This window comes from Anomaloglossus baeobatrachus, unplaced genomic scaffold, assembly GCF_048569485.1.
Source record: "Anomaloglossus baeobatrachus isolate aAnoBae1 unplaced genomic scaffold, aAnoBae1.hap1 Scaffold_3649, whole genome shotgun sequence".
NCBI lineage: Eukaryota > Metazoa > Chordata > Amphibia > Anura > Aromobatidae > Anomaloglossus > Anomaloglossus baeobatrachus.
Window position 1 is genome coordinate 1 of NW_027443000.1, and position 65695 is coordinate 65695.

General features: G+C 53.0%; 1 protein-coding gene across 1 annotated transcript; it reads right to left on the reverse strand.

Annotated features, from left to right (window-relative positions):
• Positions 1-7215: 7215 nt before the first annotated feature.
• On the reverse strand, positions 7216-53085 carry LOC142273621 (putative ubiquitin carboxyl-terminal hydrolase MINDY-4; the record flags this gene model as incomplete). Its single annotated transcript, XM_075332538.1, has 8 exons — positions 7216-7377; positions 9201-9264; positions 30375-30442; positions 31137-31202; positions 41778-41841; positions 43626-43730; positions 52056-52135; positions 52969-53085. Coding segments are annotated over 8 exons (726 nt in total), but the record flags the coding sequence as incomplete, so codon positions are not given.
• Positions 53086-65695: the final 12610 nt, after the last annotated feature.

Genomic DNA, 65695 nt, shown 5'->3' on the forward strand with positions numbered 1-65695 from the left:
CAATTATGGTATTATTGCATGGTACTAACTGAGCACAGTCTGGTGGTATAATTTGACCACTATGATGGTACTATCTGAGCATTGTATGATGGTATTATTTGAACACTGTGTTGTGGCATTATTTGAACACTGTGTGGTGGCATTATTTGAGCACTGTCTGGTGGTATTATTTGAGCACTGTCTGGTGGCATTATTTGAGCATTGTGTGGTGGCATTATTTGAGCACTGTCTGGTGGCATTATTTGAGCATTGTGTGGTGGTATTATTTGAGCACTGTGTGGTGGTATTATTTGAGCACTCTATGTGGTATTATTTGAACACTGTGTGGTGGTATTATTTGAGCACTCTATGGTGGTATTATTTGAGCACTCTATGGTGGTATTATTTGAGCACTCTATGGTGGTATTATTTGAACACTGTGTGGTGGTATTTGAGCACTGTGTGGTTGTATTATTTGAGCACTGTGTGGTGGTATTATTTTAACACTGTGTGGTTGTATTATTTGAGCACTGTATGGTGGTATTATTTGAGCAATGTATGGTGGCATTATTTGATCATTGTATGGTGGTATTATTTCAGCACTGTGCGGTGGTATTATTTGAGCACTGTATGGTGGTATTATTTGAGCACTGTATGATGGCATTATTTTTGCCACAGGTACTTTTTTATGTGTTTTTAGCGGCCAAAAACGCAGCGTCAAAAAAAAAAAAAACCCGCTGTGTGCGCATGACTGAACATGACATACAATATCCAAAATAGCAGCGGAACTAAAGTAAAGGGAAGGAATAAAAACAAGAATAAAGATGGTGAATATTGGAATGTGAATACATATTACTGCTAAGAAAACATGGAAACAAAATTTCTTTGAAAAATATGATATACTTAGCAAATAAAAGTGGCCAAATTTACATGTGCCCAGACACCACGTCAAGGTGTAACTCTCCATTATTCTATAATAGTTCAGTTTGGACAGGAGAGGCTTAGCAATTAGATAGGACACCTTGACGTGGTGTCTGGGCACATGTAAATTTGGCCACTTTTATTTGCTAAGTATCTCATAGTTTTCAAAGAAATTTTTTTTTCATGTTTTCTTAGCAGTAATATGTATTCACATTCCAATATTCACCATCTACATTCCGTTTTTCTCCCTTTACTTGAGTGCACCCTGGGAACACAATATTAGGGCCTTTTCAGCCAATTAGAAGCTCGGTGAGGGCGGAGGTGTCACTACACTATAAATCAGGTCTCCTTGCAGTATGGCTGACCGGTGCGGCCGGGGAGCGCTGCGCTCTCCTCTCCTTTGTACGCCAGTGTATATTGGATCGGTGCGGAGCGTTCCTGATTTTGGATGTATTATTTACACTGTGGGAGCCTTATTATAACGCAGTGAACTTGGGTGACCCCAATAAAGAGATTTTCACAGTCCGATGAGCAAATGTTTCTCTTCCTCCCAGAACTGTGTTTGTGCAGCGCGGCCGCGGGATAATGGGAAATTGTTCTGCGGGTCCAGTAAAGGTCTCTGCCCTGATCAGCCGCATAATCATCATCATCAGGGAGCAGAGGCAGGAATGCCGGCCCGATTGTGCCGAAGCCTCGCCGCCTCTGAATGCAGCAATTGTGCCTGGCTATAAAAACCACGAGCTAAACCCAGTCCTGCGCCAACACATAAAAGCCCCGCTCCACCCTGCACTGACACATAAAGCCCCGCTCCACCCTGCACTGACACATAAAGCCCCGCTCCACCCTGCACTGACACATAAAGCCCCGCTCCACCCTGCACTGACACAAAGCCCCGCTCCACCCTGCACTGACACAAAGCCCCGCTCCACCCTGCACTGACACATAAAGCCCCGCTCCACCCTGCACTGACACATAAAGCCCCGCTCCACCCTGCACTGACACATAAAGCCCCGCTCCACCCTGCACTGACACATAAAGCCCCGCTCCACCCTGCACTGACACATAAAGCCCCGCTCCACCCTGCACTGACACAAAGCCCCGCTCCACCCTGCACTGACACAAAGCCCTGCTCCACCCTGCACTGACACATAAAGCCCCGCTCCACCCTGCACTGACACATAAAGCCCCGCTCCACCCTGCACTGACACATAAAGCCCCGCTCCACCCTGCACTGACACATAAAGCCCCGCTCCACCCTGCACTGACACAAAGCCCCGCTCCACCCTGCGCTGACACATAAAGCCCCGCTCCACCCTGCACTGACACATAAAGCCCCGCTCCACCCTGCACTGACACAAAGCCCCGCTCCACCCTGCACTGACACAAAGCCCCGCTCCACCCTGCACTGACACAAAGCCCCGCTCCACCCTGCACTGACACATAAAGCCCCGCTCCACCCTGCACTGACACATAAATCACCGCTCCACCCTGCGCTGACACATAAAAGCCCCGCTCCACACTGCGCTGACACATAAAGCCTCGCTCCACCCTGCGCTGACACATAAAGCCCCGCTCCACCCTACACTGACACATAAAGCCCCGCTCCACCCTGCGCTGACACATAAAGCCCCGCTCCACCCTGCACTGACACATAAAGCCCCGCTCCACCCTGCACTGACACATAAAGCCCCGCTCCACCCTGCACTGACACATAAAGCCCCGCTCCACCCTGCACTGACACATAAAAGCCCCGCTCCACCCTGCACTGACACAAAGCCCTGCTCCACCCTGCACTGACACATAAAAGCCCCGCTCCACCCTGCACTGACACAAAGCCCCGCTCCACCCTGCACTGACACAAAGCCCCGCTCCACCCTGCACTGACACAAAGCCCCGCTCCACCCTGCACTGACACAAAGCCCCGCTCCACCCTGCACTGACACATAAAGCCCCGCTCCACCCTGCACTGACACATAAAGCCCCGCTCCACCCTGCACTGACACATAAAGCCCCGCTCCACCCTGCGCTGACACATAAAGCCCCGCTCCACCCTGCACTGACACAAAGCCCTGCTCCACCCTGCGCTGACACATAAAGCCCCGCTCCACCCTGCGCTGACACATAAAGCCCCGCTCCACCCTGCGCTGACACATAAAGCCCCGCTCCACCCTGCACTGACACATAAAGCCCCGCTCCACCCTGCACTGACACATAAAGCCCCGCTCCACCCTGCACTGACACAAAGCCCTGCTCCACCCTGCACTGACACATAAAGCCCCGCTCCACCCTGCACTGACACAAAGCCCCGCTCCACCCTGCACTGACACATAAATCACCGCTCCACCCTGCGCTGACACATAAAGCCCCGCTCCACCCTGTACTGACACATAAAAGCCCCGCTCCACCCTGCACTGACACAAAGCCCTGCTCCACCCTGCGCTGACACATAAAGCCCCGCTCCACCCTGCACTGACACATAAAGCCCCGCTCCACCCTGCACTGACACAAAGCCCTGCTCCACCCTGCGCTGACACATAAAGCCCCGCTCCACCCTGCACTGACACATAAAGCCCCGCTCCACCCTGCACTGACACATAAAGCCCCGCTCCACCCTGCGCTGACACATAAAGCCCCGCTCCACCCTGCACTGACACATAAAGCCCCGCTGCACCCTGCACCGACACATAAAAGCCCCGCTCCACCCTGCGCCGACACATAAAAGCCCCGCTCCACCCTGCGCTGACACATCAAAGCCCCGCTCCACACTGCGCTGACACATAAAGCCCCGCTCCACCCTGCGCTGACACATAAAGCCCCGCTCCACCCTGCACTGACACATAAAGCCCCGCTCCACCCTGCACTGACACATAAAAGCCCCGCTCCACCCTGCACTGACACAAAGCCCTGCTCCACCCTGCACTGACACATAAAAGCCCCGCTCCACCCTGCGCTGACACATAAAGCCCTGCTCCACCCTGCACTGACACAAAGCCCTGCTCCACCCTGCACTGACACATAAAAGCCCCGCTCCACCCTGCACTGACACAAAGCCCTGCTCCACCCTGCGCTGACACATAAAGCCCCGCTCCACCCTGCGCTGACACATAAAGCCCTGCTCCACCCTGCACTGACACATAAAGCCCCGCTCCACCCTGCACTGACACAAAGCCCCGCTCCACCCTGCACTGACACAAAGCCCCGCTCCACCCTGCACTGACACAAAGCCCCGCTCCACCCTGCACTGACACATAAAGCCCCGCTCCACCCTGCACTGACACATAAAGCCCCGCTCCACCCTGCACTGACACATAAAAGCCCCGCTCCACCCTGCACTGACACATAAAAGCCCCGCTCCACCCTGTGCTGACACATAAAAGCCCCGCTCCACCCTGCGCTGACACATAAAGCCCCGCTCCACCCTGCACTGACACAAAGCCCTGCTCCACCCTGCGCTGACACATAAAGCCCCGCTCCACCCTGCGCTGACACATAAAGCCCCGCTCCACCCTGCACTGACACAAAGCCCTGCTCCACCCTGCACTGACACATAAAAGCCCCGCTCCACCCTGCACTGACACAAAGCCCTGCTCCACCCTGCACTGACACATAAAGCCCTGCTCCACCCTGCGCTGACACATAAAGCCCCGCTCCACCCTGCACTGACACATAAAGCCCCGCTCCACCCTGCACTGACACATAAAGCCCCGCTCCACCCTGCACTGACACATAAAGCCCCGCTCCACCCTGCACTGACACATAAAAGCCCCGCTCCACCCTGCACTGACACAAAGCCCTGCTCCACCCTGCACTGACACATAAAGCCCTGCTCCACCCTGCGCTGACACATAAAGCCCCGCTCCACCCTGCACTGACACATAAAGCCCCGCTCCACCCTGCACTGACACATAAAGCCCCGCTCCACCCTGCACTGACACATAAAGCCCCGCTCCACCCTGTGCTCCGGGTCCATGCAGGACACATGGCAGCTGCACCATCTCTACCACGTCTCACTGCTTTTTTCTGCAGTTTTAGGCTATGTGCACATGCTGCTTGTTTCATGCTTTTTTCCTTGCAGATTTTAATCAATACAGCAAAGAAAAACGCTTCCCAGCAAAGTCTATGAGAATCCTGGAGCACTGTGCACATGTTGCTTCTTCTTTCCTTGCAGATTTTGTTGCAGAAAAAGGAAGCATCATGTCAATTCTTTCTGCTTTTTTCCTGCGTTTTCCAAATTTCAATACATAAAAAAAAGCATAAAAAAACAAACGCTGCAAAAAAAATGAGCATATTTTTCTGCTGCTTTTTTTTTTGCCAAATCATGCTTTTTATGTGCAGAAAAGAAGCGCACATAATGTGTCTACGTTGCTTTTTTGCAGCACACAAAATAGCATGCTTTGGCAGGAAACAAGCTGCTTTTTTGTACTTTTTTTGTTTCATGGTTTTTTGCTTCTTTTTCATGCTTTTTCTTATTTATTGAGATAGGGGGAAAAATCAGGGAAAAAAAAAGCAGAAACAATTGACACGTTGCTTCTTGTTTTCAGCAACAAAAAAGCAAGGAAAGAAGAAACGTGCACAGCAGTTCAGGATTTTCAGACTTTGCTGCGATGCTTTTTCCTCGCTTTTATAGATTAAAAAAAACATGAAAAACGGAACTAAGCCTTTTTTTCCCTCATTAGTCTGTTTTTACCTAACCCAGGTACAATTTTTTGAAAATAGTCACCAAAAATGCTAAATATCCAATCAAGACGACGTTTATATCAGATCTGCCCGATCAAAGGAAAATGAAACGTTCTGCAACTTTCTGATGTCTTATGAATTTCAAGATCTCCGTTTGCTGTCAGTGAACTTCAATGGGGCATAAACTGTTAACACTAGAAGTCCCAGAAATTTCGAGCTCCATAGGGTTCCAATGGTAGAAATGTTAAATGACCCCTCTCTGGGACTTCTAGTGTTAAAGGGAACCTGTCACCAGGTTTTCCCTTATGATCTGCGGTCACCACCAGTGAGCCCTTATATACAGCGTTCCAGAATACTGTATATAAGAGCCCAGGACGCTCTGTATACCATAAAAACACCTTTATAATACTCACTTGCGGGGCGGTTCGATACGGTCCGGTCCGATGGCCGTCACTGCTCTCGGTCCGGTGCCTCCTCTATCCCGTGCAGTCGCCGTCCTCCTGCCCAGCCCTGTATGGATGATGCGTCCTATGTCATCCACATAGTGTCCTCCATTGTTCTCCTGCGCAGGCGCACTCCTCTCTGCCCGGCAGAGCAAAGTATTGTAATGCGCATGCGCGAGGAAAGGTCGAAACCGCCTGCGCAGGCGCACAACAATACCTTGCTCTGTCCTGAGCCGGGCAGATCACAGTGCGCATGCGCAGGAGCACAATGGAGGACACTGTGTGGATGACATAGGAGGCATTATCCATACAGGGCTGGGAGAGAGGACGGCGACTGCACAGGATAGACGAGGCACCGAATCAAGAGGCACAACACCCATCAGACCGGACCACCCCCTTCGTGAGTATTATAATGGTCTTTCTTACATTCTACAGCTCGGCCTGGGCTCTTATATTCAGTATTCTGGAATGCTGTATATAACGGCTGACTGGTGGTGGCCGCAGCTTATGGGGGACAAATCTGGTGACAGGTTTCCGTTTAAGGCTAGGTTCACATTTCCATCAATTTGTATCAGTCACAATCCATGGCTCTGGTAAACAACGGAATCCGTTTGGCGGATTCCGTTGTTCCCATAGACTTGTATGACCGGCGGATTGTGACTGATGATGCTACGTTGCATCCTCCGTCCGCCGGGTGATCAGCCCATCGCTCACAGCAGCCGGCCGCCGGGTGATCAGCCCATCGCTCACAGCAGCCGGCCGCCGGGTGATCAGCCAATCGCTCACAGCAGCCGGCCGCCGGGTGATCAGCCAATCGCTCACAGCAGCCGGCCGCCGGGTGATCAGCCGATCGCTCACAGCAGCCGGCCGCCGGGTGATCAGCTGATCGCTCACAGCAGCCGGCCGCCGGGTGATCAGCCCATCGCTCACAGCAGCCGGCCGCCGGGTGATCAGCCCATCGCTCACAGCAGCCGGCCGCCGGGTGATCAGCCGATCGCTCTCTTTTACAACGGATTCCGACAATGAATTGTATTCTTGTCATCCGTTGTACAACGCATCAGTCACAAGCGTCAAGCAACTCATGTGACCGATGCAAAACAACAGAATTGTGAACCTAGCCTTGCAGATTAAATTAATAAAAAAATAAAAAAAGGGGGGGGGCGCGTTACATAGACCCACCTTGGATGAAACGTACCTGGCACACATTGTAATGTTCAAAAAGAGAGAGGAAGCCGATGTCGCTGCGGCAGGAGATGCCTTTCAGAACTGTCATGTTCCCGTTCCCAGAGTCCAGCTCCATCACATCATTAAAGACATTGGACGCGGCTCTGCCACAAAGTATGAGGTTCACCAGCTCCTGAGGATGAGAAGTGGACATTCCAGGATTAGACTGCTGTGCAGTATACTGCCTCTCCGGGCTGCACAGACTTGTTTGAAGCCCCTCCCACTCAGGCAGCAGAATGACAGCCCATATGTGCAGCAATCCTCTCCCCCTTCTCTTTAGCAATGAATGACCAGAGTTACCAGATTTTCCCTGAAACATCTAAACAATGATTAGATTTGATATTAATTGGATTAGATTTCATTTTAGAAGGAAAGTAATAATCCTGAATGTTATTGCTCCCGCTCAGGCTCTGTCCCTCCATGCTCTGTCAGTTACTGGATGTCACCACTAGAGGGCAATGGACAGATAGACCTGAACAAAATAATGAGCTCCTGATGATGGAGATTCCACTGCGAAACGCGTTGAATACAGTCACATCATGGATTATTATTTTTATAGAATGGCTCCTCTCTTTTATGATGATCAGTATATGCACCTCGCGTGCGACGCCATTCAGGTTCGTATCGGCATTTCAGAAAATCTTGATTCTCCTGTCTTTTTGGTCACGGGTGGTCACAATGTCGGCAAAACCAATCTGTGCCCAAAAGAAGTCATTAAAAGAATAAATATAAATGTGCCGCTTGTCTATTTCCACTGCGGTGACCGGCAGCTGCCCTAAAATTATTGCCACGCCATCCACATTCTGCGAAAAGTATCCTAAATTTGGAGTGAATTTTCCATCATCGGGGCAGAGGAGTCCAGTAATTCACATTAGCAGGGGGTATAGATACAGTACAGCACACTATAGTGCGGTATAGATACAGTACAGCACACTATAGATACAGTACAGCACACTATAGTGTGGTATAGATACAGTACAGCACACTATAGTGCGGTATACAGTACAGCACACTATAGTGCGGTATAGATACAGTACAGCACACTATAGTGCGGTATAGATACAGTACAGCACACTATAGTGCGGTATAGATACAGTACAGCACACTATAGTGCGGTATAGATACAGTACAGCACACTATAGTGCGGTATAGATACAGTACAGCACACTATAGTGCGGTATAGATACAGTACAGCACACTATAGTGTGGTATAGATACAGTACAGCACACTATAGTGCGGTATAGATACAGTACAGCACACTATAGTGCGGTATAGATACAGTACAGCACACTATAGTGCGGTATAGATACAGTACAGCACACTATAGTGTGGTATAGATACAGTACAGCACACTATAGTGCGGTATAAATACAGTACATTACACTATAGTGCACTATAGTGCGGTATAGATACAGTACAGCACACTATAGTGCGGTATACAGTACAGCACACTATAGTGCGGTATAGATACAGTACAGTACACTATAGTGCGGTATAGATACAGTACAGCACACTATAGTGCGGTATAGATACAGTACAGCACACTATAGTGCGGTATAGATACAGTACAGTACACTATAGTGCGGTATAGATACAGTACAGTACACTATAGTGCGGTATAGATACAGTACAGCACACTATAGTGCGGTATAGATACAGTACAGTACACTATAGTGCGGTATAGATACAGTACAGTACACTATAGTGCGGTATAGATACAGTACAGCACACTATAGTGCGGTATAGATAGAGTACAGTACACTATAGTGCGGTATATACCCGCGGCAGCTCTATGGCAGGATGACAGGTACCGGCGGCTCCACTGCGGCTCTGGAGTATTTTACTTGCAATGTGTGTTGTGGACCCTGAGATCCAGCATCTGGAGCTGCGGCCCCTCATTCCCCCAATGCTCCATATACAGAGGCGGCTCTGCCGGGCGGCGCGCGGTAACTCACCTGTGTACAGTACGCATGGGCACCAACCAGGCAGCTCGTGGGGACGTCAAAATCCTGCTGAATCCTGTTCAAAAATAGAAAGAGAAATCAGTGACGCGCTGCAGGAGACAGGCTGTAATCAGTGACACGCTGCAGGAGACAGGCTGTAATCAGTGACACGCTGCAGGAGACAGGCTGTAATCAGTGACACGCTGCAGGAGACAGGCTGTAATCAGTGACACGCTGCAGGAGACAGGCTGTAATCAGTGACACGCTGCAGGAGACAGGCTGTAATCAGTGACATGCTGCAGGAGACAGGCTGTAATCAGTGAGATGCTGCAGGATACAGGCTGTAATCAGTGAGGTGCTGCAGGATACAGGCTGTAATCAGTGAGACGCTGCAGGACACAGGCTGTAATCAGTGAGACGCTGCAGGAGACAGGCTGTAATCAGTGACATGCTGCAGGAGACAGGCTGTAATCAGTGACATGCTGCAGGAGACAGGCTGTAATCAGTGAGATGCTGCAGGATACAGGCTGTAATCAGTGAGGTGCTGCAGGACACAGGCTGTAATCAGTGAGATGCTGCAGGACACAGGCTGTAATCAGTGAGACGCTGCAGGATACAGGCTGTAATCAGTGAGACGCTGCAGGACACAGGCTGTAATCAGTGAGACGCTGCAGGACACAGGCTGTAATCAGTGACACGCTGCAGGAGACAGGCTGTAATCAGTGACATGCTGCAGGAGACAGGCTGTAATCAGTGAGATGCTGCAGGATACAGGCTGTAATCAGTGAGGTGCTGCAGGACACAGGCTGTAATCAGTGAGATGCTGCAGGACACAGGCTGTAATCAGTGAGACGCTGCAGGATACAGGCTGTAATCAGTGAGACGCTGCAGGATACAGGCTGTAATCAGTGAGACGCTGCAGGATATAGGCTGTAATCAGTGAGACGCTGCAGGATACTGGCTGTAATCAGTGAAACGCTGCAGGACACAGGCTGTAATCAGTGACACGCTGCAGGATACAGGCTGTAATCAGTAACACGCTGCAGGATACAGGCTGTAATCAGTGAGACGCTGCAGGACACAGGCTGTAATCAGTGAGACGCTGCAGGACACAGGCTGTAATCAGTGACACGCTGCAGGATACAGGCTGTAATCAGTGAGACGCTGCAGGACACAGGCTGTAATCAGTGAGACGCTGCAGGATACAGGCTGTAATCAGTGAGATGCTGCAGGACACAGGCTGTAATCAGTGAGACGCTGCAGGATACAGGCTGTAATCAGTGAGACGCTGCAGGACACAGGCTGTAATCAGTGACACGCTGCAGGAGACAGGCTGTAATCAGTGACACGCTGCAGGAGACAGGCTGTAATCAGTGACACGCTGCAGGAGACAGGCTGTAATCAGTGACATGCTGCAGGAGACAGGCTGTAATCAGTGAGATGCTGCAGGATACAGGCTGTAATCAGTGAGGTGCTGCAGGATACAGGCTGTAATCAGTGAGACGCTGCAGGATACAGGCTGTAATCAGTGAGACGCTGCAGGATACAGGCTGTAATCAGTGAGACGCTGCAGGATACTGGCTGTAATCAGTGAAACGCTGCAGGACACAGGCTGTAATCAGTGACACGCTGCAGGATACAGGCTGTAATCAGTAACACGCTGCAGGATACAGGCTGTAATCAGTGAGACGCTGCAGGACACAGGCTGTAATCAGTGAGACGCTGCAGGACACAGGCTGTAATCAGTGACACGCTGCAGGATACAGGCTGTAATCAGTGAGACGCTGCAGGACACAGGCTGTAATCAGTGAGACGCTGCAGGATACAGGCTGTAATCAGTGAGACGCTGCAGGATACAGGCTGTAATCAGTGACACGCTGCAGGACACAGGCTGTAATCAGTGAGATGCTGCAGGAGACAGGCTGTAATCAGTGAGACGCTGCAGAATACAGGCTGTAATCAGTGAGATGCTTACAAGTCTGTCTGACAACCTGTTTAACAGCAGAGTTGAGATTATCCCGGTTGTCAAACACCTTTCTATGCAAGAGTAAGAAGCGGCTTGAAGATCTTCTGCAGATTTGTGGCTGAGGTCACCGTGACCCCGCTGTCCTCGTTAGTGGCCGTGACTCCGCTGTCCTCGTTAGTGGCCGTGACCCCGCTGTCCTCGTTAGTGGCCGCGTTCTCCCCCGGCCCTGATATTCAGCATTGTCTGCCGCAGTAATAGAAATCAAACCTGTCACAAAGATTAATCTCTGCCTGACAGATCAACCGGTGACAAAAGGAGGATGTGCTAATGACATGTTTAGCCGTAAACAACGTGGGAAAGCCGCGGCAGCATCTGCACATCACATCATCAGCGCATAGAGGAAGCAGCAATCAGCAGAGGTCACCAGTACACCGACACTGCAGCTCCTGCACCTCCCCCCAAACCCAAACCCAGCTCCAAGAGCCAAGCAGGGGGAGAAAAACCAGCTCCAAGAGCCAAGCAGGGGGGAAAAACCCAGCTCCAAGAGCCAAGCAGGGGGAGAAAAACCAGCTCCAAGAGCCAAGCAGGGGGAGAAAAACCAGCTCCAAGAGCCAAGCAGGGGGAGAAAAACCCAGCTCCAAGAGCCAAGCAGGGGGAGAAAAACCAGCTCCAACAGCCAAGCAGGAGGAGAAAAACCAGCTCCAAGAGCCAAGCAGGAGGAGAAAACCCCAGCTCCAAGAGCCAAGCAGGAGGAGAAAAACCAGCTCCAAGAGCCAAGCAGGGGGAGAAAACCCAGCTCCAAGAGCCAAGCAGGAGGAGAAAACCCCAGCTCCAAGAGCCAAGCAGGAGGAGAAAAACCAGCTCCAAGAGCCAAGCAGGAGGAGAAAACCCAGCTCCAAGAGCCAAGCAGGAGGAGAAAACCCAGCTCCAAGAGCCAAGCAGGAGGAGAAAAACCAGCTCCAAGAGCCAAGCAGGGGGGAGAAAACCCAGCTCCAAGAGCCAAGCAGGAGGAGAAAAACCCAGCTCCAAGAGCCAAGCAGGAGGAGAAAGAACCCAGCTCCAAGAGCCAAGCAGGAGGAGAAAAACCAGCTCCAAGAGCCAAGCAGGGGGAGAAAAACCCAGCTCCAAGAGCCAAGCAGGGGGAAAAACCCAGCTCCAAGAGCCAAGCAGGGGGAGAAAAACCCAGCTCCAAGAGCCAAGCAGGGGGAGAAAAACCCAGCTCCAAGAGCCAAGCAGGGGGAAAAACCCAGCTCCAAGAGCCAAGCAGGAGGAGAAAAACCCAGCTCCAAGAGCCAAGCAGGGGGAGAAAAACCCAGCTCCAAGAGCCAAGCAGGGGGAGAAAAACCAGCTCCAAGAGCCAAGCAGGAGGAGAAAAACCCAGCTCCAAGAGCCAAGCAGGAGGAGAAAAACCAGTCCAAGAGCCAAGCAGGAGGAGAAAAAAACAGCTCCAAGAGCCAAGCAGGAGGAGAAAAACCCAGCTCCAAGAGCCAAGCAGGAGGAGAAAAACCCAGCTCCAAGAGCCAAACAGGGGGAGAAAAACCAGCTCCAAGAGCCAAGCAGGGGGAGAAAAACCAGCTCCAAGAGCCAAGCAGGAGGAGAAAAACCAGCTCCAAGAGCCAAGCAGGGGGAGAAAACCCAGCTCCAAGAGCCAAGCAGGGGGAGAAAAACCCAGATCCTAGAGCCAAGCAGGAGGAGAAAAAACCAGCTCCAAGAGCCAAGCAGGGGGAGAAAACCCAGCTCCAAGAGCCAAGCAGGGGGAGAAAAAACAGCTCCAAGAGCCAAGCAGGAGGGGGAAAAACCAGCTCCAAGAGCCAAGCAGGGGGAGAAAAACCCAGCTCCAAGAGCCAAGCAGAGGGAGAAAAACCAGCTCCAAGAGCCAAGCAGGAGGAGAAAAACCAGCTCCAAGAGCCAAGCAGGAGGAGAAAAAACCAGCTCCAAGAGCCAAGCAGGGGGAGAAAAACCAGCTCCAAGAGCCAAGCAGGGGGAGAAAAACCCAGCTCCAAGAGCCAAGCAGGGGGAGAAAGACCCAGCTCTAAGAGCCAAGGAGGAGGAGAAAAAACCCAGCTCCAAGAGCCAAGCAGGAGGGGAAAAACCCAGCTCCAAGAGCCAAGCAGGAGGGGAAAAACCCAGCTCCAAGAGCCAAGCAGGGGGAGAAAAAACAGCTCCAAGAGCGAAGCAGGGGGAGAAAAAACAGCTCCAAGAGCCAAGCAGGGGGAGAAAAAACCAGCTCCAAGAGCCAAGCAGGAGGAGAAAAAACCAGCTCCAAGAGCCAAGCAGGAGGAGAAAACCCAGCTCCAAGAGCCAAGCAGGAGGAGAAAACCCAGCTCCAAGAGCCAAGCAGGAGGAGAAAAAACCAGCTCCAAGAGCCAAGCAGGAGGAGAAAAAACCAGCTCCAAGAGCCAAGCAGGGGGAGAAAACCCAGCTCCAAGAGCCAAGCAGGAGGAGAAAAACCAGCTCCAAGAGCCAAGCAGGGGGAGAAAAACCAACTCCAAGAGCCAAGCAGGAGGAGAAAGAACCCAGCTCCAAGAGCCAAGCAGGGGAAGAAAAACCCAGCTCCAAGAGCCAAGCAGGGGGAGAAAGACCCAGCTCTAAGAGCCAAGCAGGGGGAGAAAGAACCCAGCTCCAAGAGCCAAGCAGGAGGAGAAAGAACCCAGCTCCAAGAGCCAAGCAGGGGGAGAAAGAACCCAGCTCCAAGAGCCAAGCAGGAGGAGAAAAACCAGCTCCAAGAGCCAAGCAGGAGGAGAAAACCCAGCTCTAAGAGCCAAGGAGGAGGAGAAAAAACCAGCTCCAAGAGCCAAGCAGGGGGAGAAAGACCCAGCTCTAAGAGCCAAGGAGGAGGAGAAAAAAACAGCTCCAAGAGCCAAGCAGGAGGAGAAAAAACCAGCTCCAAGAGCCAAGCAGGAGGAGAAAACCCAGCTCCAAGAGCCAAGCAGGAGGAGAAAACCCAGCTCCAAGAGCCAAGCAGGAGGAGAAAACCCAGCTCCAAGAGCCAAGCAGGAGGAGAAAACCCAGCTCCAAGAGCCAAGCAGGAGGAGAAAAAACCAGCTCCAAGAGCCAAGCAGGAGGAGAAAAAACCAGCTCCAAGAGCCAAGCAGGGGGAGAAAACCCAGCTCCAAGAGCCAAGCAGGGGGAGAAAACCCAGATCCTAGAGCCAAGCAGGAGGAGAAAAAACCAGCTCCAAGAGCCAAGCAGGAGGAGAAAACCCAGCTCCAAGAGCCAAGCAGGGGGAGAAAAACCCAGCTCCAAGAGCCAAGCAGGGGGAGAAAAACCAGCTCCAAGAGCCAAGCAGGGGTAGAAAGACCCAGCTCTAAGAGCCAAGGAGGAGAAAAAACCCAGCTCCAAGAGCCAAGCAGGGGGAGAAAAAACAGCTCCAAGAGCCAAGCAGGAGGAGAAAGAACCCAGCTCCAAGAGCCAAGCAGGGGGAGAAAAACCAGCTCCAAGAGCCAAGCAGGGGGAGAAAAACCAGCTCCAAGAGCCAAGCAGGGGGAGAAAAACCCAGCTCCAAGAGCCAAGCAGGGGGGAAAACCCAGCTCCAAGAGCCAAGCAGGAGGAGAAAACCCCAGCTCCAAGAGCCAAGCAGGAGGAGAAAACCCAGCTCCAAGAGCCAAGCAGGAGGAGAAAACCCAGCTCCAAGAGCCAAGCCGGGGGAGGAAAACCCAGCTCCAAGAGCCAAGCAGGAGGAGAAAAACCAGCTCCAAGAGCCAAGCAGGGGGAGAAAAACCAGCTCCAAGAGCCAAGCAGGAGGAGAAAACCCAGCTCCAAGAGCCAAGCAGGAGGAGAAAACCCAGCTCCAAGAGCCAAGCAGGAGGAGAAAGAACCCAGCTCCAAGAGCCAAGCAGGAGGAGAAAAACCAGCTCCAAGAGCCAAGCAGGGGGAGAAAAACCAGCTCCAAGAGCCAAGCAGGGGGAGAAAAACCAGCTCCAAGAGCCAAACAGGAGGAGAAAAACCAGCTCCAAGAGCCAAGCAGGAGGAGAAAGAACCCAGCTCCAAGAGCCAAGCAGGAGGAGAAAACCCAGCTCCAAGAGCCAAGCAGGAGGAGAAAAACCCAGCTCCAAGAGCCAAGCAGGAGGAGAAAAACCAGCTCCAAAAGCCAAGCAGGGGGAGAAAAACCCAGCTCCAAGAGCCAAGCAGGGGGAGAAAAACCCAGCTCCAAGAGCCAAGCAGGGGGAGAAAAACCCAGCTCCAAGAGCCAAGCAGGGGGAGAAAAACCCAGCTCCAAGAGCCAAGCAGGGGGGAAAACCCAGCTCCAAGAGCCAAGCAGGGGGAGAAAAACCCAGCTCCAAGAGCCAAGCAGGGGGAGAAAAACCAGCTCCAAGAGCCAAGCAGGAGGAGAAAAACCAGCTCCAAGAGCCAAGCAGGAGGAGAAAACCCAGCTCCAAGAGCCAAGCAGGAGGAGAAAACCCAGCTCCAAGAGCCAAGCAGGAGGAGAAAAACCAGCTCCAAGAGCCAAGCAGGGGGGAGAAAACCCAGCTCCAAGAGCCAAGCAGGAGGAGAAAAACCCAGCTCCAAGAGCCAAGCAGGAGGAGAAAGAACCCAGCTCCAAGAGCCAAGCAGGAGGAGAAAAACCAGCTCCAAGAGCCAAGCAGGGGGAGAAAAACCCAGCTCCAAGAGCCAAGCAGGGGGAAAAACCCAGCTCCAAGAGCCAAGCAGGGGGAGAAAAACCCAGCTCCAAGAGCCAAGCAGGGGGAGAAAAACCCAGCTCCAAGAGCCAAGCAGGGGGAAAAACCCAGCTCCAAGAGCCAAGCAGGAGGAGAAAAACCCAGCTCCAAGAGCCAAGCAGGGGGAGAAAAACCCAGCTCCAAGAGCCAAGCAGGGGGAGAAAAACCAGCTCCAAGAGCCAAGCAGGAGGAGAAAAACCCAGCTCCAAGAGCCAAGCAGGAGGAGAAAAACCCAGCTCCAAGAGCCAAGCAGAAGGAGAAAAACCAGTCCAAGAGCCAAGCAGGAGGAGAAAAAAACAGCTCCAAGAGCCCAGCAGGAGGAGAAAAACCCAGCTCCAAGAGCCAAGCAGGAGGAGAAAAACCCAGCTCCAAGAGCCAAGCAGGGGGAGAAAAACCAGCTCCAAGAGCCAAGCAGGGGGAGAAAAACCAGCTCCAAGAGCCAAGCAGGAGGAGAAAAACCAGCTCCAAGAGCCAAGCAGGGGGAGAAAACCCAGCTCCAAGAGCCAAGCAGGGGGAGAAAAACCCAGATCCTAGAGCCAAGCAGGAGGAGAAAAAACCAGCTCCAAGAGCCAAGCAGGGGGAGAAAACCCAGCTCCAAGAGCCAAGCAGGGGGAGAAAAAACAGCTCCAAGAGCCAAGCAGGAGGGGGAAAAACCAGCTCCAAGAGCCAAGCAGGGGGAGAAAAACCCAGCTCCAAGAGCCAAGCAGAGGGAGAAAAACCAGCTCCAAGAGCCAAGCAGGAGGAGAAAAACCAGCTCCAAGAGCCAAGCAGGAGGAGAAAAAACCAGCTCCAAGAGCCAAGCAGGGGGAGAAAAACCAGCTCCAAGAGCCAAGCAGGGGGAGAAAAACCCAGCTCCAAGAGCCAAGCAGGGGGAGAAAGACCCAGCTCTAAGAGCCAAGGAGGAGGAGAAAAAACCCAGCTCCAAGAGCCAAGCAGGAGGGGAAAAACCCAGCTCCAAGAGCCAAGCAGGAGGGGAAAAACCCAGCTCCAAGAGCCAAGCAGGGGGAGAAAAAACAGCTCCAAGAGCCAAGCAGGGGGAGAAAAAACAGCTCCAAGAGCCAAGCAGGGGGAGAAAAAACCAGCTCCAAGAGCCAAGCAGGAGGAGAAAAAACCAGCTCCAAGAGCCAAGCAGGAGGAGAAAACCCAGCTCCAAGAGCCAAGCAGGAGGAGAAAACCCAGCTCCAAGAGCCAAGCAGGAGGAGAAAAAACCAGCTCCAAGAGCCAAGCAGGAGGAGAAAAAACCAGCTCCAAGAGCCAAGCAGGGGGAGAAAACCCAGCTCCAAGAGCCAAGCAGGAGGAGAAAAACCAGCTCCAAGAGCCAAGCAGGGGGAGAAAAACCAACTCCAAGAGCCAAGCAGGAGGAGAAAGAACCCAGCTCCAAGAGCCAAGCAGGGGGAGAAAAACCCAGCTCCAAGAGCCAAGCAGGGGGAGAAAGACCCAGCTCTAAGAGCCAAGCAGGGGGAGAAAAACCAACTCCAAGAGCCAAGCAGGAGGAGAAAGAACCCAGCTCCAAGAGCCAAGCAGGGGGAGAAAGAACCCAGCTCCAAGAGCCAAGCAGGAGGAGAAAAACCAGCTCCAAGAGCCAAGCAGGAGGAGAAAACCCAGCTCTAAGAGCCAAGGAGGAGGAGAAAAAACCAGCTCCAAGAGCCAAGCAGGGGGAGAAAGACCCAGCTCTAAGAGCCAAGGAGGAGGAGAAAAAACCAGCTCCAAGAGCCAAGCAGGAGGAGAAAAAACCAGCTCCAAGAGCCAAGCAGGAGGAGAAAACCCAGCTCCAAGAGCCAAGCAGGAGGAGAAAACCCAGCTCCAAGAGCCAAGCAGGGGGAGAAAAACCCAGCTCCAAGAGCCAAGCAGGAGGAGAAAACCCAGCTCCAAGAGCCAAGCAGGAGGAGAAAACCCAGCTCCAAGAGCCAAGCAGGAGGAGAAAACCCAGCTCCAAGAGCCAAGCAGGAGGAGAAAAACCAGCTCCAAGAGCCAAGCAGGGGGGGAAAAACCCAGCTCCAAGAGCCAAGCAGGGGGAGAAAAACCCAGCTCCAAGAGCCAAGCAGGGGGAGAAAAACCCAGCTCCAAGAGCCAAGCAGGGGGGAAAACCCAGCTCCAAGAGCCAAGCAGGAGGAGAAAACCCCAGCTCCAAGAGCCAAGCAGGAGGAGAAAACCCAGCTCCAAGAGCCAAGCAGGAGGAGAAAAACCAGCTCCAAGAGCCAAGCCGGGGGAGGAAAACCCAGCTCCAAGAGCCAAGCAGGAGGAGAAAAACCAGCTCCAAGAGCCAAGCAGGGGGAGAAAAACCAGCTCCAAGAGCCAAGCAGGGGGAGAAAAACCAGCTCCAAGAGCCAAGCAGGAGGAGAAAACCCAGCTCTAAGAGCCAAGGAGGAGGAGAAAAAACCAGCTCCAAGAGCCAAGCAGGGGGAGAAAGACCCAGCTCTAAGAGCCAAGGAGGAGGAGAAAAAACCAGCTCCAAGAGCCAAGCAGGAGGAGAAAAAACCAGCTCCAAGAGCCAAGCAGGAGGAGAAAAAACCAGCTCCAAGAGCCAAGCAGGAGGAGAAAACCCAGCTCCAAGAGCCAAGCAGGAGGAGAAAACCCAGCTCCAAGAGCCAAGCAGGAGGAGAAAACCCAGCTCCAAGAGCCAAGCAGGAGGAGAAAAAAACAGCTCCAAGAGCCAAGCAGGAGGAGAAAAAACCAGCTCCAAGAGCCAAGCAGGAGGAGAAAAAAACAGCTCCAAGAGCCAAGCAGGGGGAGAAAACCCAGCTCCAAGAGCCAAGCAGGGGGAGAAAACCCAGATCCTAGAGCCAAGCAGGAGGAGAAAAAACCAGCTCCAAGAGCCAAGCAGGAGGAGAAAACCCAGCTCCAAGAGCCAAGCAGGGGGAGAAAAACCCAGCTCCAAGAGCCAAGCAGGGGGAGAAAAACCAGCTCCAAGAGCCAAGCAGGGGGAGAAAGACCCAGCTCTAAGAGCCAAGGAGGAGAAAAAACCCAGCTCCAAGAGCCAAGCAGGGAAGAAAAAACAGCTCCAAGAGCCAAGCAGGAGGAGAAAGAACCCAGCTCCAAGAGCCAAGCAGGGGGAGAAAAACCAGCTCCAAGAGCCAAGCAGGGGGAGAAAAACCAGCTCCAAGAGCCAAGCAGGAGGAGAAAAACCAGCTCCAAGAGCCAAGCAGGAGGAGAAAGAACCCAGCTCCAAGAGCCAAGCAGGAGGAGAAAACCCAGCTCCAAGAGTCAAGCAGAAGGAGAAAAACCCAGCTCAAGGAGCCAAGCAGGAGGAGAAAAACCCAGCTCCAAGAGCCAAGCAGGAGGAGAAAAACCAGCTCCAAGAGCCAAGCAGGGGGGGAAAAACCCAGCTCCAAGAGCCAAGCAGGGGGAGAAAAACCCAGCTCCAAGAGCCAAGCAGGGGGAGAAAAACCCAGCTCCAAGAGCCAAGCAGGGGGGAAAACCCAGCTCCAAGAGCCAAGCAGGAGGAGAAAACCCCAGCTCCAAGAGCCAAGCAGGAGGAGAAAACCCAGCTCCAAGAGCCAAGCAGGAGGAGAAAAACCAGCTCCAAGAGCCAAGCCGGGGGAGGAAAACCCAGCTCCAAGAGCCAAGCAGGAGGAGAAAAACCAGCTCCAAGAGCCAAGCAGGGGGAGAAAAACCAGCTCCAAGAGCCAAGCAGGGGGAGAAAAACCAGCTCCAAGAGCCAAGCAGGAGGAGAAAGAACCCAGCTCCAAGAGCCAAGCAGGAGGAGAAAAACCAGCTCCAAGAGCCAAGCAGGGGGAGAAAAACCAGCTCCAAGAGCCAAGCAGGGGGAGAAAAACCAGCTCCAAGAGCCAAGCAGGGGGAGAAAAACCAGCTCCAAGAGCCAAACAGGAGGAGAAAAACCAGCTCCAAGAGCCAAGCAGGAGGAGAAAGAACCCAGCTCCAAGAGCCAAGCAGGAGGAGAAAACCCAGCTCCAAGAGCCAAGCAGGAGGAGAAAAACCCAGCTCCAAGAGCCAAGCAGGAGGAGAAAAACCCAGCTCCAAGAGCCAAGGAGGAGGAGAAAAAACCAGCTCCAAGAGCCAAGCAGGGGGAGAAAACCCAGCTCCAAGAGCCAAGCAGGGGGAGAAAACCCAGATCCTAGAGCCAAGCAGGAGGAGAAAAAACCAGCTCCAAGAGCCAAGCAGGAGGAGAAAACCCAGCTCCAAGAGCCAAGCAGGGGGAGAAAAACCCAGCTCCAAGAGCCAAGCAGGGGGAGAAAAACCAGCTCCAAGAGCCAAGCAGGGGGAGAAAGACCCAGCTCTAAGAGCCAAGGAGGAGAAAAAACCCAGCTCCAAGAGCCAAGCAGGGGGAGAAAAAACAGCTCCAAGAGCCAAGCAGGAGGAGAAAGAACCCAGCTCCAAGAGCCAAGCAGGGGGAGAAAAACCAGCTCCAAGAGCCAAGCAGGGGGAGAAAAACCAGCTCCAAGAGCCAAGCAGGAGGAGAAAAACCAGCTCCAAGAGCCAAGCAGGAGGAGAAAGAACCCAGCTCCAAGAGCCAAGCAGGAGGAGAAAACCCAGCTCCAAGAGCCAAGCAGGAGGAGAAAACCAGCTCCAAGAGCAGGAGGAGAAAACCAGCTCCAAGAGCCAAGCAGGAAAGGGAGGGGGAAAAACCCAGCTCCAAGAGCCAAGCAGGGGGAGAAAAACCCAGCTCCAGAGAGCCAAGCAGGGGGAGAAAAACCCAGCTCCAAGAGCCAAGCAGGGGGGAAAACCCAGCTCCAAGAGCCAAGCAGGAGGAGAAAACCCCAGCTCCAAGAGCCAAGCAGGAGGAGAAAACCCCAGCTCCAAGAGCCAAGCAGGAGGAGAAAACCCAGCTCCAAGAGCCAAGCAGGAGGAGAAAACCCAGCTCCAAGAGCCAAGCCGGGGGAGGAAAACCCAGCTCCAAGAGCCAAGCAGGAGGAGAAAAACCAGCTCCAAGAGCCAAGCAGGGGGAGAAAAACCAGCTCCAAGAGCCAAGCAGGGGGAGAAAAACCAGCTCCAAGAGCCAAGCAGGGGGAGAAAAACCAGCTCCAAGAGCCAAGCAGGAGGAGAAAACCCAGCTCCAAGAGCCAAGCAGGAGGAGAAAGAACCCAGCTCCAAGAGCCAAGCAGGAGGAGAAAAACCAGCTCCAAGAGCCAAGCAGGGGGAGAAAAACCAGCTCCAAGAGCCAAGCAGGGGGAGAAAAACCAGCTCCAAGAGCCAAACAGGAGGAGAAAAACCAGCTCCAAGAGCCAAGCAGGAGGAGAAAGAACCCAGCTCCAAGAGCCAAGCAGGAGGAGAAAAACCAGCTCCAAGAGCCAAGCAGGAGGAGAAAAACCCAGCTCCAAGAGCCAAGCAGGAGGAGAAAAACCCAGCTCCAAGAGCCAAGCAGGAGGAGAAAAACGAGCTCCAAAAGCCAAGCAGGGGGAGAAAAACCCAGCTCCAAGAGCCAAGCAGGGGGAGAAAAACCCAGCTCCAAGAGCCAAGCAGGGGGAGAAAAACCCAGCTCCAAGAGCCAAGCAGGGGGAGAAAAACCCAGCTCCAAGAGCCAAGCAGGAGGGGAAAAACCCAGCTCCAAGAGCCAAGCAGGAGGGGAAAAACCCAGCTCCAAGAGCCAAGCAGGGGGAGAAAAAACAGCTCCAAGAGCCAAGCAGGGGGAGAAAAAACAGCTCCAAGAGCCAAGCAGGGGGAGAAAACACCAGCTCCAAGAGCCAAGCAGGGGGAGAAAAAACCAGCTCCAAGAGCCAAGCAGGAGGAGAAAACCCAGCTCCAAGAGCCAAGCAGGAGGAGAAAACCCAGCTCCAAGAGCCAAGCAGGAGGAGAAAAAACCAGCTCCAAGAGCCAAGCAGGAGGAGAAAAAACCAGCTCCAAGAGCCAAGCAGGGGGAGAAAAACCAACTCCAAGAGCCAAGCAGGAGGAGAAAGAACCCAGCTCCAAGAGCCAAGCAGGGGGAGAAAAACCCAGCTCCAAGAGCCAAGCAGGGGGAGAAAGACCCAGCTCTAAGAGCCAAGCAGGGGGAGAAAAACCAACTCCAAGAGCCAAGCAGGAGGAGAAAGAACCCAGCTCCAAGAGCCAAGCAGGAGGAGAAAAACCAGCTCCAAGAGCCAAGCAGGAGGAGAAAACCCAGCTCTAAGAGCCAAGGAGGAGGAGAAAAAACCAGCTCCAAGAGCCAAGCAGGGGGAGAAAGACCCAGCTCTAAGAGCCAAGGAGGAGGAGAAAAAACCAGCTCCAAGAGCCAAGCAGGAGGAGAAAAACCCAGCTCCAAGAGCCAAGCAGGAGGAGAAAACCCAGCTCCAAGAGCCAAGCAGGAGGAGAAAACCCAGCTCCAAGAGCCAAGCAGGAGGAGAAAAAACCAGCTCCAAGAGCCAAGCAGGAGGAGAAAAAACCAGCTCCAAGAGCCAAGCAGGAGGAGAAAACCCAGCTCCAAGAGCCAAGCAGGGGGAGAAAACCCACATCCTAGAGCCAAGCAGGAGGAGAAAAAACCAGCTCCAAGAGCCAAGCAGGGGGAGAAAAACCAGCTCCAAGAGCGAAGCAGGGGGAGAAAAACCCAGCTCCAAGAGCCAAGCAGGGGGAGAAAAACCAGCTCCAAGAGCCAAGCAGGGGGAGAAAGACCCAGCTCTAAGAGCCAAGGAGGAGGAGAAAAAACCCAGCTCCAAGAGCCAAGCAGGGGGAGAAAAAACAGCTCCAAGAGCCAAGCAGGAGGAGAAAGAACCCAGCTCCAAGAGCCAAGCAGGGGGAGAAAAACCAGCTCCAAGAGCCAAGCAGGGGGAGAAAAACCAGCTCCAAGAGCCAAGCAGGAGGAGAAAAACCAGCTCCAAGAGCCAAGCAGGAGGAGAAAGAACCCAGCTCCAAGAGCCAAGCAGGAGGAGAAAACCCAGCTCCAAGAGCCAAGCAGGAGGAGAAAAACCCAGCTCCAAGAGCCAAGCAGGAGGAGAAAAACCCAGCTCCAAGAGCCAAGCAGGAGGAGAAAAACCCAGCTCCAAGAGCCAAGCAGGAGGAGAAAAACCAGCTCCAAGAGCCAAGGAGGAGGAGAAAACCCAGCTCCAAGAGCCAAGCAGGGGGAGAAAAACCAGCTCCAAGAGCCAAGCAGGAGGGGAAAAAACCAGCTCCAAAAGCCAAGCAGGAGGGGAAAAACCAGCTCCAAGAGCCAAGCAGGAGGGGGAAAAACCCACCTCCAAGAGCCAAGCAGGGGGAGAAAGAACCCAGCTCCAAGAGCCAAGCAGGAGGAGAAAAACCCAGCTCCAAGAGCCAAGCAGGGGGAGAAAAACCAGCTCCAAGAGCCAAGCAGGAGGAGAAAAACCCAGCTCCAAGAGCCAAGCAGGGGGAGAAAAACCCAGCTCCAAGAGCCAAGCAGGGGGAGAAAAACCAGCTCCAAGAGCCAAGCAGGAGGAGAAAAACCAGCTCCAAGAGCCAAGCAGGAGGAGAAAAACCAGTCCAAGAGCCAAGCAGGAGGAGAAAAAAACAGCTCCAAGAGCCAAGCAGGAGGAGAAAGAACCCAGCTCCAAGAGCCAAGCAGGGGGAGAAAAACCAGCTCCAAGAGCCAAGCAGGGGGAGAAAAACCAGCTCCAAGAGCCAAACAGGAGGAGAAAAACCAGCTCCAAGAGCCAAGCAGGAGGAGAAAGAACCCAGCTCCAAGAGCCAAGCAGGAGGAGAAAACCCAGCTCCAAGAGCCAAGCAGGAGGAGAAAAACCCAGCTCCAAGAGCCAAGCAGGAGGAGAAAAACCCAGCTCCAAGAGCCAAGCAGGAGGAGAAAAACCAGCTCCAAGAGCCAAGCAGGGTGAGAAAAACCCAGCTCCAAGAGCCAAGCAGGGAGAGAAAAACCCAGCTCCAAGAGCCAAGCAGGGGGAGAAAAACCCAGCTCCAAGAGCCAAGCAGGGGGAGAAAAACCCAGCTCCAAGAGCCAAGCAGGGGGGAAAACCCAGCTCCAAGAGCTAAGCAGGGGGAGAAAAACCCAGCTCCAAGAGCCAAGCAGGGGGAGAAAAACCAGCTCCAAGAGCCAAGCAGGAGGAGAAAACCCCGCTCCAAGAGCCAAGCAGGGGGAGAAAAAACAGCTCCAAGAGCCAAGCAGAAGGAGAAAACCCAGCTCCAAGAGCCAAGCAGGAGGAGAAAAACCCAGCTCCAAGAGCCAAGCAGGGGGAGAAAAACCCAGCTCCAAGAGCCAAGCAGGGGGAGAAAAACCAGCTCCAAGAGCCAAGCAGGAGGAGAACAACCAGCTCCAAGAGCCAAGCAGGAGGAGAAAACCCAGCTCCAAGAGCCAAGCAGGGGGAGAAAAACCAGCTCCAAGAGCCAAGCAGGGGGAGAAAAACCCAGCTCCAAGAGCCAAGCAGGAGGAGAAAAACCAGCTCCAAGAGCCAAGCAGGAGGAGAAAAACCAGCTCCAAGAGCCAAGCAGGAGGGGAAAAAACCAGCTCCAAGAGCCAAGCAGGAGGAGAAAAACCCAGCTCCAAGAGCCAAGCAGGAGGGGAAAAACCAGCTCCAAGAGCCAAGCAGGAGGGGAAAAAACCAGCTCCAAGAGCCAAGCAGGAGGAGAAAAACCCAGCTCCAAGAGCCAAGCAGGGGGAGAAAAACCAGCTCCAAGAGCCAAGCAGGAGGAGAAAAACCAGCTCCAAGAGCCAAGCAGGGGGAGAAAAACCAGCTCCAAGAGCCAAGCAGGAGGGGAAAAAACCAGCTCCAAGAGCCAAGCAGGAGGAGAAAAACCCAGCTCCAAGAGCCAAGCAGGGGGAGAAAAACCAGCTCCAAGAGCCAAGAAGGAGGAGAAAAACCAGCTCCAAGAGCCAAGCAGGAGGAGAAAGACCAACTCCAAGAGCCAAGCAGGGGGAGAAAACCCAGCTCCAAGAGCCAAGCAGGGGGAGAAAAAAACAGCTCCAAGAGCCAAGCAGGAGGAGAAAAACCAGCTCCAAGAGCCAAGCAGGAGGGGAAAAAACCAGCTCCAAGAGCCAAGCAGGAGGAGAAAAACCAGCTCCAAGAGCCAAGCAGGGGGAGAAAAACCAGCTCCAAGAGCCAAGCAGGGGGAGAAAAACCAGCTCCAAGAGCCAAGCAGGAGGAGAAAAACCAGCTCCAAGAGCCAAGCAGGGGGAGAAAAACCCAGCTCCAAGAGCCAAGCAGGGGGAGAAAAACCAGCTCCAAGAGCCAAGCAGGAGGAGAAAAACCAGCTCCAAGAGCCAAGCAGGGGGAGAAAAACCAGCTCCAAGAGCCAAGCAGGAGGGGAAAAAACCAGCTCCAAGAGCCAAGCAGGGGGAGAAAAACCCAGCTCCAAGAGCCAAGCAGGAGGAGAAAAACCAGCTCCAAGAGCCAAGCAGGAGGAGAAAAACCCAGCTCCAAGAGCCAAGCAGGAGGAGAAAAACCAGCTCCAAGAGCCAAGCAGGAGGAGAAAGACCAACTCCAAGAGCCAAGCAGGGGGAGAAAAACCAGCTCCAAGAGCCAAGCAGGAGGGGAAAAAACCAGCTCCAAGAGCCAAGCAGGAGGGGAAAAAACCAGCTCCAAGAGCCAAGCAGGGGGAGAAAAAAAACAGCTCCAAGAGCCAAGCAGGAGGAGAAAAACCAGCTCCAAGAGCCAAGCAGGAGGGGAAAAAACCAGCTCCAAGAGCCAAGCAGGAGGAGAAAAACCAGCTCCAAGAGCCAAGCAGGGGGAGAAAAACCAGCTCCAAGAGCCAAGCAGGGGGAGAAAAACCAGCTCCAAGAGCCAAGCAGGAGGAGAAAAACCAGCTCCAAGAGCCAAGCAGGGGGAGAAAATGCTCCCCATTTATCCGCACCCCTCTACCCGCCGCCCTCTGCTGTGCCACGGGCGGCGGGGGGAGTCCTCTGCACCCCCCAATATCAGTGAGGCTGAAAATCCACAGCCTCGCTACAATTGTATCCAGTATCGATAGTGCTCTGTGCAGTGACTGTGTACTCCAGACTGACACACTGTAACGACTTACAGAAGAAACAGTGCTACAGCTGCTCTAAGTCAGGATCAGTAATGTATGTACACAGTGACTGCACCAGCAGAATAGTGAGTGCAGCTCTGGAGGATAATACAGGAGGTAACTCAGGATCAGTAATGTAATGTATGTACACAGTGACTGCACCAGCAGAATAGTGAGTGCAGCTCTGGAGTATAATACAGGAGGTAACTCAGGATCAGTAATGTAATGTATGTACACAGTGACTGCAGCAGCAGAATAGTGAGTGCAGCTCTGGAGGATAATACAGGAGGTAACTCAGGATCAGTAATGTAATGTATGTACACAGTGACTGCACCAGCAGAATAGTGAGCGCAGCTCTGGAGTATAATACAGGAGGTAACTCAGGATCAGTAATGTAATGTATGTACACAGTGACTGCACCAGCAGAATAGTGAGCGCAGCTCTGGAGTATAATACAGGAGGTAACTCAGGATCAGTAATGTAATGTATGTACACAGTGACTGCACCAGCAGAATAGTGAGTGCAGCTCTGGAGCATAATACAGGAGGTAACTCAGGATCAGTAATGTAATGTACGTACACAGTGACTGCACCAGCAGAATAGTGAGTGCAGCTCTGGAGTATAATACAGGAGGTAACTCAGGATCAGTAATGTATGTACATAGTGACTGCACCAGCAGAATAGTGAGTGCAGCTCTGGAGTATAATACAGGAGGTAACTCAGGATCAGTAATGTAATGTATGTACACAGTGACTGCACCAGCAGAATAGTGAGTGCAGCTCTGGAGTATAATACAGGAGGTAACTCAGGATCAGTAATGTAATGTATGTACACAGTGACTGCACCAGCAGAATAGTGAGCGCAGCTCTGGAGTATAATACAGGAGGTAACTCAGGATCAGTAATGTAATGTATGTACACAGTGACTGCAACAGCAGAATAGTGAGTGCAGCTCTGGAGTATAATACAGGAGGTAACTCAGGATCAGTAATGTATGTACATAGTGACTGCACCAGCAGAATAGTGAGTGCAGCTCTGGAGTATAATACAGGAGGTAACTCAGGATCAGTAATGTATGTACATAGTGACTGCACCAGCAGAATAGTGAGTGCAGCTCTGGAGTATAAGTGAGTGCAGCTCCTTCTCTTCGCCGCAGGCGTTCGGTGGGATGGTAAAAGTGAATTGTGAGCGCCTCATACTGCGATTAGGAGCTGGCAGGAGAAGCGATAAACAGCGGAGACCTCCCGGACAAGCGGAGAAATGATAAATCCGGGCAAAACCCACGTCCTGCCCCTGACGTCTCATCTCCAGCCAGAAGTATGTCAGTAATGTAAACTGCTCTGGCTGCACAACGGCCGTGCCAGAGCCTCCCCGGGCACACAGCGGGGTCAGACGCCCGCACACAGGAGCACACACACCGCCGGGGTCCAATGTACCAGGACGCGAGGGCGGCTCCGACAGTTAAAGGGGCACTCCATCTTACAAGTCCTCATACTATACAACGAATCCAAGAGCTGAGCCAGATCCGCAGAGCACAAGTGATGGCTGTGTTATACAGCCGGCGCCCGGGAGCACTGCTGACATAGGAGCCAATGGCAACAGTATAAAGGGGCTTTCTAGGACACGGATACTTATGAGCCATCACTAGGATAAGTGATCAGCACCAGATCGATGGGGGTCCTACACTTGGCAGCCCACGCTGGAAAGGATGGGGACGGACTGTGACGGAGACGAACACAACAGTCCTGTACAGTGTTTAGTGATGACTCTACAAATACACGGAGCTGATCTGCAGTAGCCAAGAAGTGTCCCTCCCCGCCCCACTGTTTACACCCAACAACCATAAGGGGTTAACTACAGCCGAAAAAAGTGTAAACCCACTATCTGCATAGATGCAAAAGATAGCATGATGGCTCAGGGGTCGGCACTGTGCGGTGCCTCAGGGGTCGGCACTGTGCGGTGCCTCAGGGGTCGGCACTGTGCGGTGCCTCAGGGGTCGGCACTGTGCGGTGCCTCAGGGGTCGGCACTGTGCGGTGGCTCAGGGGGTCGGCACTGTGCGGTGGCTCAGGGGGTCGGCACTGTGCGGTGGCTCAGGGGGTCGGCACTGTGCGGTGGCTCAGGGGGTCGGCACTGTGCGGTGGCTCAGGGGGTCGGCACTGTGCGGTGGCTCAGGGGGTCGGCACTGTGCGGTGGCTCAGGGGGTCGGCACTGTGCGGTGGCTCAGGGGGTCGGCACTAGACCGTGGCTCAGGGGTCGGCACTAGACCGTGGCTCAGGGGTCAGCACTAGACCGTGGCTCAGGGGTCAGCACTAGACCGTGGCTCAGGGGTCAGCACTAGACCGTGGCTCAGGGGTCAGCACTAGACCGTGGCTCAGGGGTCAGCACTAGACCGTGGCTCAGGGGTCAGCACTAGACCGTGGCTCAGGGGTCAGCACTAGACCGTGGCTCAGGGGTCAGCACTAGACCGTGGCTCAGGGGTCAGCACTAGACCGTGGCTCAGGGGTCAGCACTAGACCGTGGCTCAGGGGTCAGCACTAGACCGTGGCTCAGGGGTCAGCACTAGATCGTGGCTCAGGGGTCAGCACTAGACCGTGGCTCAGGGGTCAGCACTAGACCGTGGCTCAGGGGTCAGCACTAGACCGTGGCTCAGGGGTCAGCACTAGACCGTGGCTCAGGGGTCAGCACTAGACCGTGGCTCAGGGGTCAGCACTAGACCGTGGCTCAGGGGTCAGCACTAGACCGTGGCTCAGGGGTCAGCACTAGACCGTGGCTCAGGGGTCAGCACTAGACCGTGGCTCAGGGGTCAGCACTAGACCGTGGCTCAGGGGTCAGCACTAGACCGTGGCTCAGGGGTCAGCACTAGACCGTGGCTCAGGGGTCAGCACTAGACCGTGGCTCAGGGGTCAGCACTAGACCGTGGCTCAGGGGTCAGCACTAGACCGTGGCTCAGGGGTCAGCACTAGACCGTGGCTCAGGGGTCAGCACTAGACCGTGGCTCAGGGGTCAGCACTAGACCGTGGCTCCGGGGTCAGCACTAGACGGTGGCTCAGGGGTCAGCACTAGACGGTGGCTCAGGGGTCAGCACTAGACGGTGGCTCAGGGGTCAGCACTAGACGGTGGCTTAAGGGTCAGCTCTAGACCGTGGCTCAGGGGTCAGCACTAGACCGTGGCTTAAGGGTCAGCACTAGACCGTGGCTCAGGGGTCAGCACTGCAGTCTTGCAGTGCTGGAGTCCTGGGTTCAAATCCCAACAAGGACAACTTCCTCAAGGAGTTTGTATGTTCTCCCCATGTTTGCGTGGATTTCCTACTTGGGCTCCGGTTTCCGGTGTTCACCAAAGACATAGTGACCGACACCGAGACTGACACCGACCGAGACCGACCGAGACCGACAGAGACCGACCGAGACCGACAGAGACCGACACCGACAGAGACCGACACCGACAGAGACCGACACCGACAGAGACCGACACCGACAGAGACCGACACCGACAGAGACCGACACCGACAGAGACCGACACCGACAGAGACCGACACCGACAGAGACCGACACCGACAGAGACCGACACCGACAGAGACCGACACCGACAGAGACCGACACCGACAGAGACCGACACCGACAGAGACCGACACCGACAGAGACCGACACCGACAGAGACCGACACCGACAGAGAGAGACAGAGACCAACACCGACCGAGAGAGACCGAGACCAACACCGACAGAGACCGACACCGAGACCGACACCGACCGAGACAGAGACCGACCGAGACAGAGACCGACCGAGACAGAGACCGACCGAGACAGAGACTGACCGAGACAGAGACCGAGACTGACCGAGACCGACAGAGACCGAGACCGACAGAGACCGAGACCGACCGAGACAGAGACCGACCGAGACAGAGACCGACCGAGACAGAGACTGACCGAGACAGAGACCGAGACTGACCGAGACCGACAGAGACCGAGACCGACAGAGACCGAGACCGACAGAGACCGAGACCGACAGAGACCGAGACCGACTGACACAGACCGACAGAGACCGACTGACACAGACCGAGACCGACAGAGACCGACACCGAGAGGAGACAGAGACTGAGACCGACAGACAGAGACCGAGAGAGAGACCGAGAGACCTGCGTTTTTGTTGACAAGAACGGATCCAAAATGCATCCAAAATGCAGTGCCAGTGCACACTAAACATTTTGGTTGTGTTTTGACACCTCATTCATTTCAATGGGTGGAAAATGCAACCAGAACGCAGTGAAGAAGTGATGCGCTGCTTGCTTTTTACGCAACGATTTTGACAAATATTTGTCAAACAAAACACACTGCCTAAAAAAAAACAAAACATGCGTGGGGAAATTTCTGAATTTTCATGGCCTTTGCTGGGGAAGCACAACGCATGCAAAAAAAAGCAACGTGCGCACAAAGCCTTAAACTAAGGGCCCGATTTATCAAGACCGGCATTATATAAGCCACGCTTGAAGAGGGGACGCGCTGGAGTCAGGGGTGCTTTTGATGGGGTGAACCTACATCTGACATCTTAAGGCAGTCATGTACGGACCGGCACAGCTCGTTATATGTTATATATATATATATATGTCCCGCCCCCGCCACGCCCCATCTCTGGCTGAACTGAGCGCTGGTCGCTGTCTATGGGGCTGCTGGAAACAGCGGAGCGCAACGCTCATATTACATACAAACAGTATACATTATATATACTCACAGCTCAACCGATCTGGAGAAGACGACGGAGACAGTCAGCAAGATGCATCCGAAGGGGCCGCGCTCAAACTGGAAAATGAAACAGAAATGCTTCTGAGGTCCCGGGAATAAGCAGCTGAGGACATGGCTGGCCGCAGCTCGTGTGGAGAGGATCAGGCATGCCGAAATGCAACATGTCTGATCCTTCCTCACCCCCGATATCTGCATACACATTACACACTCTGATAAACCTGTAATGCATGTGGATTATAGTAACAAGAAACTATCACTTCCTCAATAGATGATTTGTGCCCCCCGTAAGAATAAAGCGGTGGTCCAGAACACGTGGCTATCTCTAATAGTGCCATAGAGAGTGAGGGAGTAGCATTGCCCCTGCTCCCCTGTCGGCCAATCAACACAAGGGCCTAATTACCCGTCCCTGCAATCACAGGGGGTCTCCATAGTGTTACTTTGGAGTAATAGGGGTGCACAATGCTTCCAGTCCTGCTCCCGGTGACCGCCCGTGGTCAGTGGCTGCTCGTCAGTGGCCGGGCTAGGTCACCAGCTCTGGAGGCGTGAAACGCGGCCATTCCCATAAAGGTGGTTATTATTTTCCTGCGGATTCTCCGTCCCTCTCCGAGCGATCAGCAGTCGGATATTCTCAGATTTATTCCGCCTTCGCAGTGACCCGAGACCCCGTGTAATTTCTGATTAACTCTCGCGGGAGCTTCCACTTACGGATGACACTAATAGGTTCACGATGTAACGCTGCGGAGCAATTCACCTGATTAATGTTCTGCTGCAGGAAGGTCACAAGATCCTCGTATTCTCTGAAGTTATACAGGACGAGCTGCGGGGAAACGAGAATTCACATTAATGCAGGTCGCGTGTGACGCCGCACGACAGGTGTAATGTGCAGCGGCGAGGAATACAGGACACCGAGGCGCAGGAACGAGAAAGGAGGATAATAACGCCAGCAATCTCATTACAGTGTCTCCGTCAGCAAGGGACGACTGTCCAGACCCAGCGCGGGGCGACTGTCCAGACCCAGCGCGGGGCGACTGTCCAGACCCAGCGCGGGGCGACTGTCCAGACCCAGCGCGGGGCGACTGTCCAGACCCAGCGCGGGGCGACTGTCCAGACCCAGCGCGGGGCGACTGTCCAGACCCAGCGCGGGGCGACTGTCCAGACCCAGCGCGGGGCGACTGTCCAGACCCAGCGCGGGGCGACTGTCCAGACCCAGCGCGGGGCGACTGTCCAGACCCAGCGCGGGGCGACTGTCCAGACCCAGCGCGGGGCGACTGTCCAGACCCAGCGCGGGGCGACTGTCCAGACCCAGCGCGGGGCGACTGTCCAAACCCAGCGCGGGGCGACTGTCCAAACCAAGCGCGGGGCGACTGTCCAAACCAAGCGCGGGGCGACTGTCCAAACCAAGCGCGGGGCGACTGTCCAAACCAAGCGCGGGGCGACTGTCCAAACCAAGCGCGGGGCGACTGTCCAAACCAAGCGCGGGGCGACTGTCCAAACCAAGCGCGGGGCGACTGTCCAAACCCAGCGCGGGGCGACTGCCCAAACCCAGCGCGGGGCGACTGCCCAAACCCAGCGCGGGGCGACTGCCCAAAACAAGTACAGGCGCTCGAACATGATGGCCACAAAACATTTAACTACTTCCATTCTGCTTCTTCTCCATCTATCTCCACCCTTCTGTGGCACTATAAAGCCAATGCTTTCTATTAAAGAGGATGAGAGGGTACTGGGGGGTGTAGAGAGCGGGAAAAGGTGGGAAGGTGCACCTAAATCTTTAGTCATCGTGATGCACCGGGTGCCTGTACTCGATTTGAACAGACATTTTGTGTTGACAGAGAGGCCCTGAACTGACCTGTACTACACATATTTAATCAGCTGATACTCACAGTTCATTATACTTCAGAGCTGCACTCCCTATCCTGCTGGTGCAGTCACTGTCTACATACATTACTGATCCTGAGTTACCTCCTGTATTATACTCCAGAGCTGCACTCCCTATCCTGCTGGTGCAGTCACTGAGTACATACATTACATTACTGATCCTGAGTTACCTCCTGTATTATACTCCAGAGCTGCACTCACTATTCTGCTGGTGCAGTCACTGTGTACATACATTACTGATCCTGAGTTACATCCTGTGATATACTCCAGAGCTGCACTCACTATTCTGCTGGTGCAGTCACTGTGTACATACATTACTGATCCTGAGTTACATCCTGTGATATACTCCAGAGCTGCACTCACTATTCTGCTGGTGCAGTCACTGTGTACATACATTACTGATCCTGAGTTACCTCCTGTATTATACTCCAGAGCTGCACTCACTATTCTGCTGGTGCAGTCACTGAGTACATACATTACATTACTGATCCTGAGTTACCTCCTGTATTATACTCCAGAGCTGCACTCACTATTCTGCTGGTGCAGTCACTGTGTACATACATTACATTACTGATCCTGAGTTACCTCCTGTATTATACTCCAGAGCTGCACTCACTATTCTGCTGGTGCAGTCACTGTGTATATACATTACTGATCCTGAGTTTCCTCCTGTATTATACTCCAGAGCTGCACTCACTATTCTGCTGGTGCAGTCACTGTGTACATACATTACATTACTGATCCTGAGTTACCACCTGTATTATACTCCAGAGCTGCACTCACTATTTCATATCTAACTTTTTACTGGAAACAGTCAGCAAGCAGGCTGTTGGACAGACATACAGATGTCTAATCGTAAAACAGTTAATGGTACATTCCAAGTGCAGCTGATATACTGAGCGGATTAGGAGTGGGCGGAGCCTGACAGTGATTGATGGCACACCATAGACCTGCGCTGTGTTACGCTCCTCCCCCAGGAACCACTGCACTGCACCTTACGCTGTATAGTTCTATCATTTTTGGATTTTGGCTTTTTGTTTCTCTCCTTTCAGATGACATGGAGGATGACAAGGAGACCCTTTAAGCTTTATACATCATGTAACATGGGCGGCACGATGGCTCAGTGGTTAGCACTGCAATCTTATGGTGGCTCAGTGGTTAGCACTGCAGTCTTATGGTGGCTCAATGGTTAGCACTGCATTCTTGGGGGTGGCTCAGTGGTTAGCACTGCAGTCTTGGGGTGGCTCAGTGGTTAGCACTGCAGTCTTGGGGTGGCTCAGTGGTTAGCACTGCAGTCTTGGGGTGGCTCAGTGGTTAGCACTGCAGTCTTGGGGTGGCTCAGTGGTTAGCACTGCAGTCTTGTAGCGCTGGGGTCCTGGGTTCAAATCTCACCAAGGACACCATCAGCAGGAGCTTGTATGTTCTCCCCGTGTTTGCGTGGGTTTCCTCCGGGTTCTCCGGTTTCCTCCCACACTCCAAAGACATACAGAGAGGGACTTTAGATTGTGAGCCCCAATGGGGACAGTGTTCCTGATGTATGTAAAGCGCTGCGGAATATGTTAGCGCTATATAAAAATAAAGATTTGATTTTGTTATTTAACTTGGAGCTGCCCTTTGGAGCGTGGGTTACAATGAAGGACACTGACAGACACTGGATCACAAATATTGGGCATTGCCCTCCCGTGGCCGCGTCCAGGGTGACCCCTCGTAGTTTTCCATTGTGAGCCTCTGTCCGTGAGACGTACGGGAATATTCCAAATCTTCCAAGGAGGCGAGGGGCCGCCCCGTCCTGGATAATGAATATTCTTGTCTTGTTTGCTCGCTCGTTGTTTTGCCAGCCTCCTGAAAGTTTTACACAGGGGGGAACAAAGCGATGCTGGTCCGGTGCCCGGAGGAGCTTACCATCCAATATGTAGAGTCTACGTCCCCCGCCACTGGGTGCAGGAGCGGATGTTTTAATTTAAAGGGCAATGCCACCCCACATTGTAGAGGATGTGGACACCTTTGGGGGAGGTGGTATATTTTTTTAATCCAACTCCTAGATTTTCATCATGAGATGCCGGCTGTGTCATACAGCAGTATCCGCAGCGATCAGATCATGCTCAGATAGCTGCAGAGTCTTCACCAGGGGCGTGTGCTTGAACTACTCCCTCCCAGACACGCCTCCATCAGCTGCTGAGCTGTGATTGGCTGCGTCTCAGAGGGCGGGGCGAGGGTACACGCCCCCAGAGAAGACTCTGAAGAAACGCCCAGTTGCACTAAAATCAAAGATTTCACATACCGCGCTCCAAAAGCCAAAAATGTGAATATCTCCAGAATGAAAAAAAGCAGAATCAGGGGGGCTCGGGGGTTGTTTGTTTTTTTTTTTAAGAGTTTTTTAACTAATTTTTGGAGCAAATCCCAGATCCTCTATATATACATTTTTTTAAAATGCTAATTTCTAAAAATGATTTATTTAGTAAATAAATCAGACAGAAATCTAAATTACTTCATAGTTCTTATGCCGGAAAGAAGGGAATTTTGTTACTTACCGTAAATTCCTTTTCTTCTAGCTCTTATTGGGAGACCCAGACGATTGGGTGTATAGCACTGCCTCCGGAGGCCACACAAAGCAATTACACTAAAAAGTGTAAGGCCCCTCCCCTTCTGGCTATACACCCCCAGTGGGATCACTGGCTCACCAGTTTTAGTGCAAAAGCAAGAAGGAGGAAAGCCAATAACTGGTTTAAACAAATTCACTCCGAAGTAACATCGGAGAACTGAAAACCGTTCAACATGAACAACATGTGTACCCGAAAACAACCAAAAATCCCGAAGGACAACAGGGCGGGTGCTGGGTCTCCCAATAAGAGCTAGAAGAAAAGGAATTTACGGTAAGTAACAAAATTCCCTTCTTCTTCGGCGCTCTATTGGGAGACCCAGACGATTGGGACGTCCAAAAGCTGTCCCTGGGTGGGTAAAGAAATACCTCATGTTAGAGCTGCGAAGACAGCCCTCCCCTACGGGGAGGCAACTGCCGCCTGCAGGACTCTTCTACCTAGGCTGGCGTCCGCCGAAGCATAGGTATGCACCTGATAATGTTTGGTGAAAGTGTGCAGACTCGACCAGGTAGCTGCCTGGCACACCTGTTGAGCCGTAGCCTGGTGTCGCAATGCCCAGGACGCACCAACGGCTCTGGTAGAATGGGCCTTCAGCCCTGATGGAACCGGAAGCCCAGCAGAACGGTAGGCTTCAAGAATTGGTTCTTTGATCCATCGAGCCAGGGTGGCCTTAGAAGCCTGCGACCCTTTGCGCTTACCAGCGACAAGGACAAAGAGTGCATCCGAACGGCGCAGGGGCGCCGTGCGGGAAATGTAGATTCTGAGTGCTCTCACCAGATCTAACAAATGTAAATCCTTCTCATACCGATGAACTGCATGAGGACAAAACGAAGGCAAAGAGATATCCTGATTAAGATGAAAAGAGGATACCACCTTCGGGAGAAACTCCTGAATGGGGCGCAGCACAACCTTGTCCTGGTGGAAGACCAGGAAGGGAGCCTTGGATGACAGCGCTGCCAGCTCAGACACTCTCCGAAGAGATGTGATCGCTACCAGAAAAGCCACTTTCTGTGATAGTCTAGAAAGTGAAACCTCCCTCAGAGGCTCGAAGGGCGGCTTCTGGAGGGCAACTAGTACCCTGTTCAGATCCCATGGATCTAACGGCCGCTTGTACGGGGGTACGATATGGCAAACCCCCTGTAGGAACGTGCGCACCTTAGGAAGGCGTGCCAAACGCCTCTGAAAAAAGACGGATAGCGCCGAGACCTGACCTTTAAGGGAGCCGAGCGACAAACCTTTTTCTAACCCAGATTGCAGGAAAGAAAGAAAGGTAGGCAATGCAAATGGCCAGGGAGACACTCCCTGAGCAGAGCACCAGGATAAGAATATCCTCCACGTTCTGTGGTAGATCTTAGCGGACGTGGGCTTCCTAGCCTGTCTCATGGTGGCAACGACCCCTTGGGATAATCCTGAAGACGCTAGGATCCAGGACTCAATGGCCACACAGTCAGGTTCAGGGCCGCAGAATTCCGATGGAAAAACGGCCCTTGGGACAGTAAGTCTGGTCGGTCTGGTAGTGCCCACGGTTGGCCGACCGTGAGCTGCCACAGATCCGGATACCACGCCCTCCTCGGCCAGTCTGGGGCGACGAGTATGACGCGGCTGCAATCGGATCTGATCTTGCGTAGCACTCTGGGCAAGAGTGCCAGAGGTGGAAACACATAAGGGAGCCGGAACTGCGACCAATCTTGCACTAGGGCGTCTGCCGCCAGCGCTCTTTGATCGCGAGACCGTGCCATGAAGGTTGGGACCTTGTTGTTGTGCCGTGACGCCATTAGGTCGACGTCCGGCACCCCCCAGCGGCGACAGATTTCCTGAAACACGTCTGGGTGAAGGGACCATTCCCCTGCGTCCATGCCCTGGCGACTGAGGAAGTCTGCTTCCCAGTTTTCTACGCCGGGGATGTGAACTGCGGATATGGTGGAGGCTGTGGCTTCCACCCACATCAGAATCCGCCGGACTTCCTGGAAGGCTTGCCGACTGCGTGTCCCCCCTTGGTGGTTGATGTATACCACCGCTGTGGAGTTGTCCGACTGAATTCGGATCTGCCTTCCTTCCAGCCACTGCTGGAAGGCTAGTAGGGCAAGATACACTGCTCTGATTTCCAGAACATTGATCTGAAGGGTGGACTCCTGCTGAGTCCACGTACCCTGAGCCCTGTGGTGGAGAAAAACTGCTCCCCACCCTGACAGACTCGCGTCTGTCGTGACCACCGCCCAAGACGGTGGTAGGAAGGATCTTCCCTGTGATAATGAGGTGGGAAGAAGCCACCACTGCAGAGAGTCTTTGGCCGTCTGGGAAAGGGAGACTTTCCTGTCCAGGGATGTTGACTTCCCGTCCCATTGGCGGAGAATGTCCCATTGAAGTGGGCGCAGATGAAACTGCGCAAACGGAACCGCTTCCATTGCCGCCACCATCTTCCCGAGGAAGTGCATGAGGCGTCTTAAGGAGTGCGACTGACTTTGAAGGAGAGCCTGCACCCCAGTCTGTAGTGACCTCTGCTTGTCCAGCGGAAGCTTCACTATCGCTGAGAGTGTATGAAACTCCATGCCAAGATACGTTAGTGATTGGGTCGGTGACAGATTTGACTTTGAGAAGTTGATGATCCACCCGAACGTCTGGAGAGTCTCCAGTGCAACAGTCAAGCTGAGTTGGCATGCCTCTTGAGAGGGTGCCTTGACCAGTAGATCGTCCAAGTAAGGGATCACAGAGTGTCCCTGAGAGTGCAAGACTGCTACCACTGCCGCCATGATCTTGGTGAACACCCGTGGGGCTGTCGCTAGACCAAATGGCAGAGCTACGAACTGAAGATGGTCGTCTCCTATCACGAAGCGTAGAAAGCGTTGGTGCTCTGTAGCAATCGGCACGTGGAGATAAGCATCCTTGATGTCTATTGATGCTAGGAAATCTCCTTGAGACATTGAGGCAATGACTGAGCGGAGGGATTCCATCCGGAACCGCCTGGCGTTCACATGCTTGTTGAGCAGTTTTAGGTCCAGAACAGGACGGAATGAGCCGTCCTTTTTTGGCACCACAAAGAGATTGGAGTAAAAACCTTGACCTCGTTCCTGAAGAGGAACAGGGACCACCACTCCTTCTGCTCTTAGAGAATTCACCGCCTGCAGAAGGGCATCTGCTCGGTCGGGATGTGGGGAAGTTCTGAAGAACCGAGGCGGAGGACGAGAACTGAACTCTATCCTGTACCCGTGAGACAAAATGTCTGTTACCCACCGGTCTTTGACCTGTGGCAGCCAAATGTCGCAAAAGCGGGAGAGCCTGCCACCGACCGAGGATGCGGAGGGAGGCGGCCGAAAGTCATGAGGCAGCCGCCTTGGAAGCGGTACCTCCGGTTGCTTTCTTGGGGCGTGAGTGAGCCCGCCAGGAATCAGAGCTCCTTTGCTCTTTCTGAGTCCCTTTGGACGAGGAGAATTGGGGCTTGCCCGAGCCTCGAAAGGACCAAAACTTTGACTGCCACTTCCTCTGTGGAGGTTTGCTTGATCTGGGCTGGGGTAAGGAGGAGTCCTTACCTTTGGACTGTTTGATGATTTCCGCCAATTGCTCACCAAACAGTCTGTCTCCAGATAATGGCAAGCTGGTTAAACATTTTTTAGAAGCAGAATCTGCTTTCCATTCCTTTAACCACAAGGCTCTGCGCAAAACTACAGAGTTGGCAGATGCCATTGAGGTACGGCTCGTAGAGTCCAGTACCGCATTGATAGCGTAGGTCGCAAACGCAGACATTTGCGTAGTTAGGGACGCCACTTGCGGCACTGCTGGACGTATGAGAGAGTCCACCTGTGCCAGACCAGCTGAAATAGCTTGGAGCGCCCACACGGCCGCGAATGCTGGAGCAAACGACGCGCCGATAGCTTCATAGACAGATTTCAACCAAAGGTCCATCTGTCTGTCATTGGCATCTTTAAGTGAAGCCCCATCCTCTACTGCAACTATGGATCTAGCTGCAAGCCTGGATATTGGAGGGTCCACTTTTGGACACTGGGTCCAGCGTTTGACCACGTCAGGGGGAAAGGGATAACGTGTATCCTTAAGGCGTTTAGAAAAACGCTTGTCCGGATAAGTATTATGTTTCTGGATGGATTCTCTGAAGTCAGAGTGGTCCAGAAAAGTACTCAATTTACGCTTGGGATACAGGAAATGGAACTTCTCCTGCTGGGCAGCTGCCTCCTCTGCAGAAGGGGCTGGGGGAGAAATATCCAACAGCCTATTGATGGCCGCTATAAGGTCATTTACCATGGCGTCACCATCTGGCGTATCCAAATTGAGTGCGGCGTCAGGACAAGACTCCTGATCACCCACCTCTGAGCCCTCATATAGGGACCCTTCTCGCTGAGACCCTGATCCACGTGATGACGTGGAGGGTCTCTCCCAGCGAGCTCGCTTAGGCTGCCTGGGACTGTCATCGGAGTCAGAGCCCTCAGCCTGTGATGCCTGGGACCCCCTTGAAGTACGGATTAGTTCCAACTGAGGGGGACCGGGGAACCTAGACACAGCAGTGTCTATGGTCTGAGCAACTGGCCTGGACTGCAAGGTTTCCAGGATTTTTGTCATAGTCACAGACATTTTATCAGCAAAGACTGCAAATTCTGTCCCCGTCACCGGGGCAGGGTTCACAGGCGCCTCTGCCTGGGCTACCACCACCATAGGCTCTGGCTGACGAAGTGCCACTGGGACTGAACATTGCACACAATGAGAGTCGTTGGAGCCTGCTGGTAGATTAGCCCCACATGCTGTACAAGCAGTGTATACAGCCCGTGCCTTGGCACCCTTGCGTTTTGCGGATGACATGCTGTTGTCTCCTCAAAGCAATATAGGGTGTACAGCCAAGAAGCGACCTTACAGTGCAGTATATAAATATATCTAGACACAGCCGTGTCTATGTACAGCGAAAAATATAACACTGTGGCACTAGTGGGGCCGCACGTATGTGCTGCTTACCGCCCGCTTAGCGCGGGTGTGTGGTCGCCAGAAACCCCTAGCCTGGGTCCCCCAGAGCCTGCGTCCGTTCTCCAGCCAGACTGCATGTGTATAATGGCTGCCGGCGTCCTGGGGAGCTGCAAGCCTGGGGGCGGGCCTAGGGCGTGCACAGAGAAAAAGCGCGAAGCCTGTGTCCTACTGTGCTCAGTGAGAGGGCTGGAGCATGTAAATCGTGCCCCAGCCCTCGGCGCTGCCGATTGAATAACGTCTCTCCCCTACCCTGATTGACAGGGTGGGGGGCGTTAACGAAGCGGAGCTAGGCCGCAGAAAGCCGGGGACTAAAGTTAGAAGCGCCGCCGCCGTAAAAGCGCGGTCGGCGCGACCCCGGCGCACTACAAGTCGCAGCTGCGCCGCTGCTCCAGGGGCGGTCTGCGCGGCGATCCACACACATAAAGTCCCCCAGTAATCTGCGGGGACTATAAGCCCAGCGCACAGCGCTACAGTCCCCGGCGCACTAGCACACCCAGCAAGCCTGGGGTGCGCGTGGTCTGCCATACGGGGACACAGAGTACCTGAAAGTTGCAGGGCCTTGTCCCTGAACGGCACTCCCGCTCCACATCCAGCAGGTTCTATGGGTCTGTGGATGGAGCCCGGCCTCAGGGCTTGGTGGCCGGTAAGATCCCACTTCCTCAGAGCCCTGCAGGGGGATGGGGAAGGAAAACAGCATGTGGGCTCCAGCCTCCGTACCCGCAATGGGTACCTCAACCTTACAAACCACAAGTGGGGTAAGAAGGGAGCATGCTGGGGGCCCCATATGGGCCCTCTTTTCTTCCATCCGATATAGTCAGCAGCTACTGCTGACTAAACAGTGGAGCTATGCGTGGATGTCTGACCTCCTTCGCACAAAGCAGAAAACTGGTGAGCCAGTGATCCCACTGGGGGTGTATAGCCAGAAGGGGAGGGGCCTTACACTTTTTAGTGTAATTGCTTTGTGTGGCCTCCGGAGGCAGTGCTATACACCCAATCGTCTGGGTCTCCCAATAGAGCGCCGAAGAAATAAAATTCTGTCTGCCGGCAGCCACCACTAGAGGGAGCTCACTGCATACAGTTTATACATTGCACTCAATGAGAACAGTGTATACAGTAAATGCCAGAGCTCCCCCTGGTGGTGGCTGTAAGAAGACAGAAGTTTAGCTCTTAGATTTATATAAATATAGAGGATTTTATAGGAAACAGACCCCAATAAAGAGAAATTGTGAAATTAATCATTGGGGTCTAAACAGTAAGAATGTGAGTCTGACACTCCACATTATGCCTCCTTTGGTGCTTCTGAGTTACACAGACAGACTGGCATTGACCAGCTGTGTGCTCATTAGTGATCAGGCTGGCAGGAGTTCATTTCTGCTAGAATGCTGATTACCTCATCACAGTCACACCCCACCTTTTAAAGATGAAGGAGACAGTTTTTCTATGCCGACTATAGCTTTAGCTACACCGGTCCGTGTGCTGTTGTATTCCAGTCCTGCTGGTGATTTTACTGCTTTGTGTGGGGAGTTCTTGTGGATTTCTCTCGTTGGTTCCTCCCTGCTCTTATTTTCCTCCTTATCCCTTGTTGTCTAATACCTCTATGTGGGCATGCTGTATGATCGAGTTTTGGTTTCTCCTGTTTGTCCTTATCTGTGGATTCTAGTACTCCCGTCCTGGCCCTCCCCTGGGGTTACTAGATCAGGGCTGTCCAGGAGAAGGCAAAGAAGGCGGCCCAGACATCATCACCATCAGACGTATCTCTGGGATCAGGGACAGCTAGGGCCTCCCTAGTCTGAGGGCCAGTTTAACAGCCCTGGTCCCCAGTTAACCCATCATACCCCGTGATAACTTCAGGCCTACGCTCTTGCACATGGCATCTCACCAGAAGAACCCAGGCTGTTGGTGTGTACATGACACCCCTGTGCTCCATTACACACGACCGTTCAGTGACTTACACTTTCTAGGATCCCATCAGCTCTGTATCTTCCAGCCGGGGTGAACTGCTGCCTTCCAGACGACCTGCAAGATGAGAGCAAGACACATGATTCCTACTACCAGTCCTGTAATCCAGCATCCTATAATCTGGCATGATCACATGGGACCGCTGGGATTACTCCAGATCCAAAGAACTATTAGCTCTAATCCCTCCATTACACAGACCTCATAGAAGCATAGTGTAAGGGATGAGTCCCAGCAATACGGGCATGCAGGCAGCGTGCGGTCATCTCTTCCATGTGATGGACAAGCTGTAGACCAGGGGTCTCAAACTCGGCCGGGTGTATGGGCCGCACAGAGAAAAAAATAATTTCCGGGGGCCGCATTCTTTGCAGGACAAAGTGACATTTTTATTGGCGCCATTGTTTTTTCTCTACACTGTTTTTGAACATTTTTTTGCTTATTTATTATAACAAAAAGTGCACATTTTTTTGTTTAAAATATATATATATAAACATTTTTGATGGCGATAAAAATGTCATACTTTATTTTTGTTGTTTACATTTTATCCCTTTCTTGTAAGTAATATAGTTTTACGATTAGCACAATATAATCATTTTGGCGAACATCTTTTAGTATTGTACCCCTTCCTGTGGCCCTTCTTGAAGTAATGTTCCCATCCTTGTCCCCATCCTGTAGTAATGTGCCCCCTCCTTGTCCCAATCATGTAGTAATGTGCCCCATCCTGTAGTAATGTGCCCCCTTCTTGTCCCCTTTTACTAATGTACCCAATCCTGTAGTAATGTGCCTCATCCTTGTCCCCATCCTGTAAAAATGTGCCCCATATTGTGGTAATGTGCCCCATATTGTAGTAATGTGCCCCATCCTGTAGTAATGTGCCCCATGTTGTGGTAATGTGCCCCATATTGTAGTAATGTGCCCCATCCTGTAGTAATGTGCCCCATCCTGTAGTAATATGCCCCATATTGTGGTAATGTGCCCCATATTGTAGTAATGTGCCCCATCCTGTAGTAATATGCCCCATATTGTGGTAATGTGCCCCATATTGTAGTAATATGCCCCATATTGTAGTAATGTGCCCCATATTGTAGTAATGTGCCCCATATTGTAGTAATGTGCCCCATCCTGTAGTAATATGCCCCATATTGTAGTAATGTGCCCCATCCTGTAGTAATGTGCCCCATATTGTGGTAATGTGCCCCATATTGTAGTAATGTGCCCCATATTGTGGTAATGTGCCCCAGCCTTGTGCCATTTTACTAATGTGTCCATCCAGGTCCATTCCTTGTAGTAATGACCCATTTACTGAACCTCTACTTGTAGCAATGCCCCATCCTGGTCCCTTATTGTTACACACACACACACACACACACACACACACACACACACACTCTTCTCACCTGTCCTCCATTCCCTCTGCGTCCTCATCCCTGCTTCTTGCGGCCCCGGGCACGTGCTCCCCTTGATGATCGCGGCAGCTGTCAATGCTTTATCTGAAATTCAGATGAACATATTGCTGCCGCCACTCAGAGTCAAGGTCTCTCTGCACTATTCCAATGGCAGCCACCGACGAATCAGAGGCAAGCAGGTGACGTCACACCCATCAGCTGCATGCCTCTGATTGGCCAGCGGCAGGCAGGCATTGGAATAGTGCAGAGAGAGCGTCACTCTACGCGGTGGCGGTAAAACGTTCATCTGAAATAAAGCAGTGACTGCTGTGGCTCCTGCACTGGCCGCGACTGTCAAGGGGGGCCGCAAAAAGCAAGCTGAGGGGACGCATGCGGTCCACGTGCTTGAGACCCCTGATGTAGATAATCACCAGTCTCATCATACCCATCTCTACTCACAATGTGACGATGGCTTCCTTGCCATCCCCGGCACGCCACAGCACATCGGCGAGGGCTTTGCACAGGCAGCTCGTCCTGACAGGGTCCGACGGCTGCAGAAGTCGGCTGAAAACATAATAATAAAGAAAAAAATAAATGAATGAAACCCCTGACGATGCGCATAATGGCGCCGGCTCCCCCCCCCCCCCCCGCCAGCATCCTGGATACTACCGTACAGTAATGTCCCATTATAGCGCTATCCCACCGGGATGTCTAATAATGAAGCAATAAAGCGAGTCCGGATCCGGATAATGTATAACCCCGACCTCCGCCGCGTCCGTATCACATTGTATACAGTGCAGCGCGGGGTCAGGCTTCCTGTATACAGGCGCCAGGTAGCAATGTAAGGAAATCACTCCATTATACAGGAGGCAAAAGTCAGGACCTCGACCCATTCCTAACCATTATTAATACGGGGGCTTTTGGGATTGTCGTAAGGCGCAGTACGGGCTGGAATTTTGTCTTCTGAGCTCCCACCTCCCCCAGGGTCACGCGTGTCCGTGTGTTACCCATGGGGAGAGGGGAAAAAAAATCACTGCCAGACCCCACTAACGTCATCTGTCGGGAGAACACCTTACAAATAATGTAATTATCCGGTTCTGCTGACTTTAGTGCAATGTGTCTGGGGGTCTCTGCACATTATCTGACGATACGCAGGTCCCAGGTATCTGTACAGAGACCCCTGCAAGGATCGGGGGACATGGAGCTACATTTACAGCTGGAGATAAGCAAAACCATTGCAAAAGAACAGATTTTGCTACAAAATTCTCCAAGAATTCAGATTTTAACAAATGGTGAGAGGGACAGGCTCGCTGACGTAGCGTTACTCACCTCTCTGAACCCGCCACTGATTGTCTGCAGCGGTCAGGTGACTCTATGGATGGAGTATCATCGGAGTGGCGGTGTTGGAACGGAGGGGGTTCAGATTGGTGACTTATTTTTTCTCCATTTTACAAGGACCCAAATATTTTTATTATTTATTATTTATTTCTACCTCTCAATGCTTCAGTACTCGTAATTATAGTGCTCTCCTGAAGAGCTGACACTCTGGACTAGAAGCATGGTCACACCGCCGCCTGTCTGACCCGAGCGCTCCCCCATGTGGCAGCGCTGGGGGTACCAAAGCTGGCTCCTTGCCTAAGAAACTGGCCACCCCTGAGACTGCAGAAGTGGCCAGTAACCAAGGCAACAAGCAGTAAACTATAAAAGGTAAAAGAGGTAAATTGTAAACTTGCTTCTTATTTATTTTTAAAAAATATTTTCCAGACAATCCCTTTAAGACAGAAGAAGGGAATTTTGTTACTTACCGTAAATTCCTTTTCTTCTAGCTCCTATTGGGAGACCCAGACGATTGGGTGTATAGCACTGCCTCCGGAGGCCACACAAAGCAATTACACTAAAAAGTGTAAGGCCCCTCCCCTTCTGGCTATACACCCCCAGTGGGATCACTGGCTCACCAGTTTTAGTGCAAAAGCAAGAAGGAGGAAAGCCAATAACTGGTTTAAACAAATTCACTCCGAAGTAACATCGGAGAACTGAAAACCGTTCAACATGAACAACATGTGTACCCGAAAAACAACCAAAAATCCCGAAGGACAACAGGGCGGGTGCTGGGTCTCCCAATAAGAGCTAGAAGAAAAGGAATTTACGGTAAGTAACAAAATTCCCTTCTTCTTCGGCGCTCCATTGGGAGACCCAGACGATTGGGACGTCCAAAAGCTGTCCCTGGGTGGGTAAAGAAATACCTCATGTTAGAGCTGCAAGACAGCCCTCCCCTACGGGTAGGCAACTGCCGCCTGCAGGACTCTTCTACCTAGGCTGGCGTCCGCCGAAGCATAGGTATGCACCTGATAATGTTTGGTGAAAGTGTGCAGACTCGACCAGGTAGCTGCCTGGCACACCTGTTGAGCCGTAGCCTGGTGTCGCAATGCCCAGGACGCACCCACGGCTCTGGTAGAATGGGCCTTCAGCCCTGATGGAACCGGAAGCCCAGCAGAACGGTAGGCCTCAAGAATTGGTTCTTTGATCCATCGAGCCAGGGTGGCCTTAGAAGCCTGCGACCCCTTGCGCTTACCAGCGACAAGGACAAAGAGTGCATCCGAACGGCGCACGGGCGCCGTGCGGGAAATGTAGATTCTGAGTGCTCGCACCAGATCTAACAAATGTAAATCCTTCTCATACCGATGAACTGCATGAGGACAAAAAGAAGGCAAAGAGATATCCTGATTAAGATGAAAAGAGGATACCACCTTCAGGAGAAACTCCTGAATGGGGCGCAGCACTACCTTGTCCTGGTGGAAGACCAGGAAGGGAGCCTTGGATGATAGCGCTGCCAGCTCAGACACTCTCCGAAGAGATGTGATCGCTACCAGAAAAGCCACTTTCTGTGACAGTCTAGAAAGTGAAACCTCCCTCAGAGGCTCGAAGGGCGGCTTCTGGAGGGAAACTAGCACCCTGTTCAGGTCCCATGGATCTAATGGTCGCTTGTACGGGGGTACGATATGACAAACCCCCTGCAGGAACGTGCGCACCTTAGAGAGTCGTGCTAGACGCTTCTGAAAAAAGACGGATAGCGCCGAGACTTGCCCCTTAAGGGAGCCGAGCGACAAACCTTTTTCTAACCCAGATTGTAGGAAAGAAAGAAAGGTAGGCAATGCAAATGGCCAGGGGGAAACTCCTTGTGCAGAGCACCAGGATAAGAATATCCCCCACGTTCTGTGGTAGATCTTAGCGGACGTGGGCTTCCTAGCCTGTCTCATGGTGGCAACGACCCCTTGGGATAATCCTGAAGACGCTAGGATCCAGGACTCAATAGCCACACAGTCAGGTTCAGGGCCGCGGAATTCCGATGGAAAAACGGCCCTTGGGACAGTAAGTCTGGTCGGTCTGGTAGTGCCCACGGTTGGCCGACCGTGAGACGCCACAGATCCGGATACCACGCCCTCCTTGGCCAGTCTGGGGCAACGAGTATGACGCGGCTGCAGTCGGATCTGATCTTGCGTAGCACCCTGGGCAAGAGTGCCAGAGGTGGAAACACATAAGGGAGCCGGAACTGCGACCAATCTTGCACTAAGGCGTCTGCCGCCAGAGCTCTGTGATCGCGAGACCGTGCCATGAAGGTCGGGACCTTGTTGTTGTGCCGGGACGCCATTAGATCGACGTCCGGCCTTCCCCAGCGGCGACAGATTTCCTGAAACACTTCCGGGTGAAGGGACCATTCCCCTGCGTCCATGCCCTGGCGACTGAGGAAGTCTGCTTCCCAGTTTTCTACGCCGGGGATGTGAACTGCGGATATGGTGGAGGCCGTGGCTTCCACCCACATCAGGATCCGCCGGACTTCCTGGAAGGCTTGCCGACTGCGAGTCCCCCCTTGGTGGTTGATGTATGCCACCGCTGTGGAGTTGTCCGACTGAATTCGGATCTGCCTTCCTTCCAGCCACTGCTGGAAGGCTAGTAGGGCAAGATACACTGCTCTGATCTCCAGAACATTGATCGGAAGGGTGGACTCCTGCTGAGTCCACGTACCCTGAGCCCTGTGGTGGAGAAAAACTGCTCCCCACCCTGAGAGACTCGCGTCTGTCGTGACCACTGCCCAGGATGGGGGCAGGAATGATCTTCCCTGTGATAATGAGGTGGGAAGAAGCCACCACTGCAGAGAGTCTTTGGCCGTCTGGGAAAGGGAGACTTTCCTGTCCAGGGATGTTGACTTCCCGTCCCATTGGCGGAGAATGTCCCATTGAAGTGGGCGCAGATGAAACTGCGCAAACGGAACCGCCTCCATTGCCGCCACCATCTTCCCGAGGAAGTGCATGAGGCGTCTTAAGGAGTGCGACTGACTTTGAAGGAGAGCCTGCACCCCAGTCTGTAGTGACCTCTGCTTGTCCAGCGGAAGCTTCACTATCGCTGAGAGAGTATGAAACTCCATGCCAAGATACGTTAGCGATTGGGTCGGTGACAGATTTGACTTTGAGAAGTTGATGATCCACTCGAACGTCTGGAGAGTCTCCAGTGCAACATTCAGGCTGAGTTGGCATGCCTCCTGAGAGGGTGCCTTGACAAGTAGATCGTCCAAGTAAGGGATCACAGAGTGTCCCTGAGAGTGCAAGACTGCTACCACTGCCGCCATGACCTTGGTGAACACCCGTGGGGCTGTCGCCAGACCAAATGGCAGAGCTACGAACTGAAGATGGTCGTCTCCTATCACGAAGCGTAGAAAACGTTGGTGCTCTGTAGCAATCGGCACGTGGAGATAAGCATCTTTGATGTCTATTGATGCTAGGAAATCTCCTTGAGACATTGAGGCAATGACTGAGCGGAGGGATTCCATCCGGAACCGCCTGGCGTTCACATGCTTGTTGAGCAGTTTTAGGTCCAGAACAGGACGGAATGAGCCGTCCTTTTTTGGCACCACAAAGAGATTGGAGTAAAAACCTTGTCCTTGTTCCTGAAGAGGAACAGGGACCACCACTCCTTCTGCTCTTAGAGAATTCACCGCCTGCAGAAGGGCATCTGCTCGGTCGGGATGTGGGGAAGTTCTGAAGAACCGAGGCGGAGGACGAGAACTGAACTCTATCCTGTACCCGTGAGACAAAATGTCTGTTACCCACCGGTCTTTGACCTGTGGCAGCCAAATGTCGCAAAAGCGGGAGAGCCTGCCACAGACCGAGGATGCGGAGGGAGGCGGCCGAAAGTCATGAGGCAGCCGCCTTGGAAGCGGTACCTCCGGCTGCTTTCTTGGGGCGTGAGTGAGCCCGCCAGGAATCTGAGCTCCTTTGCTCTTTCTGAGTCCCCTTGGACGAGGCGAACTGGGGCTTGCCCGAGCCTCGAAAGGACCGAAACTTTGACTGCCACTTCCTCTGTTGAGGTTTGCTTGATCTGGGCTGGGGTAAGGAAGAGTCCTTACCTTTGGACTGTTTAATGATTTCCGCCAATTGCTCACCAAACAGTCTGTCTCCAGATAATGGCAAGCTGGTTAAACATTTTTTAGAAGCAGAATCTGCTTTCCATTCCTTTAACCACAAGGCTCTGCGCAAAACTACAGAGTTGGCGGAAGCCATTGCGGTACGGCTCGTAGAGTCCAGTACCGCATTAATAGCGTAGGTCGCAAACGCAGTCATTTGCGTAGTTAAGGACGCCACTTGCGGCACTGCTGGACGTATGAAAGAGTCCACCTGTGCCAAACCAGCTGAAATAGCTTGGAGCGCCCACACGGCCGCGAATGCTGGAGCAAACGACGCGCCAATAGCTTCATAGACAGATTTCAACCAAAGGTCCATCTGTCTGTCATTGGCATCTTTAAGTGAAGCCCCATCCTCCACTGCAACTATGGATCTAGCTGCAAGCCTGGATATTGGAGGGTCCACTTTTGGACACTGGGTCCAGCGTTTGACCACGTCAGGGGGAAAGGGATAACGTGTATCCTTAAGACGTTTGGAAAAACGCTTGTCCGGATTAGCATGGTGTCTCTGGATTGATGCTCTGAAGTCAGAGTGGTCCAGAAAGGTGCTCAATTTACGCTTGGGATACAGGAAATGGAATTTCTCTTGCTGTGCAGCTGCCTCCTCTGCTGAAGGGGCTGGGGGAGAAATATCCAACAGCCTATTGATGGCCGCTATAAGGTCATCTACCATGGCGTCACCATCTGGCGTATCCAAATTGAGTGCGGTGTCAGGGCTAGACTCCTGATCACCCACCTCTGTCTCATCATATAGAGACCCTTCTCGCTGAGACCCTGACCCGCGTGATGACGTGGAGGGTCTCTCCCAGCGAGCTCGCTTAGGCGGCCTGGGACTGTCATCGGAGTCAGAGCCCTCAGCCAGTGATGCCTGGGACCCCCTTGAAGTACGGATTAGTTCCAACTGAGGGGGACCGGGGAACATAGGGACAGTAGTGTCCATGGTCTGAACAACTGGCCTGGACTGCAAGGTTTCCAGGATTTTTGTCATAGTCACAGACATTTTATCAGCAAAGACTGCAAATTCTGTCCCCGTCACCGGGGCAGGGTTCACAGGCGCCTCTGCCTGGGCTACCACCACCATATGCTCTGGCTGACGAAGTGCCACTGGGACTGAACATTGCACACAATGAGAGTCGTTGGAGCCTGCTGGTAGATTAGCCCCACATGCTGTACAAGCAGTGTATACAGCCCGTGCCTTGGCACCCTTGCGTTTTGTGGATGACATGCTGTTGTCTTCCCAGAGCAAGATAGGGTATACAGCCAAGAAGCGACCGTACAGTGCAGTATATATATATATATAGATATCTGGTACAGGAAAAAGTACACCAATACACACTGTGGCACAAGAGGGGCCAGCACTAAAGTGCTGCTTACCGCCCGCTAAACGCGGGTGTGTGGTCGCCAGAAATCCCTAGTCTTGGGTCTCCCAGAGCCTGTGTCCGTCCTCCAGCCAGAACTGCATGCAGGAATGGCTGCCGGCGTCCTGTGGAGGGGGGGGCGGGCCCTGGGCGTGCTCAGACCAAAAGCGGGAAACCTGTGTCCCACTGTGCCCAGTGAGAGGGCTGGAGCATGTAAATAAGGCTCCAGCCCTCGGCGCTGAGTAAACGTACAGCGTCTCTCCCCTTCCCTGATTGACAGGGAGGGGGCGGGAACGAAGCGGAGCTAGGCCGCAAAAGCCGGGGACTAAATTTATAAGCGCCGCCGCCGTAAAAGCGCGGTCGGCGCTAAGTCCCCGGCGCACTACAAGTCCCAGCCGCGCCGCCGCTCCGAGAGTGGCCGGCGCGGTAGTTCCCAGCACATGAAGTCACACAGCTAAGCTGCTGTGACTCAAACCCCAGCGTTACTGTCCCCGGCGCACTAACACACCCAGCAAGTCTGGTGTGTGCGTGCCCGCCTGAACGGGGACACAGAGTACCTGAAAGTTGCAGGGCCTTGTCCCTGAACGGTACCCCGGCTCCTTATCCAGCAGGTTCAATGGGTCTGTGGACGGAGCCCGGCCTCAGGGCTTGGAGGCCGGTAAGATCCCACTTCCTCAGAGCCCCTCAGGGGGATGGGGAAGGAAAGCAGCATGTGGGCTCCAGCCTCCGTACCCGCAATGGGTACCTCAACCTTACGAACCACAAGTGGGGTAAGAAGGGAGCATGCTGGGGGCCCTTTAGTATGGGCCCTCTTTTCTTCCATCCGATATAGTCAGCAGCTACTGCTGACTAAACAGTGGAGCTATGCGTGGATGTCTGACCTCCTTCGCACAAAGCAGAAAACTGGTGAGCCAGTGATCCCACTGGGGGTGTATAGCCAGAAGGGGAGGGGCCTTACACTTTTTAGTGTAATTGCTTTGTGTGGCCTCCGGAGGCAGTGCTATACACCCAATCGTCTGGGTCTCCCAATGGAGCGCCGAAGAAATGATAAATGTTCCTGTCACTTAAACTGACAGTCCTGTGGTTTCTGGCAATAGAAGGTCGCAGCGTTTGGCTGTGCAGAATGCTCCCTGACTTTCTATTGTTCCTGCTGTCAGTATTCATTGTACTAGGTAGCTTTCCTACTGGGCTTTCATCTCTCCCTTTCTGACCTAGGGGAGCTCTCCTTCCACCCAGCTGCTAATTATCAGTATTTCCGTAGTGCTTAAATACTTCCATCTTCCCTGGACTGGTGCTTGTGATATTTTCAGTTCATTCTAGCTCTGGTTGCAAGTAGGTGGCTTGCATTCCTCTGTGGTATGGTTACTGAACTTCTACCTGAGTCATCTGTGGATAAGTAGTTCATGCATTTTCCCCGTGTGTCTTCCTTGTGTCTTCTATAGTGTTAATTGGGGTTGACAAAGAGCTCATCCCACCTGTTCCTTATTTAGGGTCCAGCACTAGGGATACCTAGAATCAGGACCCAGCAGGAGCTCACCTTCCACCCAGCTGATGATCATCAGCATTATCTTGGTGCTTATATACCCCTTCCTTCCTTGGACTGGTGCTGGTGATATTCTTCAGTTTATTCAAGCCCTGGGTGCAAGCAGATGGCTTGTACTCCTCAGTGGTATCGTTGCAGAAGCTTTGCTGAACTTCTACCTGAGTCATATAATAAGTATTTACATGCTTACCCTTGCGTGTCCTCCTTGTGTCTTCTATAGTGTTTAGTGGGGTTGCTGAAGAGCTCACCCCAATCGTTCCCTATTTAGGGCCCAGCACTAGGGATAGCTAGGGTCAGGTATCCCGGTGCACAACCTATGTAAGGTGGTGAGGGACCCCAGGGACCAGCAGTAGGTTTGGTCAGGGGTCACCATCTCCCTCTTCTGTAGACGCAGGGGTCCCCTTCCCTTTCGCCATTTGCTTGGTACTTCCCCGTACCTCGCGTGACAGTTCCCCAATGACATTACAGTAGCAGGTAAGGATCCAGCAGTTGTCCATGTTCACCAATGCTGGATCTCCACCTGCGTCTCTCACCTGGTGTCAGACTCCTTCCCGAAGAGCAGATGCTTCAGCATACAGGCCTGCACGGCAGCCAGGACCCCGCAGGGACCACCCTGGAAGAAACAGTCACACAGTAAGCAAATCACAGACCCCCATCAGGAATAATGAGGGTCCTCGTATAACGAGCGGTCCTAAATGTAACATGGAGGCCTCTGACGTCACGATTCTCGTCTGCGCTGATCATTCGATATTGTGACTACTTTTTTCCATCCTGTCGGGCAGCGGGTGCAATTGTTCTTCTTATTGGTGATGGTACAATACATCGGATATTTATAAGACGCAGAAGCAAAAATGTAAAGTGAGGTTTATTCAAAAGGGATCGAAAAAACAAAAATGGCGCCTCCCCTGTCCACAGGTCATGTCTGATATTGCAGCTCAGCTCCATTAAAGTGAATAGGACTGAACCGCAATCTCACCCACAGCCTGTGGCCGGTCCGGCATACGTCGCTTCTCATGAGCGTTCCCGATGGGGGTTTCCAGGTACTAAGAAGCCCTCCCTGGTGGTCAGTGACAGCACGTCGCGGGGCGAGGGGGGACTAGTCAGGACGAGCGATGCTGCGAGGTGTAAACGCATTTGTGATGGACGGATAATGAGGACGTCCCGCTCCGATCCCTCCGGCCGCACAGAACCTGCAGCGCACAGTCCACATTTTACAGCCTTTTCAGCCATAAGTATTGATACACAGAGGCCGGACGCTGCCCGCAACCGCGGCACTGGCGCCTTCCACAGCTTTCACCCAGACACAGCGCTACGCTCCATCGGTCTGCGCCCCGGAGACTTACAATATGCCCAACACATGAACAGCCGCCGGATGACTGGTAAATGCACAGGTGTTTCCTGTACGGGGTATATAGCAGCAGTATACGGGGGAGGGGAGGTATATACCTTCTTCTGTACGATGCCGTACTTCAGCTCCTCGGCGCTCGTGAACGTGAAGCTCTGGAGTTTCCATTCTTCACCGAAGCAGCGGAGACACGACCCGAAGAGAACCCGCTTCAGATCCTGCAACAGAGAAGCCATATATACATATATACACAGCAGAGAAGCGGCAGCGACCGCGAGACGTCTCCTCTATACACACACACAGCAGAGAAGCGACAGCGACCGCGAGACGTCTCCTGTATACACACACACACAGCAGAGAAGCGACAGCGACCGCGAGACGTCTCCTGTATACACACACACACACAGCAGAGAAGCGACAGCGACCGCGAGACGTCTCCTGTATACACATATATACACAACAGAGAAGCGACAGCGACCACGAGACATCTCCTGTATACACACACACACACAGCAGAGAAGCGGCAGCGACCGCGAGACGTCTCCTCTATACACACACACAGCAGAGAAGCGGCAGCGACCGCGAGACGTCTCCTGTATACACACACACACAGCAGAGAAGCGACAGCGACCGCGAGACGTCTCCTGTATACACACACACACACAGCAGAGAAGCGACAGCGACCGCGAGACGTCTCCTGTATACACACACACACACACACACAGCAGAGAAGCGACAGCGACCGCGAGACGTCTCCTGTATACACACACACACACAGCAGAGAAGCGACAGCGACCGCGAGACGTCTCCTGTATACACATATATACACAACAGAGAAGCGACAGCGACCACGAGACATCTCCTGTATACACACATATACACAACAGAGAAGTGACAGCGACCGCAAGACGTCTCCTGTATACACACATATACACAACAGAGAAGCGACAGCGACCGCAAGACGTCTCCTGTATACATACATATACACACACAGCAGAGAAGCAACAGCGACCACGAGACGTCTCCTGTATACACACACACAGCAGAGAAGCGACAGCGACCACGAGACGTCTCCTGTATACACACACACACAGCAGAGAAGCGACAACGACCGCGAGACGTCTCCTGATATGTCTGTACATATATTATATTATATATACACACACACACAGCAGGGGGAGATATACACACACAGCAGAGAAGCGATCAGCGACCACGAGATGTCTCCGGATATGTCTGTACACATATATTATATATATATATATATATATATATATATATATATATATATATATATATATTACATACATACACACACAGCAGAGGGAGATATATACACACACACAGCAAAGGGAGATATATACACACACACAGCAGAGGGAGATATATACACACACACAGCAGAGGGAGATATATACACACACACAGCAGAGGGAGATATATACACACACACAGCAGGGGGAGATATATACACACACACAGCAGGGGGAGATATATACACACAGCAGAGAAGCGATCAGCGACCACGAGATGTCTCCGGATATGTCTGTATATATATATACACACACAGCAGAGGGAGATATACACACACACAGCAGAGAAGCGATCAGTGACCACAAGACGTCTATATATATCGTATATATATATCATACATACACACACACACACACAGCAGAGGGAGATATATACACACACACAGCAGAGGGAGATATATACACACACACACACAGCAGAGGGAGATATATACACACACACAGCAGGGGGAGATATATACACACACACAGCAGGGGGAGATATATACACACACACAGCAGGGGGAGATATATACACACACACAGCAGAGGGAGATATATACACACACACAGCAGGGGGAGATATATACACACACACAGCAGGGGGAGATATATACACACACACAGCAGAGGGAGATATATACACACACACAGCAGAGGGAGATATATACACACACACACACACACAGCAGAGGGAGATATATACACACACACAGCAGAGGGAGATATATACACACACACAGCAGAGGGAGATATATACACACACACAGCAGAGGGAGATATATACACACACACACACAGCAGAGGGAGATATATACACACACAGCAGAGGGAGATATATACACACACAGCAGAGGGAGATATATACACACACAGCAGAGGGAGATATATACACACACACACACACACATATATATATACATATACACACACACACATTATATACATACACACACACACACACAGCAGAGGGAGCGATCAGCAACCACATGGCGTCTACTGTACGTCTGTACAGAAGCACCTAACACCCATGTATATATGTTTGTGTATATATATATATATATATATATATATATATATATAAAGAAGGGAATTTTGTTACTTACCGTAAATTCCCTTTCTTCTAGCTCCTATTGGGAGACCCAGACGATTGGGTGTATAGCACTGCCTCCGGAGGCCACACAAAGCATTACACTAAAAAGTGTAAGGCCCCTCCCCTTCTGGCTATACACCCCCAGTGGGATCACGGGCTGCTCAGTTTTAGTGCTAAAGCAAGAAGGAGGAAAGCCAAGAACTGGTTTAAACAAATTCACTCCGAAGTAACATCGGAGAACTGAAAACCGTTCAACATGAACAACATGTGTACCCGAAAAAACCAACAATCCCGAAGGACAACAGGGCGGGTGCTGGGTCTCCCAATAGGAGCTAGAAGAAAAGGAATTTACGGTAAGTAACAAAATTCCCTTCTTCTTCGGCGCTCCATTGGGAGACCCAGACGATTGGGACGTCCAAAAGCAGTCCCTGGGTGGGTAAAGAAATACCTCATGTTAGAGCTGCAAAGACAGCCCTCCCCTACGGGGAGGCAACTGCCGCCTGCAGGACTCTTCTACCTAGGCTGGCGTCCGCCGAAGCATAGGTATGCACCTGATAATGTTTGGTGAAAGTGTGCAGACTCGACCAGGTAGCTGCCTGGCACACCTGTTGAGCCGAAGCCTGGTGTCGCAAAGCCCAGGACGCACCCACAGCTCTGGTTGAGTGGGCTTTCAGCCCTGAAGGAACCGGAAGCCCAGCAGAACGGTAGGCTTCCAGAATTGGTTCTTTGATCCATCGAGCCAGGGTGGCTTTAGAAGCCTGCGACCCCTTGCGCTGGCCAGCGACAAGGACAAAAAGTGCATCTGAACGGCGGATAGGCGCCGTGCGAGAAATATAGATTCTGAGTGCTCTCACCAGATCTAGCAAACGTAAGTCTTTCTCATACCGGTGAACCGGCTGAGGACAAAAGGAAGGCAAGGATATATCCTGATTAAGATGAAACGAGGATACGACCTTAGGGAGAAACTCCTGAATGGGGCGCAGCACTACCTTGTCCTGGTGGAACACCAGGAAGGGAGCCTTGGATGACAGAGCTGCCAGCTCAGACACTCGCCGAAGCGATGTGATCGCAACAAGAAACGCCACTTTCTGTGACAGGCGAGAAAAGGAAACGTCCTTTAGAGGCTCGAAGGGCGGCTTTTGCAGAGCAACTAGTACCCTGTTCAGATCCCATGGATCTAACGGCCGCTTGTACGGGGGCACAATATGACAGACCCCCTGTAGGAACGTGCGCACCTTAGGAAGACGTGCTAGACGCTTCTGAAAAAACACAGATAGTGCCGAGACTTGCCCTTTAAGGGAGCTGAGCGACAAGCCCTTTTCCAACCCCGATTGCAGGAAGGAAAGAAAGGTGGGCAATGCAAATGGCCAAGGGGATACTCTCTGTGCAGAGCACCAGGATAAGAATATCCTCCACGTTCTGTGGTAGATCTTAGCAGACGTTGACTTCCTAGCTTGTCTCATTGTGGCTACGACTCCTTGAGATAATCCTGCGGACGCTAGGATCCAGGACTCAATGGCCACACAGTCAGGTTCAGGGCCGCAGAATTCTGATGGAAAAACGGCCCTTGGGACAGTAAGTCTGGTCGGTCTGGCAGTGACCACGGTTGGCCGACCGTGAGATGCCACAGATCCGGATACCACGATCTCCTCGGCCAGTCTGGGGCGACGAGTATGACGCGGCTGCAATCGGATCTGATCTTGCGTAACACTCTGGGCAAGAGTGCCAGAGGTGGGAAGACGTATGGGAGCCGGAACTGCGACCAATCTTGAACTAATGCGTCTGCCGCCAGAGCTCTTTGATCGCGCGACCTCGCCATGAATGCCGGGACCTTGTTGTTGTGCCGGGACGCCATTAGGTCGACGTCCGGCACTCCCCATCGGCGACAGATTTCCTGAAACACGTCCGGGTGAAGGGACCACTCCCCTGCGTCCATGCCCTGGCGACTGAGGAAGTCTGCTTCCCAATTTTCTACGCCTGGGATGTGAACCGCGGATATGGTGGATGCTGTGTCCTCCACCCACATTAGAATGCGCCGGACTTCTTGGAATGCTTGCCGACTGCGCGTCCCTCCTTGGTGGTTGATGTATGCCACCGCTGTGGAGTTGTCCGACTGGATTCGGATCTGCTTTCCTTCCAGCCACTGTTGGAAGGCCAGTAGGGCAAGATACACTGCCCTGATTTCCAGAACATTGATCTGAAGGGTGGACTCCTGCGGAGTCCACGTCCCCTGGGCCCTGTGGTGGAGAAACACTGCTCCCCACCCTGACAGACTCGCATCTGTCGTGACCACTGCCCAGGATGGGGGCAGGAAGGATCTTCCCTGAGACAATGAGGTGGGAAGGAGCCACCATTGTAGAGAGTCCTTGGCCGTCTGGGAAAGAGAGACTTTCCTGTCCAGGGACGTTGACTTCCCGTCCCATTGGCGGAGAATGTCCCATTGAAGTGGGCGCAGATGAAACTGTGGCTGCCACCATCTTCCCGAGGAAGTGCATGAGGCGCCGTAAGGGGTGCGACTGGCCTTGAAGGAGGGATTGCACCCCTGTCTGTAGGGACCGCTGCTTGTTCAGCGGAAGCTTCACTCTCGCTGCTCGAGTATGAAACTCCATGCCAAGATACGTTAGCGACTGTGACGGTGACAGATTCGACTTTGGAAAGTTGATGATCCAATCCGAACGTCTGTAGAGTCTCCAGCGTAGCATGTAGACTGAGTTGGCATGCCTCTTGAGAGGGTGCCTTGACAAGTAGATCGTCTAGGTAAGGGATCACCAAGTGTCCCTGAGAGTGCAAGACTGCTACCACCGCCACCATGACCTTGGTGAAGACCGGGGGGCTGTCGCCAGACCGAATGGCAGAGCTACGAACTGAAGATGGTCGTTTCCTATCACAAAACGTAGAAAACGTTGATGTTCTGTAGCAATTGGCACGTGGAGATAAGCATCTTTGATGTCTATTGAGGCAAGGAAGTCTCCTTGAGACATTGAGGCAACGACAGAGCGGAGGGTTTCCATCCGGAACCGTCTGGCGTGCACATGTTTGTTGAGCAGCTTTAGATCCAGAACAGGACGGAACGAGCCGTCCTTTTTTGGAACCACAAAGAGATTGGAGTAAAACCCTCGCCCTTGTTCCTGAGGCGTACAGGAACCACTACTCCTTCCGCTCTTAGGGAGTCCACCGCCTGCAGCAGGGCATCTGCTCGGTCTGGATGTGGGGAGGTTCTGAAGAACCGAGCTGGAGGACGAGAACTGAACTCGATTCTGTACCCGCGAGACAAAATGTTTGTCACCCACCGGTCTTTGACCTGTGACATCCAAATGTCGAAAAGCGGGAGAGCCTGCCCCCGACCGGAGATGCGGAGGGGGGGGGCTGGAAGTCATGAGGTAGCCGCTTTGGAAGCGGTTCCTCCATTTGCTTTCTTGGGGCGTGCGTGAGCCCGCCAGGAATCTGAGACTCTTTGCGTCCTCTGAGTCCCTTTGACGAGGAGAATTGTGTCTTGCCCGAACCTCGAAAGGACTGAAACCTCTGCTGCCATTTTTTCTGCTGAGGTTTGCTTGATCTGGGCTGGGTAAGGAAGAGTCTTTACCCTTGGACTGTTTAATGATGTCAGCCAATGGCTCGCCAAACAGTCTATCTCTAGATAAAGGCAAGCTGGTTAAACATTTTTTGGAACCAGCATCTGCCTTTCCAGTCCTTTAACCACAAGGCTCTGCGGCAAAAACTACCGAATTGGCGGACGCCATTGAGGTGCGGCTGGTAGATTCTAGGACCGCATTGATAGCGTAAGACGCAAACGCAGACATCTGCGAGGTAAGGGACGCCACTTGCGGCATCCGCTGGATGTATGATAGCATCCACTTTTGCTAAACCAGCTGAAATAGCTTTGGAGTGCCCATACGGCTGCGAATGCTGGAGCAAACGACGCGCCGATAGCTTCATAGACAGATTTTAACCAAAGGTCCATCTGTCTGTCATTGGCATCCTTAAGTGAAGCGCCATCCTCCACTGCAACTATGGATCTAGCTGCAAGTTTGGAAATCGGGGGGTCTACTTTTGGACACTGGGTCCAGCGCTTGACCTGTTTCTGGATTGACTCTCTGAAGTCAGAGTGATCCAAGAAAGCACTCAATTTACGCTTGGGATAGAGGAAACGAAACTTCTCCTGCTCTGCAGCTGCCTCTCCTCTGCAGCAGGAGCTGGGGGAGAAATATCCAACAGTCTATTGATGGCTGAGATAAGCTCGTTTACCATGGCGTCCCCATCCGGGGTATCCAGGTTGAGAGGGGTTCCAGGATAAGACTCCTGATCACTCTCTTCAGACGCATCACAGGGCGACTGATTGCGCTGAGACCCTGAGCAGTGTGATGACGTTGAGGGTCTTTCCCAGCGAGCTCGCTTAGGGTGGCTGGGGCTATCATCTGAGTCATAATACTCAGCCTGGGAAGCGGGGACCCCCTTGCAGTCTGGATTAATTCCAACTGAGGGGGATTAGAGGACAGAGACCTCGCCGTGTCCATAGACTGAGCCCCAGTCATGGATTGCAAAGTTTCAAGGATTTTTGCCATAGTCACAGACATTCCATCAGCAAAAACTGCAAAAGTCTGTCCCTGACACCGGGCAGGACTTACAAGCGTCTCAGCCTGGGTCACTACCCCTCCGGGCTCCGGCTGGCGAAGCAGCACCGGATCTGAGCATTGCACACAATGGGGGTCTTTGGAACCTGCTGGTAGAGCAGCCCCACATGCAGCACACGCAGTGTACACAGCCCTAGCCTTGGCAGCCTTGCGTTTTGTGGATGACATGTTGCTGCCTCCTCAGAGCGATCTGGGGTATCCAGCCAGGAAGCGACCTCACAGTGCAAGAAATAAATAAATATATATATCTGGTGACAACAGTACACCAATGCACACTGAGGCACTAGAGGGGCCAGCTGAAATATGCCGCTTACCGCCCGCTTAAGAGCGGGTGTGTGGTCTCCAAAAGCCCCTAGTCCAGGTCTCCCAGAGCCTTGCGTCCTTCTCTAGCCAGACTGCATGTAATGGCTGCCGGCGTCCTGGGAGAGGAGGGGGGCGGGCCCTGGGCGTTCCTGACTAAGAGCGGAAGCCTGCTTCCCTCTGTGCCTAAGTGAGAGGGCTGGAGCATGTAAATCAGGCTCCAGCCCTCGTCTCTGCTGCGAAAACAGCGTCTCTCCCCTACCCTGATTGACAGGGTGGGGGCGGGAACGAAGCGGAGCTAGGCCGCAAAAGCCGGGGGACTGGATTTAATAAACGCCGCCGCCGTAAAAGCGCGGTCGGCGTGTCCCCGGCGCACTACAAGTCACAGCAGCGCCGCCGGTTCCAGTGGGGGTCGGCGCTGCGTTCCCACAACACAAAAGTCCCCCAGTAAACTGCAGGAACACCAACTCAATCGTTACGGTCCCCGGCGCACTACAACACCCAGCCAGCCCGGAGTGTGTCTGTGCCTGCCGGGGACACAGAGTACCTGTATGATGCAGGGCCTTGTCCTGATTGTACTCCTGCTCCGTATCCATCAGGTGCTATGGGTCTGTGGATGGAGCCCGGCGTCAGAGCTTAGAGGCCGGCAGGATCCCACTTCCACAGAGCCCTACAAGGGGATGTGGAAGGAAAACAGCATGTGGGGCTCCAGCCCCTGTACCAGCAATAGGTACCTCAACCTTACAACACCATCCACGGGTGAGAAGGGAGCATGCTGGGGCCCTAATATGGGCCCTCTTTTCTTCCATCCGAAATAGTCAGCAGCTACTGCTGACTAAAAATCTGTGGAGCCATGCAGTGGATGTCTGACCTCCTTCGCACAAGCTTGAAAACTGGAGAACCCGTGATACCACGGGGGGGTATAGCCAGAAGGGGAGGGGCCTTGCACCTTTTTAGTGTAGTGCTTTGTGTGGCCTCCGGAGGGCAGTAGCTATACCCCAATCGTCTGGGTCTCCCAATAGAGCGCTGAAGAAAAGAAAAGTAGGTAACGCGAAGGCCAGGGGGATACTCCTTGTGCAGAGCACCAGGATAAGAAAATCCTCCACGTTCTGTGGTAGATCTTAGCAGAAGTGGACTTCCTAGCCTGTCTCATGGTGGCAACGACTCCTTGGATAATCCTGAAGACGCTAGGATCCAGGACTCAATGGCCACACAGTCAGGTTCAGGGCCGCAGAATTCCGATGGAAAAACGGCCCTTGGGACAGTAAGTCTGGTCGGTCTGGTAGTGCCCACGGTTGGCCGACCGTGAGATGCCACAGATCCGGGTACCACGACCTCCTCGGCCAGTCTGGGGCGACGAGTATGACGCGGCTGCAATCGGATCTGATCTTGCGTAGCACTCTGGGCAAGAAGTGCCAGAGGGTGGGAACACATAAGGGAGCCGGAACTGCGACCAATCTTGCACTAAGGCGTCTGCCGCCAGAGCTCTTTGATCGCGAGACGCGCTATGAACGTCGGGACCTTGTTGTTGTGCCGCGACGCCATTAGGTCGACGTCCGGCACCCCCCAGCGGCGACAGATTTCCTGAAACACGTCCGGTGAAGGGACCATTCCCCTGCGTCCATACCCTGGCGACTGAGGAAGTCTGCTTCCCAGTTCTTCTACGCCCGGGATGTGAACCGCTGATATGGTGGATGCTCTGTCTTCCACCCACAGCAGAATCCGCCGGACTTCCTGGAAGGCTTGCCGACTGCGTGTCCCTCCCTGGTGGTTGATGTACCGCTGTGGAGTTGTCCGACTGAATTCGGATCTGCTTTCCTTCCAGCCACTGCTGGAAGGCTAGTAGGCTAGATACACTGCCCTGATTTCCAGAACATTGATCTGAAGGGTGGACTCCTGCTGAGTCCACGTCCCTTGAGCCCTGTGGTGGAGAAAAACTGCTCCCCACCCTGACAGACTTGCGTCTGTCGTGACCACTGCCCAGGATGGGGGCAGGAATGATCTTCCCTGTGATAATGAGGTGGGAAGAAGCCACCATTGCAGAGAGTCCTTGGCCGTCTGGGAAAGGGAGACTTTCCTGTCCAGGGAAGTTGACTTCCCGTCCCATTGGCGGAGAATGTCCCATTGAAGTGGGCGCAGATGAAACTGTGCAAACGGGACTGCTTCCATTGCTGCCACCATCTTCCCTAGGAAGTGCATGAGGCGCCTTAAGGAGTGCGACTGACCGTGAAGAGAGACTGTACCCCTGTCTGTAGTGACCGCTGCTTGTCCAGCGGAAGCTTCACTATCGCTGGCAGAGTATGAAACTCCATGCCAAGATACGTTAGTGATTGAGTCGGTGACAGATTTGACTTTGAAAAGTTGATGATCCACCCGAAAGTCTGGAGAGTCTCCAGCGCAACATTCAGGCTGTGTTGGCACGCCTCTTGAGAGGGTGCTTTGACAAGTAGATCGTCCAAGTAAGGGATCACACCGAGTGTCCCTGGGAGTGCAAGACTGCTACCACTGCCGCCATGACCTTGGTGAAAACCCGTGGGGCTGTCGCCAGACCAAATGGCAGAGCTACGAACTGGAGATGTTCGTGACCTATCACAAAACGTAGAAAACGTTGGTGCTCTGTAGCAATCGGCACGTGGAGATAAGCATCTTTGATGTCTATTGATGCAAGGAAATCTCCTTGAGACATTGAGCAATGACGGAGCGGAGGGATTCCATCCGGAACCGCCTGGCGTTCACATGCTTGTTGAGCAGCTTTAGGTCCAGAACAGGACGGAACGAGCCGTCCTTTTTTGGAACCACGAAGAGATTGGAGTAAAAACCTTGCCCTTGTTCCTGCAGAGGAACAGGGATCACCACTCCTTCTGCTCTTAGAGAATTCACCGCCTGCAGAAGAGCCTCTGCTCGGTCGGGATGTGGGGAAGTTCTGAAGAACCGAGGTGGAGGACGAGAACTGAACTCTATCCTGTACCCGTGAGACAAAATGTCTGTTACCACCGGTCCCTTGACCTGTGGCAGCCCAAATGTCGCAAAAGCGGGAGAGCCTGCCACCGACCGAGGATGCGGAGGGAGGAGGCCGAAAGTCATGAGGCAGCCGCCTTGGAAGCGGTTCCTCCCGGTTGCTTTCCTTGGGGCGTGAGTGAGCCCGCCAGGGAATCTGAGCCCTTTTGCTCTTTCTGAGTCCTTTGGACGAGGAGAATTGGGTCCTTTGCCAGAGCCTCGAAAGGACCGAAACCCTCGGACTGCCACCTCCTTTGTTGAGGTTTGCTTGATCTGGGCTGGGGTAAGGAGGAGTCTTTACCCTTGGACTGTTTAATGATTTCAGCCAATTGCTCACCAAACAGTCTGTCTTACAGATAGTGGCAAGCTGGTTAAACATTTTTTGGAAGCAGGAATCCGCTTTCCATTCTTTTAACCACAAGGCTCTGCGCAAAACCACCGAGTTGGCAGACGCCATTGCGGTACGGCTCGTAGAGTCCAGGACAGCGTTGATAGCATAGGTCGCAAACGCAGACATTTGCGAAGTTAAGGACTTCACTTGCGGCACTGCTGGACGTATGATAGAGTCCACCTGTGCCAGACCAGCTGAAATGGCTTGGAGTGCCCACACGGCCGCGAATGCTGGAGCAAATGACGCGCCGATAGCTTCATAGACAGATTTCAACCAAAGGTCCATCTGTCTGTCATTGGCATCTTTAAGTGAAGCCCCATCCTCCACTGCAACTATGGATCTAGCCGCAAGCCTGGAGATTGGGGATCCACCTTTGGACACTGGGTCCAGCGTTTGACCACGTCAGGGGGAAAGGGATAACGTGTATCCTTAAGACGTTTGGAGAAACGCTTGTCTGGATAAGCCTGGTGTTTCTGGACTGATTCTCTGAAGTCCAGCGTGGTCCAGAAAAGTACTCAGTTTACGCTTGGGATACCTGAAATGGGAACTTCTCCTGCTGTGCAGCTGCCTCTTCTGCTGAAGGGGCTGGGGGAGAAATATCCAACAGTCTATTGATGGCCGCTATAAGGTCATTTACCATGGCGTCACCATCGGGAGTATCCAGATTGAGAGCGGTTTCAGGATTAGACTCTGATCACCCTCCTCTGTCCTCATCACGCAGAGACTCTTCTCGCTGAGACCCTTGATCCCGCGTGATGACGTGGAGGGTCTCTCCCAGCGAGCCCGCTTAGGCTGCCTGGGACTGTCATCGGAGTCAGAGCCCTCAGCCAGTGATGCCTGGGACCCCCGTGAAGCACGGATTAACTCCAACTGAGGGGGACCGGGGAACATTGACGCAGCAGTGTCTATGGTCTGAGTAACTGGCCTGGCCTGCAATGTGTCTAGGATTTTTGTCATAGTGACAGACATCTTGTCAGCAAAAAACCTGCAAACTCTGTCCCCGTCACCGGGACAGGGTTCACCGGCGACTCTGCCTGGGCCACTACCACCATAGGCTCCGGCTGACGAAGTGGCACAGGGACCGAACATTGCACACAATGGGGGTCTTTGGAACCTGCCGGCAGATCAGCCCCACAAGCGGCACAAGCAGCGTATACAGCCTGTGTCTTGGCCCCTTGCGTTTTGCGGATGACATGTTGTCGTCTCCTCAGAGCAATATAGGGTATACAGCCAAGAAGCGACCTTACAGTGCAATATATATATATATATATGGTATAGGGAAAAAAATACACCAATATAACACTGTGGCACTAGTGGGGCCAGCACTAAGTGCTGCTTTACCGCCCGCTTAACGCGGGTGTGTGTCGCCAGAAATCCCTTGTCTGGGTCTCCCAGAGCCTGTGTCCGTTCTCCAGCCAGACTGCATGTAGGAATGGCTGCCGGCGTCCTGTGGAGAGGGGCGGGCCCTGGCGTGCTGCCGACAAAGAGCGGGAACTGGCGTCCCACTGTGCCCAGTGAGAGGGCTGGAGTATGTAAATCAGACTCCAGCCCTCGGCGCTGACTACCGTACAGCGTCTCTCCCTTGCCCTGATTGACAGGGTGGGGGCGGGAACGAAGCGGAGCTAGGCCGCAAAAGCCGGGGACTAGATGTAAAAGCGCCGCCGTCGTAAAAGCACGGTCGGCGCTAAGTCCCCGGCGCACCACAAGTCTCAGCCGCGCCGCCGCTCCAGGGGCGGCCGGCGCGGTAGTCCCCAACAATCATAAAGTCCCTCAGAGAAACTGCAGTGACTGTAACCCCAGCGCGCAGCGCTACTGTCCCCGGCGCACTAGCACAACCAGCAAGTTCTGGAGTGTGCGCGGCCTGTCCCTACGGGGACACAGAGTACCTGAAAGTCGCAGGGCCTTGTCCCTGAACGGTACCCAGCTCCGTATCCAGCAGGATCTCCGGGTCTGTGGATGGAGCCCGGCCTCAGGGCTTGGGGGCCGGTAAGATCCCACTTCCTCAGAGCCCTCAGGGGGATGGGGAAGGAAAGCAGCATGTGGGCTCCAGCCTCCGTACCCACAATGGGTACCTCAACCTTTAACAAACACCGCCAATAAGAATGGGGTGAGAAGGGAGCATGC